The 72089-nt window shown below is 40.2% G+C and overlaps 1 protein-coding gene and 2 pseudogenes across 1 annotated transcript; 1 reads left to right on the forward strand and 2 right to left on the reverse strand.

Annotated features, from left to right (window-relative positions):
* Positions 1-8288: 8288 nt before the first annotated feature.
* On the reverse strand, positions 8289-10228 carry LOC148561274 (uncharacterized; annotated as a pseudogene).
* A 13229-nt stretch (positions 10229-23457) lies between these two features.
* LOC148561275 (uncharacterized) lies at positions 23458-25335 on the forward strand (annotated as a pseudogene).
* A 1851-nt stretch (positions 25336-27186) lies between these two features.
* On the reverse strand, positions 27187-58075 carry LOC148561276 (uncharacterized). Its single transcript, XM_088490716.1, has 2 exons — positions 57598-58075; positions 27187-27251 (listed from the first exon to the last, which is right to left on the reverse strand). The coding sequence occupies exons 1-2, from the start codon at positions 58073-58075 to the stop codon at positions 27187-27189; spliced, it is 543 nt and encodes a 180-aa protein (XP_088346842.1).
* Between the last annotated feature and the right edge of the window lie 14014 nt (positions 58076-72089).

Here is a 72089-nt window from a genome sequence, read left to right on the forward strand (position 1 = left end):
CCGTGATGTATTTGTTGAGTGATTTCAGGATTTATAGGACAAGAATGGCCTTGAAGAGAGAAAGAAAGCTTGCACAAAAGGGAGGAACATGAAGACTTAGATTTTGGGAACTTCAGCACCGACGCATCGGTGTGGATGAGGATTGTTGGAAGCGGCGTGCAAGGATGGACGCATCGGTGCAGATTAGAGAATTCCCACCGACACGCACGCGCACATGGCGCGCACGCGTGTATCACAAAAGCAATCGGCGTGCACGTACGCATGACGCGCACGCGCGAAAAGCTGAACGTGACCTCATTAAAGGAAATTATGCCTGGTGATTTCTGAGGCTCATCAGGCCCAAATTCAAGCTGTTTCTGCATGGAAAAGACCCAAGGATGCTAGGGAGAAATTGGGGATCAATCATTTTACACTTAGGCACAATTTTAGTTAGTTTTTGGGTTTTTTGTTCTTCTATAGAGAGAAGCCTTTGTTCCTCTCTAGATCTACCTTTAATTTGATCTTCCCTTGTTGAATTCTGAATTGGATCTGGTCAATTACTAGTTTTAATTGTTTAATTTGAATTCTCTAGTATAATTTTGTTTAGATCTTGTGTTAGTTTTATGTTTCTTTGTTGTTTTTCATTTTATACCCATTTCACGAATTTTGTAGATCCTGATTTGTTATTGTTGCATTGATGATTTCCATGATTAATTGTGTAGTTTGAGTGATTGTATGTTGATAATTGTTAGTGGGTACTTGTTAGTTCCAATTTAATTGCAATTTAATTAGATCTTTTATTAATGCTTACCATGTGTTTGATGAAATGTTTTCTTTGATTATGGAGTATTTCTCTTTACTCTTGGCCTAGGCTAAGGGAATTGGATAAGATTGAGTCATTGGGTCTAATGGATTTGATGATTTGGGAACCCTTAGTGGTCAATTTGATAGCCATTGACACTAGCCTGCTACCAAGTTAATTGGTAGTTAGGTTGGACCTTATGGGTTGATGTTGACCAAACCATTTAACATACTTCAAGTATAGAAGTAGACCTAATGAGTTTGGTTCCTCATAATTGTCAAGATATGGTTATTAGACAAGGATAGTGATCTCAATTCCCATGCTTAGCCAAGAGTTGCTTTTATCATTCATATTTGAAAACCCAAAAATCTTGATTGCTTTATCTTAGTTGTAGTTACTTGTTTAGTTTAGAATAGAATTACTTTGGATGATATTTTATGAGTTTAGAATTACTTACATTTTGCTCTAATTGTTTGCATTAGTTTCTTGCATTTCAAGATTACTTGCTTTTTAAGATTCCTAGTTTAATTTCTTGCTCATGACTTGCAACCCCGGATTTCTAACCAATGTTGAAGCACATGTTTGCCCATTCCTTATGAGACGACCCGAGGTTTGAATACTTCGTTTACTTTTATTGGGGTTGAACTTGTGACAACCAAATTCCCTTCTAAATTTGATACTCGAGGATTGTTGTTGGGAAGAGCTATACTTGCAACGGGATTTTATTGAGAAATTCTATACCAACATAGTCCATGGGGCCCATCACAACACCATTGAAGAAGCTCACGAGCTCATTGAGACAGTTGTCAGCAGTCAACATCTGTACTCATTTGATGAGACTCCAATGAAAGGAGAGGTTAAGACAATGTTCACCGAGTCAGACCCTCCTGAGCAAAGTGGGTCATTATCCCAACAACTGCACTCCCTTGCACAACAAACGTTAAAATTCCAGAGATTCTGCAAGATGCCAAAGCCTCTAACAAGAATATAGAGGCACAGTTGAGTCAAGCTAGACAGCACTTGTCTGAACAGATAAGAGAAGAATGCCAAGCTCTTCAATTAGGGAGTACCCTGAACACCCAGCCTCAGAACAATAAGAGGCAGAGAAAGGAAGAAATGGCAGCAGATGAACAAGCTGCAGCCCAGGCTACCATCATGGGCGTTGAACGCCCAGAAAGGGATGGCATCCAGGGCGTCCAACGCCCAAAAGGGGGCAGCCCAAGCATTGAATGCCAGCTTAAGGGAGACCAGACACGTGTAAGTGCTGGAAATACCTCTCCTAAGAAGGTTGGTGACCCTTCTTTAGGCACTATGGACACTCACCCTGCACTACTCATGGCCCTTGAGTACAAGGCCAAGTTACCATACCCTCAAAGACTCCAGAAAGCAGAAAAGGATAGGCAATTTACCAAATTCTTAGAAGCTTTTACGAAGTTGTAGATCAAAATTCCCTTTGCATGGGCTCTTGAACAAATGCCTTCATATGCTAAGTTCATGAAGGAAATACTGAACAACAAGAGGGATTGGAGGGAAGTAGAGAGAATAGCACTTACTAAGGAGTGTAATGTAGTCATTTAGAGGAACCTTCCTCAGAAACTGCAGAGACACCCTAACACTCTTCTCAGAGACACAGAAGTGAATCCAAGAGAAGAATGTTGGGCCCTCATTAGTACCAAGCAGGCTAAGCCTCAGATGGTATACACTATTGAGGAACTAAAAAAAGAAGAGACTCAAGAAGAGACTGGGAGCACATTGTTGCATGCCCCTCTTATGGGAAGAAAGCCTGAAGTACGAGACCCTCAGTTGCCCCAAAAGGAGACCAAGGATGAGCAAAGATCACAATCCTTGGAAGGCTCTGAAAAGATGCAAATCAATATTCCTTTTGTTGAGGTTGTGGAACAATGGTCACTATCTACTAGAAGAAACCTCTCTGATGCTGAGAGAGGAAAATTAGTGATGAGGTTACAGAAGGATTACATGGTTATCAAGGTCCTTTAACCTCCACTACCCCCTGACAAAGGAGGTACTTCCATGCAAAGTACAATACTGGAGCCTCCTTCCTTGGTGAAAACTCATATAGTTTTTCCAGACATCAAACTTAAGTTTGGTGTTGGGCAGTCATCAGCCACCAAAGAGGAAGGTCCCAAGAGGAAAATGCATAGGAGATAGAGAAACAATACAACCCGTACCTTGACAAGCAAGGAGAATCAAACCCATCACACTAAAATAAAGCTTGTTATGAGGAACTCAAATTTGAGGGCACTAATCTCCTCCTCTTCTCCCATGGAGTCATTTCTGTTTACCAACTGGAAGAAGAGGAAGAAAGTCAGCAATCGAGTGTCAAGCTAATAACATTAAAGAAGCGCTTGTTGGGAGGCATCCCAACCATGAGTAGAATATTTTTGTTCTTATTTCTTTTGTTTATTTTTAGAGTTTTTCTTTTCTTTTTAATGTTTATGATCATGTGCAGTAGTTAAAATAGAAACAGAAATAGTTAGGGCTGGAAAAAAAACACCCTGGAGCAGAAACCTTGCTGGCATTGAACACCAGACAAGGAGCCAGAGTGGGCGTTCAACGCCCTCTGGGGAGCAACAAGCTTGCGTTGAACGCCAGCCATGGTGTAGCAGCTGGGCGTTTAACGCCCATATGGAGGGCAGGGAATTCAATTGCCCTAGCCTTTCAGGACCAGTATGTCCCACAGAATCCCCACCTACACCACACCCTTCTACTCTATTCTTCCCTATTGTTCATATTTACTCGAGGACGAGCAAAACTCTTAAGTTTGATGTTGCAAAAGCTTTGCCTTTTGACTTCTACCACTCCTAAAGGGCTATGAGGGAAGAACAACAAAGATAAAGGAGTGACATTGAAGAGATCAAACACTACATTGGATCCTCAAGGAGGAGTACTAGCCACCACCATTAAAGGTGGATTTTTTGTTCTCGTTACCCCCTCTCCTTATGTCATTTTTTTTGTTTTCTGTTCTCTTGTTCTTGTTGCATGATCATCTATGTCTTAAAGTTATGAAGTGTTCCATATGTCTTTCACCTTGCTTAAAAAGAAAATTTTAATTGAAAAGAATTGAGACATAAATGAATTTCAAGTTAATAATAAGAATATTTTAACTATCATGATGTGGTGGCATTGCTTTTGTTTTCTGAATGTATGAAAAAATAGTGTATATTTGAAGTTGGAATTTAAGAATGTTGGCTCTTGAAAGAATGATGAAAAAGGAAAAGTATTATTGGTAATCTGAAAAATCCAAAAAATTGATTCTTGGAGCAAGAAAAAGCAGCAAAAAGAAAAAGAAAAAAACATGGCAAAATAAATAAATAAATAAATAATAAACAGCAGAAAAAGTCAATAGCTCTTTAAACCAAAAGGCAAGAGGAAAAAGCTAGTAACCCTTTTAAACCAAAAGGCAAGGGTAAAAGGATCCAAGGCTTTAAGCATTAGTGGTTAAGAGGGCCTAAACGAATAAAATCCTGGCCTAAGCGGCTCAAACAAGATGTCCCTAACCATGTGCTTGTGGCGTGAATGTGCCAAGTGAAAAGCTTGAGACTGAGCGGTTAAAGTCGTAATCCAAAGCAAAAAGAGTGTGCTTAAGAACTTTGGACACCTCTATCTGGGGATTCTAGCAAAGCTGAATCACAATGCGAAAGGGTTCACGTAGTTAAAGTGTCTGTGGCATTTATGTATCCGGTGGTAATACTGGAAAACTAAGTGCTTAGGGTCACGGCCAAGACTCTGAAAGCTGTGTTCAAGAATAAAAAAGAATTGAACTAGGAGAGTCAATAATATCATCTGGATTCTAAATTCCTAAAGCGACCAACATTTCTGAGTTTCAATGGATAGTGAGATGCCAAAACTATTCAGAAGCAAAAAGCTACTAAGTCCCGCTCATCTAATTGAAACTGAGCTTCATTGGAAACTTTGAAATTTATTGTATCTTACTTTTCTTTTTATCCTTCTGTGTTTTTAGCTTGTTTTGTTTACTTTTTATTAAGTTTTTATAGGTTTTAGTGTTAAATTCACAGTTTTGGATTTTACTATCAGTTTTTGTGCAATTTCAGGTATTTTTTGGCTGAAATTGACGAATTGGAGCAGAAGTCTGAATCAAAGACAGAGAAAGCACTGTAGATGCTATCCGAATCTAACCTCCTTCCACTCGGAAGAACTTTTCTAGAGCTACAGAAGTTTCATGAAGCGTTCTCAATGGCTATGGAAAGCTGACTTTCAGAGCTTTCCAGCAATGTATAATAGTCCATACTTTTCTTCAGATTAAAAGGCCCAAAAATGGCGTCCATCGCCAGCCTCCTGCCCCCTTCCAGGCGTCCAGCGCCCAAGGAGAAGAGACCAGCGTCCAAACACCCAAAGAGCACCCCCTAGCCAGCGTTCAATGCCCTAGAGGCGTCCTAGCACGTGGATCTCATCAAAGCTCATTCCAAACACTCACCAAGTGGGCCCCGAAAGTGGATTTTAGCACTAAAAAGATTGTTTTACCCTTACTAGTCATTAGTTTAGTATTTAAACTAGAAGATAACTCTTTGTTAAGGATCTTCGGCCACTTTACATCATATTTTCGTTTACCACATTGTATTTCCATCAGTATGAGTTTCTAAACCTCCTAGGTTAAGGGGAGGAGCCCTGCTGAGTGCTATGAATTGATAAAAGTGTTATTATTTTCCTTCAATGCGTGTTTGATTTAATTCTAAGATGTATACTCGTTCTTCAACATGGTGAATAGGATGATCCATGACAATCAGCTCTGTTCATCATACTAAGACCGCGTGCCTGACAAACACGCTTGTCTACTTGGTTTCATATGAATACATGGCTGAAAAACATGAACCGCCAGCTTGATTATACATCTCTCAGATGGCTAATCCACGACTTCGTTGGGGACTTCTCGAGACACCAGTTCATCCAATTTTCGGGGAGATTAGGGTCTCTGTGGTAGAGGCTAGAACCCAAAGAAGCAGCATTCTCTGATTCGAAAGATTCGACCTTGTCTGTGGCATTTTGAGTAGGATCACCAAAGAGAATGAACTGCTAGAGCTTCACCCTCGTTCAGATTGGATGACCGTGGCCATACCGTGTTTGATCTGAAGCAGAGGAGATTAATGACCATGGCCATACGACGTTGATCACATACAGCCTGCCATAGAGGAAATCATTCACCAGCAAAGGAGACAATAATACTAGAGTTAATTCAAAAAGACAAAGCAACTCCAATCCTTAACTATCTTCCTATTGTTATTTACATTCCAATTCACAAAGTATTTTATACCGTTTTCTTTATTCCTTTTATGCAATTAAAAATAACATACCAACATCTCCTATTCTTTCATCCGTCTGACTAAGACCTGCAAGATAACCATAGCTTGCTTCAAACCACAATCTTCTTGGGATCAACCCTGACTCGCTCAGGTATTACTTGGACGACCCAATGCACTTGCTGATACAGTTGTACGGAGTGTGGGGATTCGTGCACCAAATACAAACAAGGAAAACATACATACATACACCAATCATAGCAGAGGAAATGCACAACCAAGTATGATGCATGTCTGGGCCTAGTGCAAGTAATGAACTCATTTGTCAATTACATACCCGCTCCTGACATTACCCGGAGTCCTTTGACTAGGTAAGGCTTCCCTGTTGGCAATACCCAATGCAAGAGTCCTTTGACTTGCGAGGCAAACCACTACAAGAGTTCTTTGACTTGCAGGGTGGCACTAGCAACCCACTGTAAGAGTCTTTTGACTTGTAGGACGGAGCTAGTTAACTTATATCTACCCAACACACTCATTGTAAGAGTCCTTTGAGTTATAGGAGCATATGCTAGTTGTGTTTTCTCGATACCTCTATAAGATTCCTCTAACTTACAGAATAGCACTATAGCTAGGTATCCCAGGAAAGCGTTCTCAGTGGTCGCACCACCATCTATTTGACTACCTCTCTGTAGCAGATTCTTACATAACCGTTCTCAAGCATCGCCCGAAGTCTCATAAGTCACACATAACCATACTTTCCATCACTTAGAAATCATCTTTATCATCTTTCCACAATCATAAATCAAGCATCACAGTGATCTCATTTCATAATTCTCTACTTACTCTGTAAGGTTAAAGACACTGCTATATAGCTTTTAACTCATTTTCTTTCTAACATGATTGCAAGTTTTAAAACTTATTTCATTACCTTACATATACCTCTATACCTTCTCTTATACCTTCACTTAGGTGTTTAATAAAGAGAATTAGAGAATTTTGGACTCAAATCTGCCTTCCTGAGGCTTTTAGAAAAAATTGCCTTTTGATTAATATTTTATTATTATTAATAAAATAATATTTTAATATTTTAATATCTAAATAATAATATTTTATTCAACTTTTAAAAATTGTATTTTGACCCCCGAACTTCTTGGAAATTTCATGTTAACCCCTTAACTTTTAATATTAACACTTTAGCCCCTCAACTTTTTATTAATTAACTTTCAACCCCAAACTTTTTAATAATTATATTTTGACCCTAAAATCATCAAAACCAAATGTTTTTCTTGTCCTCCAAAAACCAAAAATATTTTTTCAAAAGTTCATCAGATTTCAACTTGATTTTCAACCAGTTTTTCAATTTTTGCCAAACCAAAGAGCAACATTTCAGCCATCAAATACACATAAAAAACACACCAAATATCATGAATTTCATGGCTAGAAAGCCATGTTTTCCAGTAGCAACAACAGCAACTTCACAACCATCAATAACTTTAATTTTCAAGCATTAAAACAATAAGATATCATGATCAAATTATCACATAAACACTCAAAATCAAGAATCAAGCAACAAGATCTGGTTTAACACTTCAAGAACACAACAAATCATTGATTAATTTATCAAACCTTACCTTCTTTGCAGCTGCCAAAAGTTGAACCAAGAACAAGCTTCCGAAATCACTTTTACGCCTATTTTAACATCAAAGACAACTTTAGAACCATATGAACCATGAATGCTGAAGCTTCAAGATGATGAAAAGAAGGTTATTCTCACCTTAAGGCAACTAGAAATCATGTTTTCTTAGAGCCTATGGAGATTGAACAAGAGATCCTAAGAGAAAACATGAAGAAAACATCATTAGCTTGATGTCTCCACTCACTACAAAAAAAAAGGCCTATGATCACAGTTTTTACCGTGGCCGTAGCCTATTTTATTTTATGATATTTAATTTTTTTTAAAGCATAATCAGATCCCAAAATGATGATAATCACAAAATAAATCTAAAAAATAAAAAATGATAATCAACAATTAAGATAAGTTGTGATTAAAGTAACCAGCTAACATGCCAATATAGTTGAGTGAATACACTTGTCTCAATCTTAGTTTTATACAGTGATATATACACTAACACTAAAGAGACACTATTAATAGAATTGTTCTACAGGCGTAAGAGTAATACAATTTAGACTCTGCCAGGATAGATTGTTTCTAGTATTGCTATTCTCTCTTCTCAACGCTCGAGAACTTTTGTTTCAACTACTTTACCATTTGAAAGCTTAGCACCTGCTTCCTTAACATGCAAAGTAAAGTCACATTAGACATAAACACCTACATTTATTCTTCTTCAACTTAGAAAAAAAATATATCATTGAAACATATATACATCACACATATAATAGCAAGTACACACTATACAACACATATCTACATCATAGTATATGACACATCATAAAACAATATAAAGTACTTGAAGAGATACAGTATATATTACCAAAGTACTTGAGATCCTCTGAGTAGCTTCTTTTTATTTTTAACACTTCATTTTTGACAGACTTCATTGCAGCTCTCAATTCCTATAAAGCACCAAATAATATAAATATAGCACAAGTAAAAAGAAAATGGAAGTAAAAAATGAAGCAACATAAACAACAAAGCAAACCTGAGAAGCTCTAGATTGGCAATTGACAAAACTTAGGTAAGTATGCTCCTTATTCTTCGAATTCACAGATCTGAATTCTGAAAAAATTTCTAATTTTCAAGTTTCTTCTTCTCCTCAAATTTACTTTGTTCAAGCTGCAAACATAAAGCATTTCAATATTAATCAAGCTGCAAATGTTTTGTAATTTTAAATGCTAAAGCATTTTAATATTAATCAAATTATCATTTACTTTTCAAAACTATTAAAGGTAGTCCTTTTGCAATTATAGGAACTTTATTATATACAAAGATAACAATGCTGCATAGTTTCAAATGAACCATTGCAGCATAGGAACTATCAATGGTTGAGATTGCATCCAACTTGTCCTCTTTGCAGAACATCACCAATTGCAACACCAAAAAATATGATGATTCTGAAACTATGCAAAATTTGATAACAATACTGCATAGTTCTTTTGGGGAAAATTTGATGCAAAATTTAAGTTATTAAACAAAGAAACAGCAAAAAATATGGCTGGTCTAAGAATAATGTCATTGATGACGAAATGTATGTTAAATTAGTCACATTTTTTACCTAACTCTCAGAAAGAGAAATTAATGAAAAGAGAAAGTCAAACTAAGACATTTTCTTTTCTTTTGCTTACTATGCATACCTTAATTAACATCATTAAAAGCTTGTTAGTATTTCATATTTATTTTTAGCAGCCTACTCATAATTTCAGCAGCCATACAATTTAAATAGATTTTTTTATTTGAGGCCTTGAATTCCAATAGATTTGGTTTTGCTAAATTTCAACTTTATAAAGATATCTAGTATATTATTAACTAAATTGAAAAAGTATGCAGTCCAATCAATTTCAGCTACTTAATCATGCAGTAACAAATTTAAGATTCATGTTAAACAGTAACAAATTTTAGCAACACATTTAACTTTTAGCAACAAATTACTTTCAGCAACAAAATCAAAGTGCAGTGATGCAGCAACAAAATTAAAACAGAAAGAACAGGGGTAAACTAACTCACCGCACAAAGAAAGGACTGGCAGTGATTCTGGCTACACCTGCGTGATACCCGGTGCCCAGACGGCAGACCTGATGGCGGCAGAAGCTCAGCACGGTGGCTGGCCCTCAACAGCGGTGGCGACAGCGGCAATCCTAGTTCCTCATTCTTACCCGTTCCGTTCTCCCTCTCTCCCGCTGCAGCAATGGCAATGGCAGAGCCTTCACAGCAGCGGCTGTAGCTCGATGGAAGTGACGCAGATGGCATCCTTCGTGTTATGTCTCCCCATCTCCTCAGGCTTCTCCGGCAACGGCGAGAAAGACGGCTACACGGGCTTCCTCCAAGTGCGGCGACGACGCATGTAATTCGGCAGCTTCTCGGTGGCAGGGCACGACGACTCGACGATTCGGCAGCGGTGATGACCTCTCCTTCTGCCAGTGATGCTCCTCCGTTTCTCTCTCTCTCTCTCTCTCTCTCTCTCTTTCTCTCTCTCTCTGCGTGGGTGGCTGCCATGACAATAGAGGGTGAAAGAGGTATGTGAGGCTGAGTGTGGGTGTCGAAAGGGTGGTCCATGTGTGTGTGCTGCGGTGTGGAGGGAAAGGGAAATGGGGAGTTTGGTGGTTGCTGATGGTAAAAAGGAAAAGTGTGGCGGTGAATGGCGGTGAGGTAGTGAAATTAAAGTTAGGTTAGGGTTAATGGGTTTTAATTTGGGAATTCAGGGTTAAATTCAGGTTTTGATTTGGGAATTAGAAGTTAGGTACAATATTAATTTAAAACAAAATTTAATCCAATAATAATATCTATAAAAATACTATTTAATTATTAATTTAAAATTCATTTTTAAATAAATACTCTAATTTAATTATCAGAGATAATAAAAATCAATTTCCTCTATAATCATAAAATAAAGTTAAAAATCTAATTATTCAACTTAAAGTATATAAAATTCTTATTATTATTTAATAACTAAAGCTTTAAATCATAAATAAAAAAATGTTTAATTTATATATAAAATCTCTTAAAAATATAATCTTATAAATAATTTATTATTTAATTTTCAAAAATTCAGGATGACAACGGACAACGGGAGACGAGCATGACGACCCACTACGTGCGACGAACGACGCAGAGAAGCTTATGATTTGCGAGTGTACAGAGAGGTTAGAGGCGACCGGTTGGACAGTAGAGAGGCGACCATACCATAGGGACGACGGCGGTGAGAAGAATGGCAGCGACGATGGAGGCTAGGGTTAAGTTCGACGGACGTGGCGGTGATAAAGGCTAGGTCTTCCTTTTTCTTTCAGGACTGGGGAGAAGGAAGAAGAAGGGAGAAAGGAGGCTCTAGGGCTGGGGGCAATCGCATGCTTTATGAATATTCTCTAAGCGATACAACGTCGTTTCATTTGAACCGACTGGATTCCGGTTCGGTCTGACCAGCCGGTTTACCGATTTGCATCCTATTTTTGAATCAACGATTTTACCTTAAGAACCGAAACATAAAACATATCGGTTCACGATTAGACCGGTCTGACCGGTGCAATTTTTATAACCATGCTAACGAATGATGACTAGATGAGAGGGGCTGGCGATAGACGATGTAAAGACCATAGATACCTTTAGTTACTCTCTAAAATCGTGACCACAGACCCTTTTAGGTCACCCTTTTTTGAAAAACCTTGACCATAGACCATTTAAGGTCACCCCCAAAACAATTACCATAGACCTCTTTAGGTTACCCCAAAAAACCGTGACCATAGACCCCTTTAGGTCACCTTTCCGTAAAACCGTTACCATAGATTTTTTTGGTCGCCCCTCAAAACCGTGACCATAGATGTCTTTTGGTCACGGTGAAAAACTGTGACCATAGACCATTTTAGGTCACCCCCAAAACATGACCATAGAACTATTTAGGTCACCCCCTAAAAACGTGACCATATACCATTTAAGGTCATCCCCCAAAATCGTGACTGTAGACTGCTTTAGCTCATACCACAAAATCGTGACCATTGACCCCTTTTGGTCACCCTTTCGTAAAACCGTGACCATAGACTCTTTTAGGTCACCCCCAAAACTGTGACCATGGACCCCTTTAGGTCATCCCCCAAAATCGTGATCATAGACCCCTTTAGGTCACCTTTTTTTGAAAAACTATGACCATAGACCATTTAAGGTCACCCCCCAAAATCGTGACTATAGAGCCCTTTAGATCACTCCAAAAAACCATGACCATAGACCACTTTAGGTCACCCTTTTTCAAAATACCATGACCATAGACCCTTTTTGGTCACCCAAAAAAACCGTGACCATAGACCCTTTTTATGTCACCCCCGTAAACCATGACTATAGACCCTTTTAGGCCACCATTTTTTTAAAAACCGTGACCATTGGTACTCTTTGGTCACCCTTTTTTAAAAAACCGTGACCATAGATTTTTTTTCTTTGGTCACAGTAAGAAACCGTGATCATACACCCTACTATACAGAGTTTTACGCTTAAGTCGTAGAACAGGGATAGTGTAGGTTACAGACCTCTAATCAGAAAATATTTACATATAGTAGTGGAAAAAGATAATATACTAGGAACCTTGAAAAAGGGTAAAACAAAATCGCAAAATAAAAATCACAACGCTCAAGAAACGGAATTACTTGCATGCTAAGAAACCTAAAGGTTAAAGATAGAATAAGCGATAGAGTAACAAGAGCGCCAAGAATACAGTGAAACTAGCTCCTAACTCAGCCTGCGAAGCCAAGGTTGGCCAGAGAATATTTACATATATATACAAGATGGGATATTTTCGTGGAGAAACGAATTTCTCCAAAACACCCAAACTTAACCGGCAAGTGCACCGGGTCGCATCAAGTAATAATAACTCACGGGAGTGAGGTCGATCCCACAGGGATTGAAGGATTGAGCAATTTTAGTTTAGTGGTTGATTTAGTCAAGCGAATCAAGATTTGGTTGAGAGATTTGTGATTTGCAGAATTTAAATTGCATAGAAAGTAAAGGGAATGGGTAATTGGCATGAAATTAAAGAGAACAAGAATTAAAGTGCTGAATCTTAAAGAACAAGAAATTAAATGGCAGAAACTTAGAACGCAAGAAATGTAAATTGCAAAATCTTAAAGTGCAAGAAATGTAAATGGCTTGAATTGTAAAGGGAATGGGGAGTTGGATTTGTAGAAATTAAACAAGGAAATGTAAAATTGCAACAAGAAGAGAAATAGAAGAAGACTTGGATTGAATCGGATCTAAAACGGAAAAGTAAAATGAGCATGAAAAGCAATAAACAGAGGATGTAAAATTGGAATTTAGATCTCAGGACCCAAGAGACTAGAAAACCAAGTCTAGATCTCAATGCCTTCCTAGATCCAACAAGAACAATTGCAAAGGAGATTGTAAATTGCAAAGAAAGTAGATGAAGAAGCAAGTAACCGAAACTGAAATTCAATTAAGCAGAAAATTAAACAAGATTCCAAGGTGAGATTGAAACAGAATTTCTTCAATTCTCCACCCAAAATCCAAGACAAGAAAAGTAAAGAGTGCTGGGCAAGAACAAGGAAGAAGAGAGATCAATTCTCCTTCCAAATCCTCTTCAATTAAACAACAATGCTAAGAAAAATAAAAGTGAGCTCTAAGCAAAACTCTAAAGAAAGCTATTCTGAAAAACTAAAAAGGAAGCTCCCTAAAAACTTAAATCCTATGCTATTTATACACTTTCTTCAAATGGTCTTCAAGCCTTCAATTGCGCCTTTGCTCTTGATGGAATTGGGTTGATAGAGGCCTTGGTTAATTGCTCTTAGAGTATGGAGAAGAACCGAATTGAACCGGGTTGGAATTATGACAGCTTGAGTAAAAGTTGGAGTAAAAGTTAGGGTCTAACTTTTGCTCCAACTTTTCACATCAACACCCTTGTTTTGCTGATACCAACGTTGGGGCAAAAGTTAGGGGTCTAACTTTTGCTCCAACGTTGGCCTCCCCTTGGTTATTCATGGCGCCAACGTTAGCCAGAAAGTTAGGGGCTAACGTTGGCGCAAACTTTTGCTAGCCCAGGGAGAGTTTTTCAGGCGCCAACGTTAGCCAAAAAGTTAGGGGCTAACGTTGGTGCAAACTTTTGGTGCATCCAGGGAGTGTTTTTCATGCCAAAAGTTAGCCAAAAAGTTAGGGGCTAACTTTTGGTCCAGCTTTTGCCCAAAAGTTAGCCAAAAAGTTAGGGGCTAACTTTTGCTCCAGCTTTTGCCCAAAAGTTAGCCAAAAAGTTAGGGGCTAACTTTTGCTCCAGCTTTTGCTTCCTGGTTCATAATTAATTCAAGACTCAAGTCATTTCTCCTAGCCATTCCTTCTTGCATCAACCTTTCTCCAAGCTTTCTTCACCTATCATTAATCAACCAAACACATCAAAGCTATGCTCAAAATCATGAGATATTCATTCTTTCATAATATATGACAATTATAGCATAAAACCTCATGAAATAGCATGAATTCATACATGGTTGATTAAATCAAAGGAAACATGAAAATCTACCCAATTGGCTTGCTTTTGGCTCAAGAAAGTGCATAATTCAATTGAAAACAAAAGAAAAAGGCTAGTGAAACTAGGCTAAGATGACTTGTCATCACAACACCAAACTTAAAGCTTGCTTGTCCCCAAGCAAGAAATGATTTATTGAGAAGAAAGAATGAAATGGGAGAGGATGTTCATGCTAGTAGAGTGTTATTGATAGTTCATGGGGTTTTATGTGGATATGTACACACTCACCTCTTATTGACTCTTAAGCCTAGAAAGCCTCTTTCAAGCTTCAAGTAACATACTGCTATGACCTCTCATTATTCCTTTATCCTTGGCTATTATCTTGTTCATGAGCTTTATTTGAGTGTCATGTGTAGCAAGTTCATTTCCTTTTCTTTATACTTGACACATTATTCACTATAGACACTTGGCTCACATTCCTTCTTAGAACATTGATGCCCAGCACCTCTTTGGGCTACTAAATGCCTTGTAGTTAGGTTGCTCTTGGTAGTGGACTTTCAGCTGATGATCCCGGGTTAGTTAACCCAAGTCATCAAGTGTTGATGCACTCCAAAGAGCTTAATAATCCAAGCAGATCCTAATACAAAGACACCACAGGCATATATTCTAAGGTTCAAGCTATTGGTGTCCAGCTTTGTTTCTTTTTGTTTTTCTTTTGTTCTGCCACTTCTTGGCTATTTCTTTTTCTCCCCTTTTTTTTCTTTCTTTTTGTTTTTCTTTCTAACCAAGGATTTTTATTCAATTGAGATTCATAGACAGTAGCTACTTTCTACTTAAGAGGAGACATCCTAGTGTTCTTATTCATTAAAGGTGAGCTATTATACAATCACACACATACCACCACTTACTTTTATTTTACTTCTATCTAACAGAGAACTATCTCACTTCACATTCAAACATTTCTTTTATTGAATTGAAAATGCAGGGGACAAAGCATGCCTTTTTTTTTTTAAGTGAAAGTAAACACACAAGCACACACATAGACTAGCTTACTTATTCTAAGAGAAACAAACAAGATGCAAAGACTATTAATTATGACAACTACTTAAAGATGCAAGGACCACTTAAAACAGACACAATGCATGCTTTCTTAGTGTTGAACAAGGAGCAAGTCCACCTTTTATTTGTCATGCTTTTTCTTTCTTCTTTCATACACCTAGTTGCTGGTGTTCCCTGTGTCCATGTCTGTTGTCTGTTGATCCCGCCAAAACTCAGCTCTATTCATTGCTTCCTCTACTCTATCTTCAAGCTTCATTGCATTGCTTACTTCTATCTCACTTCTCCTTTTGAAGAATTCATCAAAGGTTGGAAAAGCTGGATCCATGTTGTGCAGATGCTCTCCAATATAGTTCAGCTTGATTTGACTATTTATGTTGTAGTCGGCTTGGACTTCATATCTTGCATCTTGGAGTGTTGTGAACTCTTTGAGAGCCCTCAAATTTTCAGCTTGCATTTGTTCCAACTTTCCAAATGATTCATGAGATTGAAAAGCATGTTCTTCTTGCATCACAAGGAATCTTGACTCGAATTCACTTTGTTTGTTCATCATTCTTAGCTCCCGTTCTTCTTGTGCTTGTTGGTTTTTCATGTATAGTGAATGGTATTCCTCTTGCCTTTCTTGAATTCTCATGTACTGTTGTGATAATCTTCCAATTGCTTCCTGCATTTGAGTCATGTCCAGATTGTTATGTAGAGGAATGTGCTGCTGTTCCTCCTCCTCTTGTGGCTCTTCTTCCTCTTGTAATTCTTCTCCCTCCATTGGTTCCTCTCTTTCCCTTCTTCCATGTGGTCTTCGGCCTTGATGTGCTTCAGGGGGCATCATCATTCTTTCAATGGTTATAGGCATGCCTTGGCTTAACCACATTGGATTCTCCTCTTCCATTGGAACTTTAGCCTTTGCACACAACCTCCAAATGGTACTCGGATAGTACAACCAAGATCCGGCCGAATTCTTCTCAGCAAGCTTTTGAATGTCCTTTGCCAGAATTTCATGAACTTTTACCTCTCCTCCCACAATTATGCAATGCAACATAATAACTCTATTCTTGTTAACTTCTGAGGTGTTTACTGGGCCCAGAATTGATCTTTTCAACAACTCATACCATCCCTTTGCTTCCGGGGTAAGGTTAACTCTCTTCAAATACTTGTATTTATTCTTGTCATCTCCTTCCCACTCTGAGTTTTCCATACAAATATCTCTAGCAATCCCATCATAATCCGGATCACCATTTACCCTTTGGTGGTATCCCGGTTCACTAAAGCGAACTGATTTTAGTCCCAAGACTTTCTTGATTGCATCCGAGCTAAAATCTACTTCCACTCCCCGCACATAGCTCTTGTATGTTGGGGCCTCACTCATGTCAAGCCTTGAGACATTGGCATAGAATTCTCTTATGATATTAGCATTGATTCGGGTGATTGGTGATATGAGTTCCTCCCACCTCCTCTTTCGAATTTTGTCCTTCATTTCTTGGCATCCATCATCCGGCAGCCAGAGTGGAATTTCTGGATATATTTTCTTCTCATTCATCCATTCAATTTGCATCTGATGGTACCGAGATTTGAATCTCCATCGGTCATATTCAGGGGTGCTCTCCTCCACCATGGGGTCTTTCCCTCTTCTTCGTTTGGTTCTTGAGGAAGAGGCCATGATCACTTGGTTGTTTGAGACTCTTGAGGTTAAAGAGAGTGTGAAGAATGTTAGAGATTTTGATGTGTGTTTGGAGAAGGATGAGATTTGAGGCCGAGCTTGTTATGATGAGAAATGATGAAGGGAAGTTCAAATGGTTGGAGTGCAAAGGTTCGGTCACATGCAAGGTTTGGAGGTGGTATGTTATTTAAATAAACAATGAAGGGCTATGATGCAATTAGATACTATGTGAATCAAAGGTGTGCATGTAAGGGTGAATGAAGAGAAAGCTTGCTTCTTCAATTGTCTTTGCCGTGATCATCTCAAGGAGTGGCAGATTCTCTTTTTGAAGCATGTGATGAGATTTTGTCCTCATGCTATGCTTTCCTTTGTCTTGTCTCTTTCATAAAGTGTTCTTTGACCATCTAGTCATCACAACAAGACAACACACATTAGCTATATCAAACCGTGGCAATAGTGCTTCTTTTCATTAACACTATATGAATTATCATTCCTTATATCCATTTGGACCGTGACTTTCCTTGGAGGACACCAAACTTAATGTTTGGTCATATAGTTGAAAATATGTGGTTCTCCCTCCAACTAGTGAAATTGAAATCCCAATGTCATTCTCGGTCAAATGTTTATAAGAAATGTTTTCATCATAATTTTCCTTTTTCTCTCTCTTTTTTTTTTCATGAAGGATCAATTGTGTCCCTAAATCCGTGCATCAAAGTTTGGTGAACACCAAACTTGTATCTTGCTTAAGGGGTAAATGTGAGATGCTAGTAGTAAATCACAATTGATGCCTTCATCATAGAGTATGATTTCTTTTTAATTGAAAAGTCTCAGTAAGAGATAATGTATGATCATTGATGCATGATTTTTTTAATTTTCATGAGAAGAGAAACACCAAACTTAGTGTTTGGTCATATGCTAGGCATATAGTATGAAAATGTTTGCGACACTGGTTTGGTGTGCTTGAAGGCACACCAAACTTTAGAAGTCTTAGCATATGAAAAAAAATTTGCATGCATTCATTGAGTACGTCTATGAAAATAAATTTCATGCTCAGATGATCATAACTTATTGAATTTAAAATGACATAAATCTTAAATCATGGGTTGCCTCCCATGGAGCGCTCTTTTATTGTCACTAGCTTGACATTGGAGCTTTCTTTTATGGTGGTTGAGGGTTGTAGTGCCTCAACTTGTCTCCCCTGACTGTGATCCTCCTCTTTGTTCTCTGGTGTTCAATTTCAGCATGTTCCAACGAGAGTATGTTGCTGACATTGTAATAGTCATCAGTCTGTCGGCTTGCTCCCAGTTGTTGATATATCAATTGCACTTTGTCACCTTTGGAAAGCCCCTCTGTTGGAATCTTCTTGTTCTTCCAACCCCTTTTTGTTTTGTTTCTGCGTTTCATCCTTTCTTTCGTCGACCTTTCTTTTCTGGCCGTAGGCTTACCTTGGGGATCTTTCATCCTTTCAGTGGCTAATACTCCAATATTCTCTTGGACTTCTTCATCAGTTTGCACAATCTTTTGCCTTGGGATGTTGTTGTGAATCGCCTTGTTGCTTTCTTCCTTTAATTGTGATTCTTCCTTGTCAAGTTCCATATAGTTTTTCTTCTCATTACCAAACTGTGCTTCTGGTAACACCTTCAGAGTGACACTCTTATCATGCATTCTAAGAGTTAATTCTCCTTCCTCTATGTCTATGATAGCTCTAGCAGTGGCCAAGAATGGCCTTTCCAGAATAATAGAGTCACCATCATCCCCTTCTGAATCTAGAACCACAAAATCTGCAGGGTATATGAAATTGTCCACCTTGACCAGCAGGTTTTCAATCATACCCCTGGGGTATACTGTTGACTTATCTACTAGCTCTAGAGATATCTGTACTGGTTTAACTTCCTCTATATGCAGCTTTTTTACCAAGGAGGATGGTATTAAGTTGATACTTGCTCCTAGATCGCACATTGCTTTAGTGATGGTTAATTCCCCAATGGTGCAAGGTAGCAAAAAGCTCCCTGGATCTTCAAGCTTAGGGGGAAACCCTTTTTGAATCAAAGCCCTGCATTCCTCAGTGAGCAGTATGGTTTCCTTCTCATCCCAACTTCTTTTCTTGTTGATAAGCTCCTTCAAAAACTTGGCATACAGAGGCATTTGCTCAAGTGCTTCAGCAAACGGAATATTGATTTCCAGCTTTTTGAAAGTCTCAAGGAACTTGTGAAAATGCTGGTCCCTGGTTTCTTTGTTGAACCTCTAGGGATATGGCAGTGGAGGTGTGATGCTATTTCCTATTTGCTGCTGTCCCTGAGTCACTTCTGTTGAACCGTGTGGCTGGTTGTCCTTCTCTTTGAGTTTCTCAGTGCTCTTGCTTGGCATCACAACTTGATCCTTGGCTTTATCTGCCTTTGTTTGCTCTTCATCTTCTATTGCACTTTTGCTGCTCTCTGCTTGCTTCTTTATAGTGTCATTATTGCTCATCAATGTTCTCCCACTCCTTAATTGTATCGCCTTGCATTCTTCCTTAGGATTTGGGATTGTGTCACTCGGCAGAGAGCTTGAGGGTCTCTCAAGAGAAATCTGCTTGGAGATTTGCCCCATCTGTCTCTCTAGGCTCTTCAGGGATGCTTCCTGATTCTTGGTTGTCATTTCCTGGTGTTTCAACATTTTGTCTATCACGGCCTCCAAGTTAGTGATTCTCTGGGCTTCAGGTGATACTTGAGGTGGGTTATGAGATGTGGGTGGTGGATAGTAGGCATTTTGGTTGGGGTTGGGATAGTTGTTTTGAGGTTTTCTGTAGGGGTTTTGGTTAGTTTGCTGCTGGTTGTGGTTTTGGTTGCTTCTTGGGTTGTTTTGGTTCGAGTTCCTCTGCCATGGTTGTTGGTTTTGGGTATGATTATCTCCCCATCTGAGGTTTGGGTGGTTCTTCCAGGATGGATTGTATGTATCACCATACACTTCATTTGGTCCTTGGTTGTGCATATACTGTACTTGCTCTTGTTGTTGTTCTTCTTGAGTTTCTTCATTCTGTCCCCATGTGGTTGATGGTTGGCTAGTGTTAACTGCTGCAACTTGGAGACTATCAATCCTCTTGGCCATTTGTTCAAATTGTTGTTGAATTTGCTGCTGCATCATCTTGTTTTGAGCCAAGATTGAGTCCACTCCTTCTAGCTCCATTACTCATCTTCTTTGTGATGGTTGGCGGTTTCTTTGATGAGCAAAGAAATATTGGTTGTTAGCCACCATATCAATGAGATTTTGAGCTTCCTCTGCAGTTTTCATGAGTTGCAAGGAACCTCCAGCTGAATGATCCAAAGCTTCTTGAGATTTCAATGTTAAGCCCTCATAGAAATTCTGTAGCTTATCCCACTCAGTGAACATTTCAGGAGGACATTTCCTGATTAGAGCCTTGTATCTCTCCCATGCCTCATGGATGGGTTCAGCCTCCATTTGTGTAAATGTTTGTACATCAGTCTTCAACCTTATGATCCTTTGAGGTGGGTAAAATTTGGCAAGAAACTTGGTTACCAAATCATCCCAATTGTTGATGCTGTCTCTTGGAAAGGATTCCAACCATTAAGTGGCCTTGTCTCTGAGAGAAAATGGGAATAGCAATAGCTTGTAGCTGTCAGGAGGCACACCATTAGTTTTAACAATGTTACAAATCCTCAAGAAGGTGGATAGGTGTTGGTTCGGATCTTCAAGTGGTCCTCCACCAAAAGAGCAATTGTTTTGAACCAAAGTGATGAGTTGTGGCTTTAGTTCAAAATTGTTTGCATTGACATTTGGAGTTAAGATGCTACTTCCACAATGTCTAGGATTTGCAAAAGTATAGGAAGCTAAAACTCTCCTCTGGGGTGGATTGTTATTGTTGTTGTCTGCTCCACCTGGTGGATTAGTTGAATGTTCCTCCATATCTTGGAATTCTTCTTCTGATTCCTCTTCTCCAACAATATTTTTCCCTCTTTCAGCTCTTCTTAACCTTCTAAGAGTTCTTTCGTCTTGTTCATGAAAGATGGGTGTATTTCTTCTTGTACCTGACATACAAGTAGAACATAAGAAACACACAAACCAGTGACACTTCAATCTATTGCTAGAATGAAGTTTTAGTTAACTTAAGCAAAAATTCAAACAGTTAGTGGGTTAATTGAAAATTAAAGGACAAAAAAGAAAAAGTGCTTGATCTAGATTACCACCTTACTTAATTATTGTCAATCTAATCAATCCCCGGCAACGGCGCCAAAAACTTGATGGGATATTTTCGCGGAGAAACGAATTTCTCCAAAACACCCAAACTTAACCGGCAAGTGCACCGGGTCGCATCAAGTAATAATAACTCACGGGAGTGAGGTCGATCCCACAGGGATTGAACGATTGAGCAATTTTAGTTTAGTGGTTGATTTAGCCAAGCGAATCAAGATTTGGTTGAGAGATTTGTGATTTGCAGAATTTAAATTGTATAGAAAGTAAAGGGAATGGGTAATTGGCATGAAATTAAAGAGAACAAGAATTAAAGTGCTGAATCTTAAAGAACAAGAAATTAAATGGCAGAAACTTAGAACGCAAGAAATGTAAATTGCAAAATCTTAAAGTGCAAGAAATGTAAATGGCTTGAATTGTAAAGGGAATGGGGAGTTGGATTTGCATAAATTAAACAAGGAAATGTAAAATTGCAACAAGCAGAGAAATAGAAGAAGACTTGGATTGAATCGGATCTAAAACGGAAAAGTAAAATGAGCATGAAAAGCAGTAAACAGAGGATGTAAAATTGGAATTTAGATCTCAGGACCCAAGAGACTAGAAAACCAAGTCTAGATCTCAATGCCTTCCTAGATCCAACAAGAACAATTGCAAAGGAGATTGTAAATTGCAAAGAAAGTAGATGAAGAAGCAAGTAACCGAAACTGAAATTCAATTAAGCAGAAAATTAAACAAGATTCCAAGGTGAGATTGAAACAGAATTTCTTCAATTCTCCACCCAAAATCCAAGACAAGAAAAGTAAAGAGTGCTGGGCAAGAACAAGGAAGAAGAGAGATCAATTCTCCTCCCAAATCCTCTTCAATTAAACAACAATGCTAAGAAAAATAAAAGTGAGCTCTAAGCAAAACTCTAAAGAAAGCTATTCTGAAAAACTAAAAAGGAAGCTCCCTAAAAACTTAAATCCTATGCTATTTATACACTTTCTTCAAATGGTCTTCAAGCCTTCAATTGGGCCTTTGCTCTTGATGGAATTGGGTTGATAGAGGCCTTGGTTAATTGCTCTTAGAGTATGGAGAAGAACCGAATTGAACCGGGTTGGAATTATGAAAGCTTGAGTAAAAGTTGGAGTAAAAGTTAGGGTCTAACTTTTGCTCCAACTTTTCACATCAGCACCCTTGTTTTGCTGATACCAACGTTGGGGCAAAAGTTAGGGGTCTAACTTTTGCTCCAACGTTGGCCTCCCCTTGGTTATTCATGGCGCCAACGTTAGCCAGAAAGTTAGGGGTTAACGTTGGCGCAAACTTTTGCTAGCCCAGGGAGAGTTTTTCAGGCGCCAACGTTAGCCAAAAAGTTAGGGGCTAACGTTGGCGCAAACTTTTGGTGCATCCAGGGAGTGTTTTTCATGCCAAAAGTTAGGGACTAACTTTTGCTCCAGCTTTTGCCCAAAAGTTAGCCAAAAAGTTAGGGGCTAACTTTTGCTCCAGCTTTTGCTTCCTGGTTCATAATTAATTCAAGACTCAAGTCATTCCTCCTAGCCATTCCTTCTTGCATCAACCTTTCTCCAAGCTTTCTTCACCTATCATTAATCAACCAAACACATCAAAGCTATGCTCAAAATCATGAGATATTCATTCTTTCATAATATATGACAATTATAGCATAAAACCTCATGAAATAGCATGAATTCATACATGGTTGATTAAATCAAAGGAAACATGAAAATCTACCCAATTGGCTTGCTTTTGGCTCAAGAAAGTGCATAATTCAATTGAAAACAAAAGAAAAAGGCTAGTGAAACTAGGCTAAGATGACTTGTCATCAATACATAAGTATCCCAAATACCCAAAATACAGAAATAAGTCACTAACTCTCCTGTAATCTCTATGAGGAACAAAATTGTTCATACCCTGGGTCGAGCTGTCCGACCCGGGATGTTTAGCAACATGGTGACCAACCTCTTCAGGTCTGACTATCCAATCTTTTCTTAAAGAGATTGGCCAAATCAACAGGAAAGCCCAATAAAGGGCCCAAATAGAGGAACATGACCTAAATCCAAAGGCAATCCAAGCCTATAGAGATAAAGGCGGTTCCCTTGAATCACGAGTGCGACACCAAAGGACACTCCGGAATCTAACAGAGACAAAAACTCATCACATCCGGGAGTAATAGAAGCACTTCAAGATCGCCTAAAGCAACTCAAAAAAAAAAGCCAGTACCAGCAAGAAGTCGGCAAGGATCTACAAAGAGAGGTAAGGCGACGTCGAGAATTAGAAGATAAACTTCTACAACTTGAAGCCGATCTTAAAGCAAAGACTACCCGGACCACCCCCGAGGACAACTCTCGCAAGGATCAAGATCCATTCACTAGGGAAATCATGAAGACGAAAATCCCTAAAGACTTCAAACTTCTAGATATGACTTTGTATGACGGCACTACAGATTCCAACCATCACCTTAGCAACTTCAGAAGCAGAATGTACCTCACCGACGCCTCAGACGTCGTTCGCTGCAAAGCTTTTCCAACGACTCTCATGAAGACAGCAATTAGATGGTTCGACAACCTACCTCCAAAGTCCATCTCCAACTTTGACGACCTGGCCAAAAAATTCCTGGCCAGATTCTCCATCCAAAAAGATAAGGCTAAGCACGCCCCCAGTCTACTAGGTATCAAGAAAGAAGATCGGAAAAGTCTTCGCAACTACATGGAAAGATTCAACAAAACGTGCCTAGACATACAAAGCTTACCAACAGAGGCTGCCGTCATGGGCCTCATCAACGGCCTACGAGAAGGACCTTTCAGCCAATCTATATCAAAGAAATATCCCACATCCCTAGATAAGGTACAAGAGTGGGCAGAGAAGTACATCAACATGGAAGAAAATTCCCGACTTGGAGAAGCCTCGAAATCCGGTTTCACCTACCGAGATAAAGATAAAGAATCCAAGAAGAAGGAAGATCGAACGAGCGAGAAAATCAAAAAGTATCATAATTACACCCCTCTTTGGGTGTCCCTTATGGATATTTACAAAGAAGTCTGTAACACAGAAAAAATACCCCCAGCTCGACCACTCAAAGGCAAAAGAGGAGGAGGAAATCGGAACGAATACTGCGAATATCATCGGGTCCGAGGACATTCCACCAACGAGTGCTTCGACTTAAAAAACATCATAGAAAAGTTAGTAAGGGAAGGAAAAATAAATCGGTATCTAGCCACCCGAGATGATGAACAAAGAAAAAGACGAAGAGATGAAGATGTCGGACGAGCTGAGCGATCACCTCGTACGCTAGAAAGACATGTCCATATGATACACGGAGGATTTGCAGGAGGTGGAATCTCCAAATCATCCCGCAAAAGATACCTCAAAGAAGTATATCATGTCGAAGGGAAGGAGGAAGCACCCGACATCCCTGCCATCACGTTCACCAAAGAAGACGCATCCAGTATCATCTCAGGACACGACGATCCCATGGTCATCACCATCATACTGGCAAACGCCAATCTTCACCGCACATTAATAGACCAAGGGAGTTCTGCCGACATCTTATTCAAAACTGCCTTCGACAAACTCAGCTTAGAAGAAAAGGAGCTTAGAGCATACCCAAACAGCCTGTTCGGACTGGGAGATACCCCAGTACAACCACTGGGATACATGTCACTACATACAACCTTCGGAAAAGGGAACCAATCCAGAACACTCAAGATAGACTACATTGTGGTCGACGTGAGCTCAGCCTACAATGCCCTAATAGGTCGGACAACACTAAATCAACTCGGCGCAATAGTCTCGACTCCACATCTATGCATGAAATTCCCAACTACAGAAGGGATAGCTACGATAAAAGCAGATCAAAAGATGGCACGCCGCTGTTATAACGAAAGTCTAAACCTCATAGGTAGAGGAGAAGAGTTCCATACAATTGAGCTTGGGGGAGTTCAGAGACGAGAAGAACTCCGTCCACAGCCCGAAGGAGAAGTAGAGAAAGTTCAGATCGGAGACACCTCGGACAAAACAACTAATATTGGCACGATCCTGAAAGGAAATGCAAAAGAATTACTAGTACAGTTCTTACGAGATAATGTCGATCTTTTAGCATGGAAAGCGGCAGACATGCCAAGTATAGACCCCAAGCTACTTTGTCACAAGTTTGCTGTCTATCCAAGATCTCGGCCGGTACAGTAGAGACGAAGAAAACTTGGGCCAGAACGATCCCGAGCTGTGGAAGAACAGGTACAAGCACTACTGGAGGCATGATTAATAAGAGAAGTCAAGTACCCACTATGGCTAGCTAACATCGTCTTGGTAAAAAATCAAATGGGAAGTGGCGAATGTGCACCGACTATACAGATCTCAACAAAGCTTGCCCAAAAGATCCTTATCCACTCCCAAGTATCGACGCCCTAGTGGACGCCTCATCCGGATATAAATACCTCTTGATGTGTGGAAAACGATCCAACACAAAACTCACCGGCAAGTGTACCGGGTCGCATCAAGTAATAATAACTCACGTGAGTGAGGTCGATCCCACAGGGATTGAAGGATTGAGCAATTTGAGTTTAGTGGTTGATTTAGTCAAGCGAATGAGAGTTGATTTGAGTGATTTGTATCCAACAGAAGCTAAATTGCATGAAATTAAAGGGAGAGGGGTAATTGACTGAAAATTAAAGTGCAGAGAGATTAAAAGGGCTGAATCTTAAAGTGCAAGAAATATAAATTACAGAAACTTAGATTGCAAGAAATGTAAATGACTGAATCTTAAAGTGCAAGAAATATAAATTACTTGAATTATAAAAGGAATCGGGAATTGGGATTGCAGAAATTAAACAGAGAAAAGTAAATTGCAACAAGCAGGAAAGTAAAAGATGAATTGAATTGAAGCAGATCTCAAACAGAAAATGTAAATTAGCTTGAAGAAGCATTCAACAGAAGAATTAAAAGGAAATTTCAGATCTCAGGGGTCAAGAGACTAGAAAACCAAGTCTAGATCTCACTACCTTCCTTGATCCAATTCAGAAAGCAATTGCAACAAATTAAAGATTAAAACAGTAAGAAAACTTGAATTCAAATCTCAATTCTCCAATGGTGCAGTGAAAGAAACAAAAAGAAATCTCAAGGTGAGATTGAGACAGAATTTTCTCAATTCTCAACACCCAAGACTCAAACAAGAATTGCAGTAAAGAAAACGAGAAAACCAAAGAGGAAGAGAATTGAATTCTCCTCCCAGATCTAAGTTACAGTAAGTAAAAATCCTCCAAGAGGTGCAAATTCAAATGTAAAAATTGACGTTCCTAAATCAAACTAACTTCTATTTATACACTTTCTTCTAATGGTCTTGGAGCCTTGAATGTGGGCCTTGGCCTTGATGGATTTGGATTGAAGATAGCCTTGGTTGGTTGCTCCTGAGCTTGTGAGAAAAACCCTTTTGCAATTCGGACTCTGAGCCTTTAAGTTTGAGTTGAAGTTTGAGGCAAACTTCAACTCAAACGTTGGTTTTTGAAATTATGCAGAAAGGTTTTTCATCTGTCATTCACGTTTGAGTTCAAGTTTGGGGTCAAACTTGAACTCAAACGTTGCCCTTCCAGGATCACATTTAGTACCAATGTTTGCCTCCAAGTTTGAGGCAAACTTCGTCGCAAACTTGGCCAGCCCTGGGACGTATGCTTATGCCAACGTTTGCCTCCAAGTTTGAGGCAAACTTGGACGTAAACTTGGCCTCCCCTGGGTGTACATGTTTTATGCCAATGTTTGTCTCCAAGTTTGAGGCAAACTTGGAAGAAAACTTGGCTTCCCCTGGGACGTGTTATATGCCAACGTTTGCCTCCAAGTTTGAGGCAAACTTGGATGCAAACTTGGCTTCCCCTGGGTTACAAGTTATATGCCAACGTTTGCCTCCAAGTTTGAGGCAAACTTGGACGCAAACTTGGCCTCCCCTAGGTGCATACATTTCACCAACGTTTGCCTCCAAGTTTGAGGCAAACTTGGTCGCAAACTTGGGCTTCTCCAAGGTTAGTTGCTACACCAAGTTTGCCTCCAAGTTTGCGGCAAACTTGGGCGCAAACTTAGGCGCAAACTTGGGCTTCTTCAGGGTAAAATTTTGAACTCTTCTCAGGGTGGTTTTGCTATCTTCTGCCATCCCCTTTCTTCAACTTTACTCCAAGCCTTTTGATCACCTGTCATCAATCAACAAATACATCAAAGCTTTGCTAAAATCATAAGACTTATTATCATTCTTGACATACAAGCAATTATGGCACAAAATCTCATGAAAATGCATCAATTTACTCATAGTTGATTGAATCTAAATACATATGAATTTCTACCCAAATGGCTTACTTGTAACTCAAGAAAGTGTATAAAACTTATAAAAATCAAAGGAAAAAGACTAGAAAAACTAGGATAAGATGACTCGTCATCACCTCTCATTTATGGACGCATATTTCGGATATAATCAAATTCCCATGTACCCACCAGATCAAGAAAAGACCTCGTTTTTAACACCAAAAGCAAATTACTACTACATAGTGATGCCTTTTGGTCTCAAGAATGCGGGAGTTACTTATCAAAGGCTGATGAATAAAGTCTTTTTAGATCACATCAGAAAAGTTATGGAAGTCTACGTAGACGACATGTTGATAAAGACACAAAGTGAAGAGATGTTGTTGTCCGACCTGGCCCAGGTGTTCGACACCATAAGGAAGCATGACATGCGACTCAATCCTGCAAAATGCACCTTCGCAGTATAAGCAGGAAAATTCTTGGGCTTTATGCTCACACAAAGAGGAATTGAAGCAAATCCGGATAAATGTCAAGATATACTCAAGATGAAGAGCCCAACCTGTGTCAAAGAAGTGCAGCAACTCAACGGGAGATTGGCAGCCTTATCCAGATTCTTAGTAGGAGCAGCGATAAGATCTCTCCCCTTCTATGCTACTTTAAGGAAAGGAAAGAAGTTCGAATGGACAACAAAATGTGAGCAAGCCTTCCAAGAATTCAAAGAATTCTTGGGACGACCACCTATCCTATCTCAGCCACGAGAAGGAGAACCACTCATATTCTACCTCGCGGTAGGAAGTCAGGCAATAGCCTCAGCACTAGTCAGAGAAAATGAAAGCGGGCAACAACCCGTCTACTTCATTAGTAAAGCGCTGTAGGGATCCAAGCTGAACTACCAAAAAATAGAAAAGTTTGCCTATACTCTCATACTAACATCTCGACAACTTCGCCCGTACTTCCAGGCTCACACCATTAAGGTTCGAACCGACCAGCCCATAAAAGGGATACTGCAGAAAACAGATCTAGCAGGTAGAATTTTACAATGGGCAGTTGTTCATACCCACGGTCGAGCTGTCCGAACCGGGATGTTCAGTAGCGAAGCGACCGACCTGTTTAGGTCAAGCGGACCGACTTCTTTACGAAGAACTCGGCCAAATCGACAGCAAAGCCCAATAAAAGGGCCCAAATAGAGGAACACGACCTAGGATCCAAAGGCAATCCCAGCCTATAGAGATAGAGGCGGTTCCCTTGAAGATAAGCTGACTTCACTCAAGATAAGATAAGATAAGATAAGATAACTAACTTATCTTATCAGAAAGGTCAGCCCACGCTACTATAAATACACTGGAGCACCCAGGTATAACGCATACTCTGATTCTACATAAAAACCTGCTTAATACCCGTGCTGACTTAGGCATCGGAGTCTCTTGCAGGTACCCCCACCCTCGTTGGCCAAGGATCAGCAGTGCAGCAAGTCCAACGAGTCGGACCCAACAGCTCCGGCCGTTGTCAGCCAGCCGGCACGTTATCTCCGACCAGTACAGAAGATCTCATTCGAGATCGACTTCCAGTTTCAGGTAACCAACATTGGCGCCATTGCCGGGGAACCTGGAAGTCATCCCAAAACCATGGCGGACGGCCATGACAACGACCACGATTCAGATCTGGAGAACAGAACGCCACACAAGAACACGGACAATACGCTAAAGGATACCCCGGAATCCAACGGGGACAAAAACTCACCAAATCCGGGAGCCATGGAAGCACTCTAAGATCGATTAAAGCAGCTAGAAAAAGAAACCTAGCAACAACAGGAGATCGGAAAAGATCTACAAAGAGAAGTACGGCGACGTCGAGAACTAGAAGAAAAACTACAGCAATTAGAAGCCAACCTCAAAACAAAAGCTCCTCGGACCACTCCTGAAGAAAAATCACGCAAAGAACAGGACCCGTTCACCAGGGAAATCATGAAGACCAAAATTCCAAAGGACTTCAAGCTTCTGGATATGGTTTTGTACGATGGCACTACAGATCCCAACCATCATCTTAGCAATTTCAGAAGCAGGATGTACCTTACCGATGCCTCGGATGCCGTTCGCTGCAAAGCTTTTCCAACAACTCTCACAAAAACGGCGATCAGATGGTTCGACAACTTACCTCCGAGGTCCATCTCAAACTTCGATGATCTGGCCAAAAAGTTCCTGGCCAAATTCTCCATCCAGAAAGATAAGGCCAAGCACGCACCCAGCTTACTAGGGATCAAGCAAGGAGATCGGGAGAGCCTCCACAACTACATGGAAAGATTCAACAAAACATGCATGGACATACAAAGTTTACCAACAGAGGCCGCCATCATGGGGCTTATCAATGGCTTACGAGAAGGGCCTTTCAGCCAATCCATATCAAAAAAGTATCCTACCTCCTTAGACGAAGTACAGGAGCGAGCAGAAAAATACATCAACATGGAAGAGAACGCTCGGTTGGGAGAAACCTCAAAATCTGGAGCCTCCTACCGAGACAAAGACAAGGACTCCAAAAGGAAAGAAGATCGACAGGGTGAGAAAATCAAAAAGTACCATAACTACACTCCTCTCAAAGCATCCCTGGTCGACGTATACAAAGAAGTCTGCCATACAGAAAAAATCCCCCCAGCGCGACCACTCAAAGGCAAAAGGGGAGGAGGAAATCGGAAGGAATATTGTGAATACCATCGAATTCGAGGGCACTCTACCAACGAATGCTTCGACTTGAAAAATATCATAGAAAAATTGGTAAGAGAAGGAAAATTAGACCGATTTCTAGCCACCCGGGATGATGACCAAAAAAAAAGACGAAGAGACGAAGATGATGGACGAACTGAACGGTCACCTCGAACACCAGAAAGACACGTCCACATGATACATGGCGGATTCGCAGGAGGTGGGATCTCCAAATCGTCCCAAAAGAGATATCTCAAAGAAGTATACCACGTTGAGGGAAAGGAGGAAGCACCCGACATCCCAGCGATAACATTTACTAAAAAAGACGCATCCGGCATCATCCCGGGACACGACAATCCCATGGTCATCACAATTATACTGGCAAATGCCAATTTACACCGCACACTAATAGACCAAGGGAGTTCTGCCGACATCTTATTCAAAACAGCTTTCGACAAACTCGGCTTAGACGAAAGTGAACTTAGAGCATACCCAAACAATCTGTTTGGACTAGGAGATACTCCGATACAACCCTTAGGATACGTATCGCTACACACTACTTTTGGAAAAGGGAACCAATCTAGGACCCTCAAAATAGACTACATTGTGGTCGACGTAAGTTCAGCCTACAATGCTCTCATAGGTCGGACAACACTCAATCAACTCGGCGCAATAGTCTCAACTCCACATCTATGCATGAAATTCCCAACTACAGAGGGGATAGCCACGGTAAAAGCAGATCAAAAGATGGCACGTCGCTGCTATAACGAGAGCTTAAACCTCAAAGGCAGAGGAGAAGAGTTTCATACAATTGAGCTTGGTGGAGCTCAGCGTCGAGAAGAACTCCGTCCGCACCCAGAAGGCGAGATAGAGAAGGTTCAGATTGGAGACACCTCGGATAAAAAGACTAATATTGGCACGGTCTTGAGAGGAAACTCAAAAGAATCACTGATACAATTCTTGCGAGATAATGTTGACCTCTTCGCATGGAAAGCCGCAGACATGCCAGGAATAGACCCTAAGTTAATGTGCCACAAGTTAGCGGTGCAACAGAAACGAAGAAAACTCGGACCGGAACGATCCCGAGCTGTGGAAGAACAAGTACAAGCGTTATTGGAGGCAGGATTCATAAGAGAAGTCAAGTATCCGCTATGGCTAGCCAACGTCATTTTGGTGAAAAAGTCAAACGGGAAGTGGCGCATGTGTACCGATTACACCGATCTCAACAAAGCCTGCCCAAAAGATCCATATCCACTCCCAAGTATTGACGCTCTGGTAGATGCTTCCTCTGGATATAGATACCTCTCGTTTATGGACGCCTATTCGGGATACAACCAAATCCCCATGTATCTACCAGATCAAGAAAAAACGTCGTTCTTAACACCAAAGGCGAACTACTGCTACATCGTGATGCCTTTCGGTCTCAAGAACGCGGGAGCTACTTATCAAAGGCTAATGAATAAAGTCTTCTCAGATCACATCGGGAAAATCATGGAAGTCTATATGGACGACATGTTGATAAAAACACAGAACGAAAATACATTATTGTCCGACCTGTCCCAAGTATTCGACACTATAAGGAAGCATGACATGCGACTCAACCCCGCAAAATGCACCTTCGCAGTGGAAGCAGGCAAATTCTTGGGTTTCATGCTCACACAAAGGGGAATTGAAGCAAATCCAGACAAATGTCAAGCTATACTCGATATGAAGAGCCCAACCTGTGTCAAAGAGGTACAGCAACTCAACGGGAGATTGGCCGCCCTATCCCGATTTTTAGCAGGAGCTGCGATAAGATCCCTCCCCTTCTATGCTACTTTAAGAAAGGGAAAACACTTCGAATGGACGACAGAATGTGAACATGCTTTCCAAGACTTCAAGGAGTTCTTAGGACGGCCACCTATCCAATCTCAACCACAAGAAGGAGAACCACTTATATTATATCTCGTAGTAGGAAGCCAGGCGATAGCCTCAGCACTAGTCAGAGAAGACGAAAATGGGCAACAACCCGTCTACTTCATTAGCAAAGCACTACAGGGATCCGAGCTGAACTACCAGAAAATAGAAAAATTTGCCTATACTCTCATCCTAACATCTCGACGACTCTGCCCGTACTTTCAGGCTCATACCATTAAGGTTAGAACTAACCAGCCCATAAAAGGAATACTGCAAAAAACAGATTTAGCAGGCAGAATTTTACAATGGGCAGTCGAGTTATCGGAGTTCGACCTCCAATATGAAACTCGGACGGCCATCAAATCACAGTATCTGGCCGACTTCATCGCAGAATTCACAGATACCCCAGAAACTCCCGCAGAATGGAATCTCTATGTGGATGGTTCCTCAAATAAAACTGGAAGCGGCGCAGGCATGATAATAAAAAGCAACCAAGGAACCCAAGTTGAGCTTTCCCTCAAGTTTGGGTTCCCGGCCTCCAATAACCAAGCGGAATATGAAGCACTATTAGCTGGTTTGAAGCTGGCTAAAGAGGTCAGAGCTCAAAAACTCAACATTTACAGCGATTCACAAGTGATCACATCACAAATAACAGGGAGCTACCAAGCCAAAGACCCCACCATGAAAAAATATTTAGACAAAACCAAGGAACTACTCGGACAAGTCGGGGAATATAAGATCTGCCACATACCCCGCGAACGAAAGGCCCGAGCTGATGCACTCTCAAAACTAGCCAGCACCAAACCAGGGGGCAACAATAGAAGCCTCATCCAGGAAATATTGCAAAACCCGTCAATCTCGGAAGAAGAACAAGTCCTGGCCATAACAAGTCAGGACCAAGGATGGATGACCCCCATAGTCAACTACCTCAAAGAAGGAACACTCCCCGCAGAAGAAAATGAGGCAAAAAAGTTAAAAAGGGAGGCACAATACTACACCATCATAAACAACATCCTGTACAAAAGAGGAATCTCAATACCTTTACTAAAATGCGTGCCGACCTCCAACACAAAGGAAGTGCTAGAAGAAATACATAGCGGCATTTGTGGCAATCATCTCGGAGCGCGAGCTCTCGCCAAAAAAGTACTCCGGGCAGGATTTTATTGGCCAACTCTACAGAAAGAAGCCACAGAATTTGTAAAGACATGTCCACCATGTCAAAAACATGCCAATTTTCACATCGCCCCGCCAGAAGAGCTCATCAGCGTGACTTCACCTTGGCCATTTGCAAAATAGGGACTCGATCTTCTCGGCCCCTTCCCACAGGGATCAGGACAAGTTAAATTTCTCATAGTGGGAGTAGATTACTTTACAAAGTGGATTGAGGCAGAGCCCCTAGCCAATGCCACCGCTCAAAGGAGTCGAAAATTCTTATATAGAAACATTGTCACGAGATTCGGGATTCCATATTCGATAACTACAGACAATGGCACTCAATTCACGGATGCAGGCTTCAGAAAACTCGTAGCCGACTTGAATATAAAGCACCAGTACACCTCCGTTGAGCATCCACAAGCCAATGGACAGGCCGAGGCGGCTAACAAAGTCATATTGGCTGGGCTAAAACGGAGATTACAAAATGCAAAGGGAGCCTGGGCAGAAGAGCTTCCACAGGTCCTATGGGTATATCGAACAACTCCACATTCCACCACGAAGGAATCCCCCTTCTGATTAGCACACGGAACGGAAGCGATGATTCCAGTAGAAATTGAGGAAGGATTACCAAGAGTAGTTCACTACAATGAAAGAGCAAACTCCCAACTTCAAAGAGAAGAGCTCGACTTGTTACCCGATATCCAAGAAAGAGCTCGGATCAAGGAAGAAGCCCTAAAACGCCGAATGGCTTCCAGATACAATCAAAAGGTAGTGCCAAGAAGTTTTGCTGAGAATGATCTCATCCTAATCCGAAATGATAACGGAACAACTCGACCGGGAGAAGGAAAGCTGGCGGCAAACTGGAAAGGACCCTACCGAGTTATAGAAGTACTTGGAAAGGGCTACTACAGACTGTCTGAACTCGACGGACGAGAGCTTCTCAGGTCATGGCACGCCTGCAACCTCAGAAGGTACTACAGTTAGAAAAAAGGATATAAAAGATCTCATCATTGGATGCACTCTTTTTCCTAAAAAGGTTTTTTAATGAGGCACCAAGTTGAGACTCAGACAATCCCATATGTATATATTTCTACTTTTTCTTTTAATAAAATATATTTGAAATATTCTACAAAGACTTCAAGATGCATTAATCTAAAGCATTCATCATCCGGTTATAAAGCGACAGATCGGCAGAAAGTGAAAAACAATTTCACTGCACGATCACGGTAAAGACAAACCGTCCGATAAAGGTGAAAACGTGATTCACCCAAAGGACAATCTAGAGATGACAACCACTTTCTACAAATCGGCAAAGATGAACACAGAATAATGTAAGAAGTTATTGAAAGTGATCTAAAAAAAAAGAACCTGACGAGGTCTTACGGATCACTAAAATAATAACTTTAAAGACTGGCCGACATTGAGAAGTCGGACCAAGTCAACCCGAGTTATAAGTAAACCCTGGAAAGAGGTCTGGCCAACCCTATTAAAGAGGATTACTTTAACTCAGAAGGGCTCGACATGACAAAGTCAGCCCAAACTAAAAGTTATCAAAGTAGTCCCTGAAAGAGATCTGACAAAGATCCAAGAAAGAGGACTACAAATAACTTAAAGGAGACCGATATAACCAAGTCGGACTCCTACAACTAAAAGGTTATAAAAGTAATCCCTGAAAGAGATCGGACAAAGATCCAAGAAAGAGGATTACAAAAATAACTTAAAGGAGACCGATATGACCAAGTCGGACTCCTACAATTGGAAAGTTATCGAAGCAATCCCTGAAAAAGACCTGACAAAGATTCAGGAAAGGGATTACAAAAATAACTTAGAAAAGGACTGCGAAAACAACTCGGAGGACTAACTTGAAGAAATCGGTTACAAATCGTCGGAAATACAAGCCGGAGTGGGAACAAACCAAAAATCAAGTTAGACCTACCTAGTCACAACCTCGAAGGATTCAAGATACAAAGTACAAAGCAATCCAAAAGAGATACCAAGTCAAGCACAAAAGCGCGATATCATCCACAAGGTTATAAAAGCCTCAGAGGCCACCAAAATCTATCTCAAAAAGGCTAAAGTATGCTACCATTTGTTTTTCATAAAAAACAAAAGTTGCTGGGCAAGCAACGAGAAAGTGTCAGCAATTAACAAAACATAAAGAGTTTAAAAAAGCCCACAAGCTGGGCCAACTACATATCCAGAATAAAGATTAAAACTAAGGGTCAGAAGATTTTTTAGCAGCATCAGGCTGAGGAGACGGAGGCCGAGTCTGGAGAGGAACAGCATCTACAGTACCGTCATCCCGGTTCAAGATCTGGCAGTCGGGGTCAGAAGCGGGAGGACCAACCTCGGCAGGGACAGCAGAAGGCGACACCTTGGTAGAGGCTGCAGGAGGAGGATCGACATCATCCTCATCCTCGTCATCAGGGACAACCTTGCCATCCCTGACAACGTTCTCCAAGCTAAAGAGGGTCAGGTCAGCCTCGGGAGCAATAACCCGAACTTGTTCCCTCAGGTTCTCATAGGCAGCAGTTACACTGCCAACAAGATGACCTTGGAGTTCGGAATAATCAGCCCGGGCATTCTCTAACTCTTCTCTCAGACGCAACACCTCCCGGTAAGACGTCAAATAACTGTCCTTATGCCGCATAGCCGTGTCCTCGGCCAGTTTCAGAGAGCCAGCCAAGGAAGTAGAAATAGCCTTTTCATTTTCCAAATCTTTCTCCAACCTGGCCACCCTTACTTCAAGCTCCCCCTTTAAATCCTTCATCCGGTCAAACTCCTGTTTGGCCTCCTCCATAAAAGCTTTAGTGGCATGGAGAGGAAGACTTTGAGCAGTCCGATATAGGGCCGCCCCCATGTGTGCCAACTTGATACCACTCCGGGTGATATAATCAAAATGATAAAGAATCGACACGTCATCCATAGGAAGAACACCATAAGGGCCGATTTGTTGATCTACAAACTCAACTGCATCAAAGTCAGGAGTATCAAGGTTGAAAGGTTCAGTTGTTCTTTGCTTCTTACTAGGAGGGGGACCGGAAGCAGCAATGGAAGATTGTGGAAGACCCCGGGAGAACTCGGTATAGGAGGTTTAACCAGAGGCTGAGAAGACCCCTCTCCGGCCGCTTTGGCCGAGAGGTCTAGTGCTGCGGTCGCCTTCTTCGCCTTCTTATAGGCTCTCATAGAATCATTATTCTTCGACATCTCTGAAAAACACAAAAAACAAAGACAAGTTACAATACAGGAAAAACAAAGCCCGAGAGCAAGTATAAAAACAAATCAGGCAGTACCCAAAGCAGCCCGAACCAAAGATGGATCACTCAAAAATCTCTTCGTGTCCAGGTGGGGTGGCTTCCCCCACAAATCTTCAAGAACGACCACAAAGGCCCGCTCAACCTCACTAAGCATTTCTCACGTGTAACGTGGCACTCTTACATTCTTTTGCCACTCCAGAGGAAAAGCAGGTTCATCATTTTCATCAAGAAAAAAGGGGCGAACCCCCTCAATAGCACGGACTCGGAAGAAATAGTTCTTAAAATCTTTAAACGACTCATCATACATGGCAAAAACTTTATGCCCCTGGGCCGACCTGAAAGAAACCCAGGAAGCTTTCTTTTTGGAGGAACCCCCAGGTTTGGCCGAGACAAAAAGATAAAGGAAAAGAGTTTCAGAAGGTGTTATATCCAACTCCTGACAAAGAAGTTGAAATATCTTGATGAAACCCCAGGAGTTGGGATGCAGCTGGGATGGGGCAATGTTGCAGGACCACAACAAATCAGTTTCAAAGGCAGTAAAAGGGAAAGTAATGTTCAATTGACTAAAAAAGTATTCATAAGCATAGAAAGAGGGACGCTCCCCCTCGACGGAAGTCAGAAAACAAACTCTCTCATCAGAGTCAGGAGCAACAAGCTCATAATCACCCTCGCAGGAACTGTTAGCACAAATCCTATGGCGCTTTCTCAGCTCTGTGCAAAATTCAGCATCCACAATAGAAACACACAACAAAACAAGGGAGTCCAGCCAATCGGACATCCCCTTGGGAACTCTGGAAGACATCTCTACAATGTTATTGCGAGAAGACATGAGGCCAACTAAATCCTACAAGTAAGAAAAGAAGAGGGGATTACTAAAAACATCTCGGACAAGGGAGAAAACAACTCAATACGATGCAGGAGATCACACAGAAAAGGAAAACCCCAAGACTCAAACTAAAATCTTGGGGCATCCTTTGGAGGCAATAATCAGGCAAAGTTTTCAGGAAAAATCTACAGCTCGCACCCCAGCATCTCTTAGAAAGAAAACAAAAGAAAGCAAAAAATGCAAAAAAGATCACCCTCATACAGTTTATCAGAAGAAAGCACTATTTCTACAGTATAGTAAAAATGGCCAAACGGAAAGACGCAAACTTTTTTCAAAATCAAGCAAAAAGCAAGCACCAACACCGAGCGTACCAAACAAGAAATCATCAAAGACACCAGCCCTTTTTCAGAATCAAACGCATTATCATCAAAAGCACAAACGAGAAATAACATGCAGAAGCCCTAAGCACATTAAAGCAATAGTAAAGGCAAAAAAGATTCGGAGCACGCATTACGACTGTAACCAGGCACAGTAGAAGCAGAAAGATCCAAACTTCCCTCAAAGCAAAATCGCAACTTAATCACAAAAAGCCAAAAGCAGCGAAAGAGAAAAGAAAATGCGAATGGAACTCACCTGGAGAAGAGAAAAGCTTCAAAGGAAAAAAGGAGATGTAAGTTGTCCCGAGAATCGCCAAGCGACGCTGCCACGAAGGAAAAGAAGAAACGAAGGCGAAAAACAGAGAACGAAAAAAATGGAGGAAAATGGTGAAGAAGTTACGAAAGAGCAAAGAAGAGAAACCGTCTCTGAGCTTTCAAAAATCAAAATAAAGAGCCAAAGGAAAAACGGAGCAATTAATACTAATTAATTAGGGCATTAAACCCTCGCACGTTCCCCAGGAACAAAGCGCTAATACAATAGGGCGCGCTTTTAAAGGAAAACGTTCTACATTCAAAAAAAGCTTCTACAAAGGAATCGACAAAATGCTTGAGTTCGGCTTCACTAAAGAAGGACCGAAGTCAAGAACTCGACCTCAAAAAGAAGACCGAGCTCAAGTAAGGGCACTGTTCATACCCAGGGTCGAGCTGTCCGAACCGGGATGTTCAGTAGCGAAGCGACCGACCTGTTCAGGTCAAGCGGACCGACTTCTTTATGAAGAACTCGGCCAAATCGACAGCAAAGCCCAATAAAAGGGCCCAAATAGAGGAACACGACCCAGGATCCAAAGGCAATCCCAGCCTATAGAGATAGAGGTGGTTCCCTTGAAGATAAGCTGACTTCACTCTAGATAAGATAAGATAAGATAAGATAACTAACTTATCTTATCAGAAAGGTCAGCCCACGCTACTATAAATACACTGGAGCACCCAGGTATAACGCATACTCTGATTCTACATAAAAACCTGCTTAATACCCGTGCTGACTTAGGCATCGGAGTCTCTTGCAGGTACCCCCCACCCTCCGGTGGCCAAGGATCAGCAGTGCAGCAAGTCCAACGAGTCGGACCCAACAGCTCCGGCCGTCGTCAGCCAGCCGGCACGTTATCTCCGACCAGTACAGAAGATCTCATCCGAGATCGACCTCCAGTTTCAGGTAACCCCTGGAACAGCAGTCGAGTTATCTGAGTTTGACCTCCAATATGAAGCTCGAACAGCCATCAAATCACAGTACTTGGCCGACTTCATCGCAAAATTCACAGATACCCTAGAAACCCCCACAGAATGGAATCTCTACGTGGACGGTTCTTCGAATAAGACTGGAAGCGGTGTAGGTGTGATAATAGAAAGCAACCAAGGAACCCAAGTTGAGCTCTCCCTCAAATTTAGATTCCCGGCCTCAAACAACCAGGCGTAATATGAAGCATTACTAGCTGGTTTGAAACTGGCTAAGGAGGTTGGAGCTCAAAAACTCAACATCTTCAGCGATTCACAAGTAGTCACCTCACAAATAACAGGGAGCTACCAAGCCAAAGATCCCACCATGAAAAAGTATTTGGATAAAACCAAGGAACAGCTCGGACAACTCGGGGAATATAAGATCTGCCACATACCCCGCGAACAAAATGCCCGAGCTGACGCACTCTCAAAAACCCGTCAATTTCGGAAGAAGAAAAAGTCCTAGCCATAACAGGTCGGGATCAAGGATGGATGACCCCCATAATTAACTACCTCAAAACAGAAGCACTCCCCCACGGATGAAAAGGAGGCAAAGAGGTTAAAACGGGAGGCTCAATACTACACTATCATAAATAACACCCTGTATAAAAGAGGGATTTCAATACCACTATTAAAATGTGTGCCGACCTCCCACACAAGGAAAGTTTTAGAGGAAGTACACAGTGGCATCTGTGGTAATCATCTCGGAGCACAAGCCCTCACCAAAAAAGTACTCCGGGCAGGATTTTATTGGCCAACTCTACAAAAGGAAGCTACAGAGTTTGTAAAGACATGTCCACCATGCTAGAAACATGCCAACTTTCACATCGCCCCGCCAGAAGAGCTCATCAGCGTAACTTCACCTTGGCCATTTGCAAAATGGGGACTCGACCTTCTCGGACCCTTTCCTCAGGGATCGGGACAAGTTAAATTCCTCATAGTAGGGGTAGATTATTTTACAAAGTGGATCGAGGCAGAACCCCTAGCTAATGCTACTGCCCAAAGAAGTCGAAAATCCTATATAGAAACATTGTCACAAGGTTTGGGGTCCCATACTTCATCACCACAGACAATGGCACCCAATTCACAGATGCAGGATTCAGAAAATTAGCAGCCGATCTAAACATAAAACACCAGTTCACCTCTGTCGAACATCCCCAAGCCAATGGACAGGCTGAAGCAGCCAACAAAGTCATATTGGCCGGGTTAAAACGGAGATTACAGGATGCAAAGGGAGCTTGGGCTGAGGAACTCCCACAAGTCCTATGGGCATATCAGACAACGCCACACTCCACCACAAAGGAATCACCCTTCCGACTAGCCTATGGAGTGGAGGCAATGATCCCGGTAGAAATTGAGGAAGGGTCGCATAGAGTAGTACACTACAATGAAGAAGCCAACTCCCAACTGCAAAGGGAAGAACTCGACCTACTCCTGGAAGTCCAGGAAAGAGCTCGGATTAGAGAAGAAGCACTAAAACGTCGAATGACTTCGAGATATAATCAAAAGGTAGTGCCGCGAGGCTTAACGGAAAATGACCTCACTCTAATCCGAAATGATATTGGAACAACTCGACCGGGAGAAGGAAAGCTGGCAGCAAACTGGAAGAGACCCTACCGAGTCATAGAAGTACTTGGAAAGAGCTACTACAGACTGTTCGAAGTCGATGGAAGAGAGCTCCCCAGATCGTGGCACGCCTGCAACTTAAGAAGGTACTATAGTTAGGAATAATAAAGGATCTTGGTATAAGGTACACTCTTTTTTCTGAAAAAGTTTTTTAATGAGGTACCAAGCTAAGACCTACAAAACTATCCGACTTACAGGAATGAAAATTCCCACATGTATATATTTGCACTTTCTCTTTGAATAAAATGCATTTTAGATATTCTACAAATTCTCAAGACGCATTAATCCAAAGCATTCATTGCCCGATTATAAAGCGACAGATCGGCAGAAAGTGAAAAATAGATTCACAGCACGATCACGATAAAGACCAATAGAGATGAAAGCGTGATTCATCTAAAGGTCGACCAAATAAAGATAGAAACCACTTTCTACAAATTGGCAAAGATGAAAGCAGAATAATGCAAGAAGTTATCGAAAGTGATCCAGAAAAAGAACCTGACGAGGTCTTATGGATTGCTAAATAATAACTTAAAAGACTGGCCGACGTTAAGAAGTCGAACCAAGTCAACCCAAGTTATCAGCAAATCCCTGGAAAGAGGTCTGGCCAACCCTATAAAAGAGGAATTGCTATAACTTAGAAGAGATCGACACGACGAAGTCGGTCTCCTACAAAAAACAAGTTATAAAAGTAATCCCTGAAAGAGACCTGACAAAGGTCCAAGAAAGAGGATTACAAAAATAACTTAGAAGGGCCCGACATGACAAAGTCGGTCCAAAACAAAACAAGTTATAAAAGTAATCCCTGAAAGAGACCTGACAAGGGTCTAAGAAAGAGGATTACAAAAATAACTTATAAAGAGGACGACGTAAAGAAGTCGACCTCCTACGAAAAGTTATAGAAGTAATCCCTGAAAGAGACCTGACAAGCGTCCAAGAAAGAGGATTACAAAAATAACTTAGAAAGAGGATGACGTAAAGAAGTCGACCTCCTACGAAAAGTTATAAAAAGTAGTCCCTGAAAGAGACCTAACAAAGGTCCAAGAAAGAGGATTACGAAATAATTTAGAAGAGATCGACATGATGAAGTCGGTCCACTACAAAAATAACTTAGAAAGAGAACGACGTAAAGAAGTCGACCTCCTACGAAAAGTTATAAAAGTAGTCCCTGAAAGACACCTAACAAAGGTCCAAGAAAGAGGATTACGAAATAACTTAGAAGAGATCGACATGACGAAGTCGGTCCACTACAAAAATAACTTGGAAAAGGACGACGTAAAGAAATTGGTTATGGATAAATATAAGTAAGAGCAAGCAAACTGAAATACGAATTGGATCCACGCATCTACGACCTCCAAGTACAAAACAGTTCAAAAAGGCCGAGCAGCAAGGCTCCAGTATTCTAAAAACCCAGAAAGGTGCCAATACAAGTGTAAACAAGCATGATATAGAATACAATATTATAAAGCTTTAGGGTCAAGCCCAAAAGCTTGAAAGCTACTTGTTTTTTAAAACAAAAGTTGCTAAACAAGCAACCAAAAGGAGTACCAGCAGTCAGCAAAATATTCAACTATACAAAATAAAGAGTTTTAAAGCCCACAAGCTGGGCCAACTACGCAAATATCCAAAGAAAACTCAGCTAAAGATTAGAATACTTTTTAGCAGCATCAGTCTGGGGCGAAGGAGGGCGAGCCTGGAGAGGCACAGCATCCATGGTACCATCATCCCGGTTCAAAATCTGACAGTCCGGATCAGAAACAGAATGACCAACCTCAACCGGAGGAATTGTAAAAGCGGACACCTTGGCAGAAAGTACAAGGGGAGGATCAACATCATCATCATCTTGGTCGTCGGGGATAATCTTACCATCCCTCACAACATTGTCCAAGCTAAAGAGAGTAAGGTCAACCTCAGGAGCAAGAACTTGAACTTTCTCTTTTAAATTATCATAGGCAGCGTTCATGCTGCCGACGATGTGACCTTGGAGCTTGGAATAGTTTACTCGGGCAGACTCCAGCTCCTCCCTCAGACGCACCACCTCCCGATAAGATGTAACGTAACTGTCCTTATGCCTTAATGCCGTGTCCTCGGCCAACCGCACAGAAGCCGCCAGAGTAAGGGAACTCGCCTTTTCATTCTCCAGATCCTTCTCCAACTTGGCTACCTTTACCTCAACCTCTTCCTTCAGGCCCTTCATCCGGTCGAACTCCTGTTTAGCCTCCTCCATAAATTCTTTGGTGTCATGGAGAGGAAGATTCTGAGCAGTTCGGCACAAAGCAGCCCCCATATATGCCATTTTAACACTGTTTCGGGTCATAAAATCCAAATGGCGAAGGATTGATACATCATCCATGGGGAGGGCACCGTAGGGACCGATTTGCTGATCTACGAACTCGATTGCATTACAATCAGGGGCGTCAAGGTTAAAGGCCTCAATTGTTTTTTGCTTCTTGTTGGGAGGAGCACCAGAAGTAGTGGCAGAATTCTGTGGAGGATCAGTCAGACGAACTCGAGGAGTGGGGATCACCTTCCTCGGCCCAGGAGAACTCGGCACGGGTGGCTTCACTGGAAATTGAGAAGATCCCTCTACAGCCGCCTTGGCCGAGATGTTTTGAGCAGTAGCAGCCTTCTTCGCCTTCTTGTAGGCCTTCATGGAATCATTGTTTTTTGACATCTCTGAAAATACAGAATCAACCATAATGATGAGTTACAACCTAGGAGAAGCAAAACTAAGAAACAAGTATAAGAAACAAGTCAGACAGTACCCAAAGCAGTTCGAAACAAAGATGGATCACACAAAAATCTTTTTGTATCCAGATGGGGTGGTTCCCCCCACAAATCTTCAAGAACAACTACAAAAGCCCGCTCAACAGCATCTCCCATGTATAACGAGGTACTCTCATATTCTTTTGCCACTCTAGAGGAAAAGCAGGCTCGTCATTCTCATCAAGAAAAAAGGGGCGGACCCCTGAATAGCACGGACTCGGAAGAAATAATTCTTAAAATCTTTAAAAGACTCATCATACATGGCAAAAACTTTATGCCCCTGGGCCGATCTGAAAGAAACCCAGGAAGCTTTCTTTTTGGAAGAACCTCCAGGCTTGGCCGAGACAAAAAGATAGAGGAAAAGAGTTTGGGAAAGTGTTATGCCTAACTCTTGGCAAAGCAGTTGAAATATCTTGATAAAACCCCAGGAATTCGGATGGAGCTAGGATGGAGCAATGTTACATAACCACAACAAGTCGGTCTCGAAAGCAGTAAAAGGAAAAGTAATCTCCAACTGGCTGAAGAAATATTCATAGGCATAGAAGAATGGACGCTCCCCCTCGACCGAAGTAGGAAAACAAGCCCTCTCATCAGAGTCAGGATCTACAAGCTCATAATCCCTCTCCCGAGCACTGTTACCACAAATCCTATGACGTTTCCTCAGCTCTACACAAAATTCAGCGTCCACGACAGAGACACACATTAGGACAAGGGAGTCCAGCCAATCGGACATCCCCTCGGGAACTTTGGAAGACATCTCTACAACGTTATTGCGAGAAGACATGAGGCCAACTAATCCTACAAAAAGAAAAGAAGATTGGATCACTAAAAAACATCTCGGAGGAGGGGCAAAGCAACTCGACTAATATGATACAGACAGAAAAGAAAAACCCCAAGACTCAAACCAAAGTCCTGGAGCATCCTTTGGAGGCAGTGGCAAAGCAAGATTTCAGGAAAAATCTACAACTTACGTCCCGGCATTTCCCAAACAAGAAAAGAAGATTTCAAGTAGACAAACGTTTTGAAAAAGGGAAGTAAAAACACAAAAGTCATCTAAGCCACTATCTTTCTACAGTCTATCAACAAAAAGCATTGTCGACATCAAAAATGCCAAGCAGAAAATCATCAAAGACACAACCTTTTTCAGAATCAAACAAAAACCATCATCGAAAGCACAAGCAGAAATGGTGATAACATGCAAAAGCCCTAAAAGCATCAAGCAACAGGAAAAGCAAAAAAGTTCATACGAAAGATGAAGAAACTCCCAGAACACACAATACAACAGCAATTAGGCGCAACAAAAATAGAAAGATCCAAACTTTCTCCAAGCGAAATCAAAACTTCACCACAAAACCAAAGCCAAAGCAACGAAAGAGAAAAGTAATTGCAAAATGGAACTAACCTGGAGAAATGAGAAGTTCCGGAAGAAGTAGAAAAGAAGGAATCGCTGGATCACTGGAAGATATTGCAATGCAAGAAAAGACAGAGATAGAAAGAACGAAGGAGCTACAAAGAAAAAGGAAGAAGAGAAACCGTTTTTCTGAGGAAGCAAAATTCAAAATAAAGCCAAGAGAAACGGGGCAATTAATACCAATTAATGAAGGTATTAAACCCTCGCACATTCCCTAGAACGAAGCGCTAATACAAAAGTGCACGTTTTTAGAGGAAAACGTTCTACATTCAAAAAGTTCTACAAAGAAAGGAATCGACAAAAGTGCTCGAGTTCGGCTTCGCTATAAAAAGTTCGAAGTCAAAAAACTCGACCTCAAAGCAGAAGACTGAGCTTAAGCAGGGGCACTGTTCCTACCCTAGGTCGAGCTATCCGACCCGGGATGTTTGGCGACATGGCGACCAACCTCTTCAGGTCCGACTATCCGATCTCTTCTTAAAGAGATCGGCCAAATCAACAGGAAAGCCCAATAAAGGGTCCAAATAGAGGAACACGACCCAAATCCAAAGGCAATCCAAGCCTATAGAGATAAAGGCGGTTCCCTTGAAGATAAGCTGACTTCACCCAAAATAAGATAAGATAAGATAAGATAACTAACTTATCTTATCAGAAAGGTCAGCCCACACTACTATAAATACACTGGAGCACCCAGGTATAACTCATACTCTGATTCTACAATAAACCTGCTTAATACCCGTGCTAACTTAAGCATCGGAGTCTCTTGCAGGTACCCCGCACCCTCCGGTGACCAAGGATCAGAAGTGCAGCCGGTCCAACAAGTCGGACACAACAGCTCCGGCCGCCACCAGCCAACCGGACACATCATCTCCGACCAGTACAGAAGATCTCATCCGAGATCAGCCTACAGTTTTAGGTAACCCTCGGAACAAAAATAGTCAAGTTTCTTGGAGAGCAACCTAGTACATATATACATACATATACAAATTGAAAACCCAAAATAACCCGGGGACTACTCCGCTTCAGAAAAATCCAGACGCCTAGCGAGGAGCATCTCGACCTGCATCTGAAAACAACAACACAGTATGGGGTGAGAACCGGAGGTTCTCAGCATGATAAAGGTGCCACGCGTATAATAAATAAGGTCCTGGGAATGCTAGAGGCAATCCTAGAACTCCGTCATACAATTGTAAAACTTAATTTCTAAGCAGAAGCCATAAAAAGGGGTAGGTGATCTAGGTACCCTAAACTTACTCACTTTTAAACCTAATATAAACACAAACCGTTCCACCCTTCCTTCGATCCTCCATCATCCATGAATCAGCAGAGACAAACAAACAAATAGTTTCATGCACAAGTAGAAAACATGTAGTGCAAATAGCAAATATAGCAGTTAGCAGGGTATATATTCAGTTAGGCAATCCCAAATAATGCATAGCAGACAAAACAAACAAATGCACATGATGCATGCCTGTCCTATGGCTGATGAGGCTCATCTGTCAGTTATCCAGCCAACCCGACAAGTCCGAAAACCTTAGACTGTCCCCCGTTGTGTATCCCCATGAGTCTATGCATAGATTCCACATTCATTCATCATTCAAACATTCATTTATATATCACTCAATGGGGGATATCCATACCCGGGAATTTATATGTGCCCGGTCATCCTTACGACATAGGGTCAACAGAGTATCGAGATTCAACCTGGAACACGTGGAGGCAAGCCATGGTTCTGTCACCCAGGGAAACTTGTATCTCAGATAGCATCATTCATAAGCCATTTTATGTTCATAATCATTAGTTAATCATTCATCAAAACCATGGCATCTTAACTTCATTTAATATCCATCTCGTTTTCTTATAAATCTTCATGTTTTTCCCTTTTCTTCATTCCCAAGTTACCTTATTACCCTAGCTTCAACTAGCTACTAGACTTAGTACTATACCTTATGTTTAAAAGGGTGAAAATGGAGGTTTAGAAGTCAAAAATTTGGTTTAAAACACAAAAATCCAATTTTGCAAGAAACAGGGGCCACGCATGCGCGTGGGTCACGCATGCGCGTGGGTCACGCATGCGCGTGGGTCACTGACGTTAGGATTTTTACCAGTAAAGAGATTCATAGAAACAGTTGCGTTGTAGATATAGTCTTTAAACCGACAAAAATTCCTTCGTACAAACGTTTTGGTTGTCACAAGTAACAAACCCCTAAATAAATTGATAACCGAAGTATTCAAACCTCGGGTCGTCTTCTCAAGGAATTGTAGGGAGGTGTTCTTATTATTGATTATGAAAAAGTTTGTTTTTGGGGAATGTTGAGTTTGGGCAATGGGCACAGGTATATTTAAATGACAAATAAAATAAATTAACAATAATAAAATCTCTTGGCATGGTATGGAGAACTGGAGGTCCTATCCTAGTTATCCTTATCAATTGTGATGAGAATTGGATTCTTCCCCCACCTTATTAACCTCTAACTATGAAGGTAAGTTATGTGGACAAATTAATTCCAATTTTCAATCAACAATGAGTTTGATAACTCAAGAGTTACCGATGTCTCAACCAAAGCCAAAAGAGAAAAATCCAAATTATTTATATAATAAAAAGGGGCAATCATAAGTCTGAAATACCTCAAATAACATTAATTAAGAAAATTTTATATAACATGGAAGAGTTCATAAATTAAATAAAAATAAATAAAAATAAAGAACCTGGGATTGAGAGTCATTCTAAAACTAAGAGAAATCCTAAATCCTAATCCTAAGAGAGAGGAGAGAACATCTCTCTCTAAAAACTACATCTACTCCTAAAATTGTGAATATGAGAGCCTCCCTATGAATGGATGTAGTCCCCCACTTTATAGCCTCTAATCTGTGTTTTCTGGGCCGCAAACTGGGTCAGAAACGGTCCAGAATTCGCTGGTTTCGAATTTTGCCATGCTGGATTTCCGTCACTGCGATGCGGCCGCATGGATCACGCGGTCGCGTCACCTAGCGTTAGGGGAACTATAGCATATTATATATCAAATCGAAGCCCCGTATATTAGCTTTCCAACGCAATTGGAACTGCGTCATTTGGACCTCTGTAGCTAAAGTTATAGCCGTTTGAGTGCAGAGAGGTCAGGCTGGACAGCTTAGCAATTTCTCCAACTTCTTGCATTCCTTCCACTTTTGCATGCTTTCTTCCCAACCTCCAAGCCATTCCTGCCTTATAATATCTGAAAACACTTAACACACATATCAAGGCATCTAATGGTAATAAGAAAGGATTAATAATAAGAAATTATAAGTCCAAAGAAGCATGTTTTCAATCAAAGCATATAATTAGGAAGGTAAATGTAAAACCATGCAAATAGTATGAATAAGTGGGTAAACAGTAGATAAAAACCACTCAATTGAGCACAAGATAAACCATAAAATAGTGGTTTATCAACCTCCCCACACTTAAACTCTAGCATGTCCTCATGCTAAGCTCAAGAGAAACTATAAAGATGAAGAGGAAAGTAAGAATGTATGAAATGCAATCCTATCTATATGAATGCAACTACATGCAAAATGTTTCTACCTACTTGGTTAAAAATAAATAAGTTCTCCAAGACAAACATAAATCGGATTTCACTAATTCAAATCATAAAATAAAAAGCAAGTAAACTTGTAAGAAGATAGCTCATGAAAGTAGGGAACATAGAATTTAAGCGTTGAACCCTCACTGGTAGTGTATATCACTCTAATCTCTCAAGTGTATAGGGTAATTCGCTTTACTTTTCTCTAGTCATGCTTTCTAAAATTTGTTCTTCACCTAACCAATCAACAATATTTAATGTATCAATGCAAACATCATGAGGTCTTTTCAAGGTTGTAATGGGGCTAAGGTAAGGGTAAAGGTATATATATGGCTAAGTGAGCTATAAATTGAATCTTTGACTAGCCAAGCTCTCACCTAACATACATACATTCTATATAACTTTAAAATCATACCTAGCTACCCATAATTCCCACTTTTGTATGATTTCCATACTCATGTACCAAATTTTTCTTTAATTTTTATCACATGTGCATTGATCTTTTATTAAACTTAATATTGGGATAATTTTGTCCCCTTGCTTACTTATTTATGGAGTATTTTTGGATTTTTCTCTTTTTTCTCTTTTTTTTTGTAGAGAAACAAACATAACTTATCAATGCACATGGATTTTCTATTATTTTTCTATTTTGGTTTTTTCATGAGTAGGTTCCCAAATTCCTGATATTCAAATAAATTAGAAATATTATACTTTTCCTTTATTAACCCATGTTCCCACAGTTTCCCCTTACTTAATTAACACACTATCTTAAGCTAACCAAAGATTCAATTGGGATATTTAATTGTTTTTCTGCTTTAAGGCTAGTGATGTGGTAAAATACAGAACAAGACGGGGTTAAAAATCTCAAAGTGGCTGACAAGGGTGATTTAAAGGGTAGGCTTATTTGGGATAAGTGAGCTAAAATCAAATAATGGCCTCAATCATATGCAAACATGTAAATACACTAAATAATGGACATATAGGTTGGAACAAAATATAGATTTCAATCATAGAGAAGGGAACACACAGGAATAAAATATTTATGGTTAAATAATGTAACCATGTAAATAAGCTCAAAATCTCACAGGTTGTGTGTTCTTTAGCTCAAAAACCATGTTCCAAATACAACTTCAAACAAGTTTTAACATAAAATTTTTTCAATGTAAATTAGTGAAAATTTTCAAAGATAGGATCTTAAAAGAATTTTATTACTTTAACCAAGTAGTAACTAAATGCATAAAATCAAACAAATATGCAAATGCAACAATGAACTAACAAATAAAATAAAATATTGGTGTTGAAACAGAAAGGTACTAACCCATGGAGATCGGTATCGACCTCCCACACTTAAAGATTGCACCGTCCTCGGTGCATGCTGAGATGTACAGGTGGACGGGGGTTGTGGTTCCTCAGCTGGGGCTCTTTTTGTTCCTTTCCTTGCCGGCGGTTTGGGAGTAGCTTTCTCCTTTCCTTTCTTGGTGGCCATCCTGAAGAAGGGAAAAGAAAGTAAATTAAATTCAAATAGATATATAGCAAGAAAGAGAACGGAAGAGTGGTGATGGATGCACATTAGGATGTAATTGACATTAACACATGCTTTCGAGTACATGTGAAAATCCAGCAATGAAAAATAACCAGTGCATTGAAAGAAAAGTTGATGCAAGGTGTTTATTGGCATGCCGGAAAAGGGCATGAGTAGCATAGACCAAGCATTACTTGTAATAAATTACCATGTTTGTATTGACAATTATATTCAATTAAAATAGTAAAGGGGGTTTATGAAAAGCAAACATTAAATAGTATAAAGTATAATAGAGAAGTGCATAATGCCATATGGGCTTTTTCACAAACACATAGCATGCATGGTGAAGAAGGTATAGAAAGTATTACAGTGAACATGCAAGCAATCCTTTAAAGAAGATAATAATAATTGTCAAACATATAATGAGGAATAATGACTCAAATAAAATTCTAACACCAATGAAAATAATGCAATGAATGAAAGTATGCAAATAAATGAAATAGAATGGAAGTGAAAGAAAATAAGAAAGGAAGAAGAAAGAAATAAGAAAAGATAAGAAAAATAAGGATTAGAGAAGAAAAGATAAGAAATTTGGCTGATCTGGATAATCTGTGCGCCGCTTGTGACGCGGACGTGTGAGTGACGCGGTCGCGTGGTGCGCAAGAAGGTCAGGTGACGCGGACGCGTGGGGCACGCGTTCGCGTGGGAGGGCTTGGGCTTCCAGCACGAGTCCAGCCCAACTCCAGCATAACTTTCGGCCATGCACCCTTTTGACGTCGATTTTCAGGTCACGCAGCCGCGTGGGTGACGCGGTCGCTTGGGAGGCCAAAGTTCCCATGGGACGCGGACGCGTCGGTGACGCGGTCGCGTGGGGTGATTTGTGCCATTGGCACGCCTCCAGCGCTGCTCCTGCGAAACTCTCTGTTCATATTAATATTGTCTCCCATCTCCTTGCGACGCGGACGCGTCGCTGATGCAGTCGCGTCGCGTGCTCGCTTTTTTCTTTTTTTTTTTTTTTGTAATCTGAAAAATGCAGAATGCAGTGTTAATATGAATGTGATGCGAAATTCCAGGTTCAATATAACAAAATAAAATAAAATTCAAAAACAAATAAAACTAAATAAAAATGAAAAAGGACGATCATACCATGGTGGGTTGTCTCCCACCTAGCACTTTTAGTTAAAGTCCTTAAGTTGGACATTTGATGAGCTTCCTGTTATGGTGGCTTATGCTTGAACTCATCCAGGAATCTCCACCAGTGTTTGTGATTCTAGTAACCTCTGGGGTCCCAAACTAGGCATGTAAAACCCTTGAGCAGCTTCAAAAAGATTCTTAGGCTCTCGGGGTGTTGGATGTCAGAACAAATTCCAGGATCCCAAACCTTGCTTTTACACCCATTTTTGTCGGGATCTGTATTTTTCCAGCCGGGTGATAAGTAATTTGAATTCTCACTGCAGCTACCAAGCAGCTTCCTAGACCCATTCAATTGAGCTTTATACTAACCTTTGCGTTTGAACTCAAAGCTTCCAACCATAATGAACCTTGCAGGACAATTCTTACCACTGGCCATCTTCCTCCTACTCTTAATGTCACAAAGAGCTCTAAGTTGACCATCCGTCTCCAGTAGCCCATATTCAAGTGGGATTAGAAAGCTATGGGATATGAATTTTACCCACTTGAATGTTGTGAAGGATGATGGCAACTTAGGGGGAGGTATTTTTAATGAAGTTGCAAGTTCCACTCTCTTGTGCTCTTCTCTGATAATTACCACCTCTTTGCAAGCTTCTTCAATTTCAACCTCTTCCTCTTGGCAGCTCTCTTCCAATTTAATCTCCTCTTCATTGCTTTCCAAGGGCATGGGAGGTTGTGCTTCTTCTTCTTGAATTTCCATCTCTTGATCAACCTCTTCCAAGTCTTTAACTATGATATGCTTTGGAGGTTGTACACCCTCCTCAGCATCAATTACAACCGTCTTGGAAGGAGGCTCTATGTCTTGACTTTCCCATGGAGGTTCTGCATCTCCTAAGTCTTCAACCACTTCTTCTTCTTGTTGAACAATGACAGTTTCTTCTACTTGTTCTAGTACGAATTCATTCTCTGTCTTGTCCACTGGGGTTTCTGGTATCTCCTTCATGCTATGCTCTTCACTAGACTGTCCATATGGGGTTGTGGCTGATCCTTGTGTATTTAAGCGTTTAGAAGCCCATTGAATTAATACTTGCCCCAATTGTTGAACGGTTGCCTGAAATTTAATTACTGTTTCCCTTAGGCGATCCTCTGCTTCTCGGGTTGCCGGACTTGGACATGATACAAAAGAAAGTGGTGGTGGTTGGGAGTGATTGGATTGGAATTGGGGTGGTTCTATATATGGTTCGTATGGCTCATAAGGTGGTTGGTATGGTGGTTGAGGGTTAGGGTCATATGGAAGTGAATGGCGGAAAGAGGCTTGTGAGTATGGTGGTCCAAAGTTGTGTTGAGGAAAGGGTTCATAGGCATATGGTGGTGGTTGTTGATAGTCCATTGGAGGTGGTTTTTGCCATGAGGGTTGATCAAATCCTTGTGGCTCCTCCCATCTTTGATTGTTCCAATCTTGATGCCTGTTCCCATTGTAATTTCTTCTTCCTGCAACATTATTGTAACCAGACTCATAGCCAAAGGGGTGAGAGTTCATAGTAGCAAATAAAAAAATTAAAAACAAAAATAAAAATAAATTTAAATTAAAAGGTTATTTAAATTTTGAATTTGAAAATTAAATTTTGAAATTTGAATTTTGAAATTTTGAAATTTGAATTTTAAATTTTTGAAATAAGATAAGATAAGATAAAAGTTTTATAAAATAAAAATCTGAAATTTTTTTTCGAAAAAAATTAATTAAAAATATTTTTGAATTTAATGAGGAAAGAGAAAAACAATAAAGTGACACCAAATTTCAAATTTTTAGATTAAAACGAAGAAAACAACTAAGAACAGCTTGAAGGTCAAGATGAACGCGAAGAACAACTCGAAGATCAAGATGAACACTAAGAACAAATTTTTGAAAAATTTTGTAATAACTAAATAAAAACCAATAACCTCTTAATTTATGAAAAAGCAAAACTAAAAACAAAAATAAAAATAAATAAACAAGCAAAAATAAAAAAAATATTTACAATAACCAATAATAAGGCACACGTTTGCAATTCCCCGGCAACGGCGCCATTTTGACGTTAGGATTTTTACCAATAAAGAGATTCATAGAAACAGTTGCGTTGTAGATATAGTCTCTAAACTGACAAAAATCCCTTCGTACAAACGTTTTGGTTGTCACAAGTAATAAATCGCTAAATAAATTGATAACCGAAGTATTCAAACCTCGGGTTGTCTTCTCAAGGAATTGCAGGGAGGTGTTCTTATTATTGATTATGAAAAAGTGTGTTTTTGGGGAATGTTGAGTTTGGGCAATGGGCAAAGGTATATTTAAATGACAAATAAAATAAATTAACAATAATAAAATCTCTTGGCAAGGTATGGAGAACTGGAGGTCCTATCCTAGTTATCCTTATCAATTGTGATGAGAATTGGATTCTTCCCCCACCTTATTAACCTCTAACTACGAAGGTAAGTTAAGTGGACAAATTAATTCCAATTTTCAATCAACAATGTGTTTGATAACTCAAGAGTTACCAATGTCTCAACCAAAGCCAAAAGAGAAAACTCCAAATTATTTATATAATAAAAAGGGGCAATCATAAGTCTGAAATACCTCAAATAACATTAATTAAGAAAATTATATGTAACATGGAAGAGTTCATAAATTAAATAAAAATAAATAAAAATAAAGAACCTGGGATTGAGAGTCACTCTAAAACTAAGAGAAATCCTAAATCCTAATCCTAAGAGAGAGGAGAGAACCTCTCTCTCTAAAAACTACATCTACTCCTAAAATTGTGAATATGAGAGCCTTCCTATAAATGGATGCAGTCCCCACTTTATAGCCTCTAATCTGTGTTTTCTAGGCCGCAAACTGGGTCAGAAACAGTCCAGAATTCGCTGGTTTCGAATTTTGCCATGCTGGATTTCCGTCACTACGACGTGGCCGCATGGATCACGCGGTCGCATGGCCTAGCGTCAGGGGAACTATAGCATCTTATATATCAAATCGAAGCCTCGGATGTTAGCTTTCCAACGCAATTGGAACTGCGTCATTTGGACCTCTGTAGCTAAAGTTATAGCCGTTTGAGTGCAGAGAGGTCAGGCTGGACAGCTTAGCAATTTCTCCAACTTCTTGCATTCCTTCCACTTTTGCATGCTTTCTTCCCATCCTCCAAGCCATTCCTGCCTTATAATATCTGAAAACACTTAACACACATATCAAGGCATCTAATGGTAATAAGAGAGGATTAATAATAAGCAATTATAAGTCTAAAGAAGCATGTTTTCCATCAAAGCATATAATTAGGAAGGTAAATGTAAAACCATATAAATAGTATGAATAAGTGGGTAAAGAGTAGATAAAAACCACTCAATTGGGCACAAGATAAACCTTAAAATAGTAGTTTATCAGTCACGCATGTGCGTGGGTCACGCATACGCGTGGTAGTATGAAAAGGTAGCACGCGCGCACATTCCCTTACCATGCGTACGCGTAGGTGAGAACATCATGTCACGCGTACGCGTGGGTCATGCGTACGCGTGGTCATACATGTTGGCTCATCACGCGCACGCATGGGCTACTCACGCATGCGCAGTTTAAAATGCCATGCCACACGTGTGCATGGGCCAGGCGTACACGTGGATGTATGTTTTTCCAAAAAAATAACAGATTGTCCAGAAAGCTGCAAAACCAGAATTTAGCCACCTGCATACACATTTTTCACACCAAACTTCCGTCGTCCATAACTTTCTCTACAGACTTCGGTTTTTCACAAAATTTATATCGTTCAAAAGCTTGCAAAGCCATCTTTCTTTTGAAACAAATTGCATTTCCATCCAAAATTTGAGGAGCATGTTATGGACTACCAAAGTTCATCAAAAACCACTTTTCACCAAATTACACCCAAACCTCATTTTTACCAAAACCACATTTTCCTTTCAAAATTTCCTTCCACTCAACTTAACATACCATAACCATCAATATAACCAACCCTTAACCATAACACAGCAATTCTTACAACCTTAGCTCAATAACATCATATTCCACCCAATTCTACAAGTTTTAGCCACAAACTAACATATTACTATACATACACATATTATCATTATCATGAAATTCTTCAACCATCATTATAACATTATTCATCATGTTAATACCAACAAGTCCAAATAAACACCACTCAATCACAACCATATCTTTTCATTGCCATATTCATAAATCCTTTACCCATCATCATCTATATTAGTATATGTATATGTACACATTTAATAATAACCAAATCTCAAGAAACATCATAAACTAACTGATGAGTCTATATTTTATGGTATATTTTGACTCAATTTGGATGGATTCTAGCACATGAACTCACACTTAAGCACCAAAATAGCATACTTTTGTGTTTTGTCCCCAATTTGATCCTAAATGTGGAAACATGCAATTTTGTGCTTGAAATGAGCAATTTAATTCTACTTTTATTCTATTTGATGCCATGACATATTTGCTGAGTGATTTCAGGCCTTGGAGGCAAGAATGGATAGCCAAAAGTGGAAGAAAGCATGTACAAGGGAGAAAACATGAAGAAAACAAGGAAAAGCACACACAGCGGAGCGTGCGTGTGCACAAGTAAGCGTGCGTGCGCACAAGAAAGAATTTCCATGTGTGCGTACGCACAAGCACCTGTGCGTACGCACAGGTCAACATTCAGTCATGTGTGCGGACGCACACATTTGTGTGTCCACATAGGTCCCTGCACGTGATTTTATTAATGAAGCACGTGTTTCTCGAATTCTGAGTCCTCTTGGATTTTGCTTCTTTAATTGTAAGTACCCTCAATTTCCTCTTTAAATACATTGTCTTTATTTACATTTCCTTTGGTTCAAGTTACTTTGTTCATAATTGCAATTTTGTGTTTCTTGAAGTTTTGATCAATGAATTTTATGTTTTATGCTTCCTTTATGTTTGATTGCTTGCTTATATTTGGTTTTGTTGATAGTTGGTTATAGTTTTCCATTTTACTTTGCAATTATCCATGTTTTACTTTTATGCACCCAAGGTGTTTGTGAAAATGTCAACTCTAGATTTTGAGTAGATTTTCCCACCTTGGCTTGTGGTTTGAGTTCCTAGGATACTAGAGTCATAATGTCCAATATTTAGTGGTAATTCTTGGGGAGTTAGTTGACTCTTGTTTCCATTGACGCTAGCCTTTTATCAACTAGTTTGGTAAGTTGGTTAGGACTTATGGATTAAGGTCAATTATGCTTGCTTGACTTACTTCTCGATGGTTGGGGTTAACTAAGCTAGATTAACTCATGATAATTACCATAGTTGTGGTTATGGCAATGATAAGATTCTTAGACTCTCATTCCCAAGTCAAGGCTTTTCATGCATTTATAGCATTTTCACTAGTTTTGATCTCACTTCCTTTTTACTTGCATGAATTCCAATTTTGATTATTGTTTTGTTCCTTAATTTCTTAGTTCTTTTAATATTTCATTTCTTGATTCAAAACCCCCTTTTGTCTTCTTAACAACCAAAAGCAAAACATTTCATTTGGATTCCTAGGGAGAATGACCCGAGGTTTAATTACTCTCGGCTTATATTTGATTTGAATTAAACTTTGATCGAGGATTGTCTGTTGGTCTAGACTATACTTGCAACGAGAATCCATATTTAGTGAAATTCTAGATTGACGATAAATTCTTCCTCATCACTAACCATATTCCTCAACACAAACTCAAATACATCAACATCGAAACTAATCATTTAATGCATTTAACTATTTCAACTTATCTTATAATGCTCTAGCCTAGGTTTTCACAAAACCTTATATATTAAACGCGCGAAACCTAAACCATACCTTGGCCGACCACTATATTTAGTCCAAGGCAACCACACTAGTCATAACCATAGCCCCTCAAGCTTGAGAAACCAACCAAAATCTTAGCTCCAATCACCACCAAACTTCCAAATGCCCACAATTCAATTCCAATGCACACAATTCAATTCCAATACATATATATATATATATATATATATATATATATATACTTAATTCACATCTAATACACATATATATTCCAAATTCACGTTTCATATAATAAAATCAAAAAATGACTAAGGTTTAGGTGATCTTTACCGTACCCACACGCATAGCAACTTAAACCCAATAAGCTCCGCAAGCTAAAACGGACCTAGAATACCGAATTTGGCAAAATCTCATTACAAAGCTCAATTTCAAGAATCAAAAAGGGGGTAGAGATTCTGAAATGAAATTGGGGCTTACCGGTGAAATTGATTCGATAAAAATGTAGAGCTCAACGCGCTGGACCTGTGGCCGCGAACAGTGCGGCGATCGGAGCTCAAACAGGGAAGTTATGTCGGATTAAAGGGTTGATGAGGGTTTGGGTGAGTTCTCCTCTCCCCAAATCTGTTTGGTGTTGTTGTTGCTGAATGGGGGAGAAGGAGCTTCTGCCCCTTTTAAGTTACGGGTCCGGTTGGCCCCATGGGCCCAGTTTTGGGCTCGGTTCAACCGGTTTGGCCCATCCGGTCCAATTTTGGGAAAAATTTTTGAAATTGGTGTCAAAATTCTCGTTTTAAAGAGCTCTATCCTATTTTGATATTAGTTTTTCATTTTTAATTTTCCTAATTAAAATTCGATTTATTGACTAATTATTTACCGATTTTAGCGGGGTTTACATCCTACCCACCTAATTAAGATATTTGTCCTCAAAATTTAGAGTTAGTTACCTGAAAAGAGGTGTGGATAGTCCTTCCGCATATCTGACTCAAGCTCCCAAGTATGCTCTTTTATTCCAGCCCGACTCCAAGCTACATTCACCAAAGAAACTTCTTTTCCGTGTAAACGCTTGATGCTGGTATCATCAATCCTAACTGGAGTTACCGGAAGTATCAGATCTTCCCTTACTTGAACCGATTCTGGTTCTAGGACATGAGTATGATCAAAAGTGTATTTACGAAGCTGCGATATGTGAAATACGTCATGCAGGTTCGAAAGATATGGTGGTAAAGCGATCTTATACGCCACTAGTCCAAGTTTCTCCAGGATTTTAAATGGCCCAATGTAATGGGGATTTAGCTTCTTAATTTTGATGGATCTCCCAATTCCAGTGGTCGGAGTAACCTTCAAGAAGATGTGTTCTCCTTCCTCAAACTCTAAATGATTCCGCCTTTGGTTAGCATAGCTTTTCTTATGGCTTTGAGCCATAAGCATTCAACTCCAGATTTTCTTTATTTGCTCAGTGGTTTCACTTATCATTTCAGGTTCTAGCAAGCTCTTTTCCCCTGCTTCATACCAACATAATGGAGATTGACATTTCCTTCTGTATAAAGCTTCATACAGAGCCATTCCAATGCTCGCATGATAGCTGTTGTTATAGGCAAACACCACTAGAGGCATATATCGATCCCAGCTCACCGACTGGTCCAAAACACATGCTCTTGGTTTATATATTTGATTTGAATTTGAATATTTGATTTGGGTGTTAATTTTCGGTCTAGACTATACTTTCAATGATGGAATTCTATTTTGTGAAAATCTAGATCGACGATAAATGCCTAACATCAAATTTGGCACCGTTGCCGGGGAATTCGCAATCGGTGTTATATCTTTTGGTTGATGTAAATATGTTAATAGTGTAAATAGCACTTTTTGGTTGTTTGTTTTCCTATCTTAGTAGGTTTTTGTTTATATTTTCTTGATGACTTTTTCACACCATCACCATAATGCACCCCAATGGAACCCCAAACACTTACATCTCTAGTCACCAATCTTACACACTATCACCTCACTACATATAAAACCCTTACCCTTATGAGTTTGATTGTCAACCTTTATCACCTCAATCTTCATCTTCATATATGGATCAAGTCACAGAAGAAGTACTTTTCATGCTCATTCAAGAACAAGAGTTCCGGAAGAAGCAAGAGCAAGTCATATCTACCTTAGCAAAAGCTTTGGATCATTTAGCTTCATTGCGTTCATACCACAAGCAAGAGATTCTGGTGGATGAATGTGTAGAACCAAGTGAAAAGTGTGGAGTGAAAGAAGAATTGCAAAATCCAGAAGAATACGTCAAGTCACAATATGAAGTGCAAAAGGAGATAAATGAAGAGATGGTAGGAATTGATCAAGTGGATTCCATCATTCAAGATTTTTTGCCCAACTTGGGTAATTTCTTCTATGACCTTCATGAACCTCCATTATTAGATTTGGAAGGAGATGTTGATGTGGACTTCACACAACCTCCAATTTATGACTTGAGTGATGATGAAGAAGATTCAAAAGAGGTTGAGGAAGATTTTAGTTGCCACGAGGTGAAAGCATTTGTGCAAGAGCAAATTGAGTGGGTAAAGAATTCTCCAACAAGCTTTCTAGCCCCACATCAATTTGCCGTTTTAGAAACGGATGGTCAACTTCGAACCTTCCTTAGAGTAGTGAATGGTGAAGAGAAGAACGTTGATTGGCCAAGAAATGAAAAGTTCATCAAAGGAGCGAACTTAACATTTAGAGATCAATTTTGGTGCAAGAATCAACTTAGTGGATTCCGGGGAGTGCACAAGTATGTCAAGGGTGATAGAGGAACTCAAATATGGGATTCAAGTATATATTTCAAGAGTCAACAAAGTTGGATCCTAAGTGCTAGCTTGAAATCTCTCTTGAGTTTGATGCAATCTAATTGGGACCTCGGAGGTCGAATCAATAGCAAACTTGGTTGGAGATTCAAGGGGAGTGGAAGCATAAGCCGCCCTAACAAGGATCTCCTCACCACGTCCAACTTAGGACTATAAACCAAAGTGCTACGTGGGAGACACCCCACCATGGTAATATCCTTCTAACTTTCTCTCTTTTACATTTTGTTTAATGAATAATTGGCTATATTGCTTGGTTGGTTAGATTTATTTTGATGGTTGTTAGTTAATTTTAGCAAAATAATGTGTTTTGGGAGTTTTGTGTTGTCTTGGGACTTGAAAACCTATTTTGAATGTCAAGTTTGGTGCCGTAGAGGCTAAATTTTCATTGCAGAAACAGAGACCTGTGCGTCCGTATAGCCTTGTACGCGTGCACAAGTCCCCTGTTTTACCGTCCCTGTGCGTCCGCACACAAAAGTGCGCCTGCACACCCCTAAACGCTCCCTCTGCTCACGGCGGACGCACCCTTTGTGCGTCTGAACGCAGCCCTTCCTTTCCCTTTGTGCGGCCGCATACCTTGCGTGCGTCTGCACACTTCCTCTTGATTCTTAAAAAAAAAAGAAGAAGCCACTTATGCGAGCGTATAGCTCTGTGCACCTGTACAACCTGTAGCGACCCCTCTGGTTGCAGCGACCGCACCTCTTGTGCGATCGCACACCAAACCCTTCCCTCTCTCCGTGCGAACGCATACCCTCTTGTGTGGACGCACAGGACGCGTTACATCTTCTGGCCGCAGCATCCGCACGACCTTGTGCGCGCGCATACCCTCCCTTCTTTTTCCCTGTGTGCGTCCGCACACGACCTTGTGCATCTGCCACGCCACGACACCACCACCGGCGACCACCATTGTCGCTGTTGATCTCTCTATCTCCCTCTCTCTCTTCCTTTTCCCCTTCTCTCTCTCTCACACTTCCCATTTCCCTGTCTCTGCTGCCGCGCCTGCCAGCAGCCCTAGGTCGCACCTCCCAAGCTTCGGTTACCAGCTACCAGTGGCAGCGAGCTTCTGTGCCCCCACGACGTTCACCACCTCCCCCCTCCCTATCTGCTTCCTTTCTTCCTTCTGCATTACAGGTTTCAACCCCTGTTTCACCTTCTCCTGTCCCATTTCTACTGTTTTATTTTACATGTTTTTAATTCTGTTCTAGTCACTAGGTGGTTATAGGTTAGATAACTTTTGATTTCGGATTGAATATATGTGATGCTGGCTGATATTTTGGATTTTTTCTGGGACTGAGCCCTGAATGCTGTTGCGTTTGATTGCACTCTGATTGCTGCAATGTATATTAAACTGTAATTGCTGCCTCTAATTTCTGCATATATTATGCTTGTTGAAATGCTTGAATGGGATTTTTGACTCATCTTCTGTTCCTGATCAACATAGATTTTGCGTTTTCTTCCATTTTACATTATTATTTCATACTTGTGTAATTTTCTGTTGAATGTGAATGCTGCCTAAGAAGAAAGGATTTATGCACTCTGTATTTATGCTTGAACACCCGTTTGAACCTGAAATTTACAGATTTGTTTCTTCTATTGGTGTTCATTGCTCCTGTGCATATTAGACTCCATTTGATGCATTGCTAGCTGGGCACTTATTTGTTGATTCTTGCTGACACATCAAATTGCATTTGCAAGCTGAAATTCATTCTGTCTGATGCATTTGCAAGTTAATAACATGCTAGTTGCTGCATTATGTACTGACTGCTTATTTCTTTTTCTTTTGACACCAAACTAGCCTGAAACTTATATATCTTGAAATCTGTTTGGTGCCATTTTGCAGCAATATTTGTTTGGTGAATTGACTAACTGCTTACTCATGTGTTCTTGAACATAAATGATCATGTACAAATTACTTGTCCCTTGTAAATCTTTTTGAGCAATGAAACTCGATTTCAATTGACATTGCTTTTGGGAACAAGGATTAGCAATGTGACCATTTTACTACTTTATTCCGTGAATAAGCAGGTGCTTTAGATTTCCAAGTTAATTATTGCCTTTTGTCCATAAGTTTTGATAACACAGTGGATTTAAATGCAACAGGGCAATAATCAATTTCCCCCAATTCAAATCACTCACATAATGCACCTAAGACCTATATATGCTTTCATTGTTTGTTCACTCATTTAATTGCTACTTAGGTTGCTTGATCTTGGGGAAACACATCTCTTTTGAACATTTCATTGCTTTACACATGCTTTTCCTTGATTGAATGTCTGTTTACCTTAACTGGCTCTTATTTGAATTGTTTGACTGTTTTCTTCTTCCTTTTGTGACTTTTATCTATTTCTCCTAAATTGTATTCTGCTTTTTGTTTTTTTTTTTCAGGATGGCCCGCAAAGGGAAGGAGAAAGCCAATTGGTGCACAAATTATGAATCACACTTTTCACAACTCGTACCACTAACCAGCAAGTGCACTGGGTCGTCCAAGTAATACCTTATGTGAGTAAGGGTCGAATCCCACGGAGATTGTTGGCTTGAAGCAATCTATGGTTATTTTGTAATTCTTAGTCAGGTTATCAATTATGATTATCAATTTGAATTGCGAAAAATAAAAGAGCATGAAATAAATACTTGTTATGCAGTAATGGAGAATATGTTGGAGTTTTGGAGATGTTTTGTCTTCTGAATCTCTGCTTTCCCCCTGTCTTCTTCTTCATGCACGCAAGGTTCCTCCTATGGCAAGCTGTGTGTTGGTGGATCACCGTTGTCAATGGCTACCATCCGTCCTCTCAGTGAAAATGGTCCAGGTGCGCTGTTACCGCACGGCTAATCATCTGTCAGTTCTCACTCATGCTGGAATAGGATCCATTGATCCTTTTGCATCTGTCACTACGCCCAACCCTTGTGAGTTTGAAGCTCGTCACAGTCATTCAATCCCTGAATCCTACTCGGAATACCACAGACAAGGTTTAGACTTTCCGGATTCTCAAGAATGCTGCCAATGGATTCTAGCTTACACCACGAAGATTCTGATTAAGGAATCCAAGAGATACTCATTCAATCGAAGGTAGAACGGGAGTGGTTGTCAGGCATGCGTTCATATATTGAGAATGGTGATGAGTGTCATGGATCATCGCATTCATCATATTGAAGAGAGAATGAACATCTTAGATAGAAACAAGCGTTTTTGAATAGAAAACAGAAATAATTGCATTAATTCATCGAGACACAGCAGAGCTCCTCACCCCCAACAATGGAGTTTAGAGACTCATGCCGTTAAAGAGTACAAAGTTCAGATCTAAAAATGTCATGAGGTACAAAATAAATCTGTAAAAGTTGTTTAAATACTAAACTAGTAACCTAGGTTTACAGAAAACGAGTAAACTAAGATAGATAGTACAGAAATCCACTTATGGGGCCCACTTGGTGTGTGCTGGGGCTGAGACTTGAGCTTTACACGTGCCTAGGCTATTTCCAGAGTTAAACGCCAGGTTGTAACCTGTTTCTGGCATTTAACTCCAACTTGTAACCTGTTTCTGGCGTTTAACGCCAGAATGCAACATAGAACTGGCGTTAAACGCCAGTTTACGTCATTTATCCTTGAGAAAAGTATGGACTATTATATATTTCTGAAAACCCTGGATGTCTAATTTCCAACGCAATTGAGAGCGCGCCATTTGGACTCTTGTAGCTCCAGAAAATCCATTTCGAGTGCAGGGAGGTCAGAATCCAACAGCATCTACAGTCCTTTTTCAGCCTGAATCAGATTTTTGCTCAGCTCCCTCAATTTCAGTCAGAAAATACCTGAAATCACAGAAAAACAAACAAACTCATAGTAAAGTCCAGAAATATGAATTTTTCCTAGAAACTAATAAAAATATACTAAAAACTAACTAAAATATGCTAAAAACTACATGAAATTACCCCCAAAAGCGTATAAAATATCCGCTCATCACAACACCAAAGTTAAACTGTTGCTTGCCCCCAAGCAACTAGACAAATAAAATAGGATAAAAAGAAATTGAGAAGCAATAATATCTCAGAGTTTTAAGTGAAGCTCAGATTCTAATTAGATGAGCGGGACTAGTAGCTTTTTTGTTTCCGAACAGTTTTGGCATCTCACTTTATCCTTTGAAATTCATAATGATTGGCATCCATAGGAACTCAGAATTCAGATAGTATTATTGATTCTCCTAGTTTAGTATGTTGATTCTTGAACACAGCTACTTTATGAGTCTTGGCCGTGGCCCTAAGCACTTTGTTTTCCAGTATTACCACCGAATACATAAATGCCACAGACACATAAATGGGTGAACCTTTTTAGATTGTGACTTAGCTTTGCTAAAGTCCCCAATTAGAGGTGTCTAGAGTTCTTAAGCACACTCTGTTTTTGCTTTGGACCTCGACTTTAACCGCTCAGTCTCAAGTTTTCACTTGACACCTTCACGCCATAAGTACATGGTTAGGGACAGCTTAGTTTAGCCACTTAGGCCAGAATTTTATTCCTTTTAGACCCTCCTATCCATTAATGCTCAAAGCCTTGGATCCTTCTTACCCTTGCCTTTTGGTTTTAAGGGCTACTGGGTTTTTCTACTGCTCCTTCTTCTTCTCTCTTTCTCTTTTTTCTCTTTTTTTTTTTGCTGCTTTTTCTTGCTTCAAGAATCAATTTCATGATTTTTCTGATCATCAATAACATTTCTCTTGTTCATCATTCTTTCAGGAGCCAACAATTTTAACATTCATAAAATTCAATATAAAAAGTATGCACTGTTCAGGAATTCATTCAGAAGACAAAAAGCATTGCCACCACATATAGATAATTAGAATTTTCCTTATTAAGAACTCAAAAAAAATATTGCCTCCTTATAATAAAAATCTGCTATTTTATTCATGTTTGGTGATGATGAGAAAAATAAATTATAGCTTAATTAGAGATAAAATCAAAATAGAGATACTAATTACTACTACTCATATATAACTTCTAAGGTAAATTTCTAATAAGAACAATTATCACATAGTTAAGGCTAAGATTAGAACTCAACAACCTTGAATTTGGGAGGTAGATGCCTCTTTAGTCTGTGGAGTGCTTGGCCCTTCAAGAGATAGCTTCTGGCGCTTCAGTTCCTTCAGTTCATGCCCTTGCTCTTCTTGTTCTCTAAGCAGTTTGCAGAGCATGCTATTTTAATTTTGCTGTTCTTCTTTCAGTTGATCCACAGCTTCTTGCAACTTGGTGACAGATTCTTCTAGGCGCTCCCAGTATTCAATTTGAGGGATTTCAGGGAGGAACTCTTGTGCTCTCCTCTTGATGGGGTCGTCCTACACTTGTTGTCCTTCCATAGACTTTTTGGTGATTGGTAGCTCAACTGGGATGTACTCATCTACTCCCATTTTTATCCCAGCATCTTTACATAACAGAGAGACTAAGCTTGGATAAGCCAATCTGGCATCTTTGGAGTTCTTGTTTGCAATTTTGTAAAGCTCACAAGCAATCAGCTGATGAACTTCCACTTCTTTTTCCAGCATAATACAATGAATCATTACTGCTCTTCTGATGGTGACTTCAGAGCGGTTGCTAGTGGGCAGTATAGAGCGCCCAATGAAGTCCAGCCAGCCTCTGGCGACTGGTTTGATATCTCCTCTTTTGAGTTGGTTCGGGGCACCCTTTGTGTTGGTTGTCCATTTAGCTCCAGGGAGACATATGTCCTCTAGGATTTTGTCCAAGTTCAGGTTTGATCTCATCATTCTCCTATTAAAGGAGTCTGGGTCATCTTGCAGTTGAGGCAGCTTGAAGATCTCCCTTATTTTGTCAGGGTGGATGTGAACAATCTTCCCTCTGACCAGAGTTCTATAGTCATAGAATGCGGTTCTCGCTATTCTCTGGCTGTCCGTCTGCCATAGATTTGCGTAGAATTCCTGAACCATGTTTCTTCCCACCTTTGTTTCAGGATTAGCTAGGACTTCCTAGCTCCTGTTTTGAATTTGCTCTTGGATCTCTGGATATTCGTCTTCTTTCAGATCGAATTTAACTTCCGGAATCACTGATCTTAGACCCATTATTTTGTAGTAATGGTCTGAATGTTCTTTAGTTAAGAACTTTCCTTGATTCCAAAGTGGTTTTGGAATATTCTCTTTCTTGCCTCTTGAATTGGTTTGTTTTCCCTTAGAAGCCATGATCTTAGTGGGTATTGGCTTAGTGATCATGGATAAACACACCAAACTTAGAGGTTTGCTTGTCCTCAAGTAAAAGAAAAGAAAGGAGAAGGATAGGAGGAGAGCCAAGTCCGAATTGTGGAGGTGGGGGGAGGCCGAACTAGGATTTAAAGGGAAGGGGGGAGGGTTTTCGAAATTTTTGAAGAAGATATGATAAAAGATATGATTTGTAAAAGATAAGTATGATAGGAAAAGGATGCACTTTAAAATTTAAAAGATATGAATAATATGAAAGATATTTGAAAAAGATAGCTTTGTTTTGAAAAAGATGTTGTGAAGATTTGGAAAAGATATTGATGAGTTGAAAAGATTGTGGTAGGAAAAGAGATAGATTTATTTTGAAAAGGATTTGAAAATAATTTGAAGAGGATTAAAAAAAAGGGTTTATGAATTAAGATACATTTGATATCTTTTGAAAAAGGATTTGAAAAATTAGGATTTGTAACATGTTTGTGCAAAAAATCATGAATTGAAACATAAAAAATGGAAAAAATTTGAATTGAAAACGAAATTGCCTACTCCCCACAATCCTGGCGTTAAACGCCCAACTGCTGCATGTTTTGAGCGTTTAACGCTCACTTGGTGCTTGGTCTGGGCATTTAATGCCCAGCTGTTGCTTCCAGCTGGCGTTAAACGCCAGAAACTCCTTTGTTACTGGGCATTTTTCTGAACGCCCAGGATGCTGTAAATCTGGCGTTAAATACCCAGAAGCTGCTTCTTTCTAGCGTTTAACGCCCAGATGGCTATCTCTACTGGCGTTAAACGCCCAGTAGATGCTCCTTTTGGGCGTTTAACGCCCAATTGTGCCTCTTACTGGCGTTTTCTTACCAGTGAGCTCCTTTTTCCTGTTTTGTGCTCTGAATCCTTCAGTAGCCCTATGAACTTATGAAATTGATTCTTTACCTTGTTAATATTGAACTTATATGCTTTAAAAATAAATAAAATGAAGAATAGAATAAAATAAAATAACAGAAAGAGTTTTGCTAATGGCTGGGTTGCCTCCCAGCAAGCGCTTCTTTATTGTCTTTAGCTGGACCTTGCTAAGCTTTTTTAATCTAGCCTCAGCCTTGAGAATTCTTACTCAACATTGCCTTCAAGATAATGTTTGATTCTCTGTCCATTAACAATGAACTTCTTATTAGAATCAATGTCTTGAAGCTCCACATAGCCATATGGTGACACACTTGTAATCACATATGGTCCCTTCCACCGGGATTTCAGTTTCCCGGGAAATAGCCTAAGCCTAGAGTTTAAAAGTAGAACCTTCTGTCCTGGTTCAAAGACTCTAGATGATAGCTTTCTGTCATGCCATCATTTTGCTTTCTCCTTGTAGAGTTTGGCATTTTCGAAAGCAGTGAGTCTGAATTCCTGTAGCTCATTCAGCTGGAGCAATCTTTTTTCTCCAGCTAATTTGGCATCAAAGTTTAGGAATCTGGTTGCCTAGTAGGCTTTGTATTCTAGTTCCACAGGCAGATGACAGGCCTTACCATACACAAGCTGGTATGGAGAGGTCCCTATAAGAGTCTTGAATGCTGTTCTGTAAGCCCACAGAGCATCATCTAAGCTTCTTGCCCAATCCTTTCTATAGGTACTTACAGTCCATTCCAGGATTCTTTTTAGTTCTCTGTTAGAGACTTCAGCTTGCCCATTTGTCTGTAGATGATATGGAGTTGCCACTTTGTGGCAAATTCCAAACTGACCATGGTAGAGTAAAGCTGTTTATTGCAGAAGTGAATGCCCCCATCACTGATTAGTACTCTAGGGACACCAAACCTGCTGAAGATATATTTCTGGAGGAACTTTAGCACTGTCTTAGTATCATTAGTGGGCGTGGCAATGGCCTCTACCCATTTAGATACATAGTCGACTGCAACCAGAATATAAGTGTTTGAGTATGATGGTAGGAGAGGCCCCATGAAGTCAATGCCCCATACATCAAACAACTCAATCTCCAAGATCCCTTATTGAGGCATGGCATAACCATGAGGCAGATTACTAGCTCGCTGGCAACTATCACAGTTACGTACAAACTCTCGGGAATCTTTATAAAGGGTAGGCCAGTAGAAACCACATTGGAGGACCTTGGTGGCTGTTCGCTCACCTCCAAAATGACCTCCATATTGTGACCCATGGCAATGCCATAAGATCTTCTATGCCTCTTCTCTAGGCACACACCTACGGATTATTCCGTCTGCACATCTCTTAAAGAGATAGGGTTCATCACACAAGTAGTACTTTGCATCAGTAATTAATTTTTTCTTTTGTTGCCTGCTGTACTCCTTGGGTATGAACCTTGCAGCTTTATAGTTTTCTATGTCTGTAAACCATGGTGTTTCCTGAATGGCGAACAATTGCTCATCCGCAAAGGTTTCAGATATCTCAATAGGGGGGAAGAACACCCCTTCTACTGGTTCCATTTGGGACAGGTGATCAGCCACTTGGTTTTCTGTCCCTTTTCTGTTTCTTATTTCTATATCAAACTCTTGAAGAAGCAACACCAATCTTATGAGCCTGGGTTTTGAATCATGCTTTGTAAGTAGATATTTAAGAGAAGCATGGTCAGTGTACACAATCACTTTTGATCATACTAAGTATGATCTAAACTTGTCAATGGCATAAACCACTGCAAGCAATTCTTTTTCTGTGGTTGTGTAATTTTTCTAGGCGTCATTTAAAACACGGCTAGCATAATAAATGACATGCAGAAGCTTGTCATGCCTCTGCCCCAATACTGCACCAATGGCATGATCACTGGCATCACACATCAATTCGAATGGTAATGTCCAGTCTGGTGCAGAAATAACTGGTGCTGTGACCAGCTTAGCTTTCAGAGTTTTAAACGCCTGCAGACACTTTGTGTCAAACACAAATGGCGTGTCAGCAGCTAGCAGATTGCTCAGAGGTTTTGCGATTTTTGAAAAATCCTTTATAAACCTCCTATAGAATCTTGTATGCCCTAGAAAGCTTCTAATTGCCTTAACATTGGCAGGTGGTGGTAATTTTTCAATTACTTCCACTTTAGCTTGATCCACCTCTATTCCTTTGTTTGAAATTTTATGCCTAAGGACAATCCCTTCAGTCACCATAAAGTGACATTTTTCCTAGTTTAAAACTAGGTTAGTCTCTTGGCATCTTTTCAGAACTAGTGTCAGGTGATCAAGACAGGAGCTGAATGAGTCTCGATATACTGAGAAGTCATCCATGAAGACTTCCAGAAATTTTTCCACCATATCAGAGAAAATAGAGAGCATGCATCTCTGAAAGGTTGCAGGTGCATTACACAGCCCAAATGGCATCCTTCTGTAGGCAAATACTCCAGATGGACATGTAAATGCAGTTTTCTCTTGATACTGGGGATCTACTGCAATTTGGTTGTAACCTGAATAGCCATCCAAAAAGTAGTAAAAATCAAGACTTGCTAGTCTCTCTAGCATCTGGTCTATGAATGGTAAAGGAAAATGATCCTTTCTGGTGGCTGTATTGAGCCTTTTGTAGTCAATACACATGCGCCACCCTGTAACTGTTCTTATAGGAACCAGTTCATTTTTTCATTATGAACCATTGTCATGCCTCCTTTTTTGGGGACAACTTGAACAGGGCTCACCCAGGGGCTATCAGAAATAGGATAAATAATCACAGCCTCCAGTAACTTGGTGACCTCTTTCTGCACTACTTCCTTCATGGCTGGATTTAACCGGCTCTGTGGTTGAAGCATTGGCTTAGCATCATCCTCCAATAGGATCTTGTGCATGCATCTAGCTGGGCTTATGCCCTTAAGGTCACTTATGGACCACCCAAGAGCTGTCTTGTGTGTCCTTAGCACTTGAAGTAGTGCTTCCTCTTCCTGTGAATTCAGAGCAGAGCTTATGATCACTGGAAAAGTGTCACCTTCTCCCAGAAATACATATTTCAAGGATGGTGGTAATGGTTTGAGCTCGGGTTTAGGAGGTTTTTCCTCTTCCTAAGGAATTTCCAGAGGCTCTTTCAATTCCTCTGAATCCTTCAGATCAGGCTGAACATCTTTAAAGATGTCTTCCAGCTCTAATTCGAGACTCGCAGCCATGTTGATCTCTTCTACTAAAGAGTTAATAAGATCAACTTTCATGCAGTCTTTTGGTGTGTCTGGATGCTGCATGGCTTTGATAACATTCAACTTAAACTCATCCTCATTGACTCTCAGGGTTACTTCCCCCTTTTGGACATCAATGAGAGTTCGTCCAGTTGCTAGGAAAGGTCTTCCTAGAAGGAGAGTAGCACTCTTGTGCTCCTCCATTTCTAGCACTACAAAGTCAGTGGGGAAGGCGAATGGCCCAACCCTGACAATCATGTCTTCAATCACGCCTGATGGGTATTTAATGGAGCCATCAGTAAGTTGGAGACATATCCGGATTGGTTTGACTTCTTCAGTTAAACCAAGCTTTCTGATAGTGGATGCAGGTATTAGATTGATACTTGCCCCAAGATCACATAAAGCTGTCTTGGTGAAATTACCTTCTAATATACATGGTATCATGAAGCTCCCGAGATATTTAAGCTTTTCTGGTAAACTTTTCAGAATGACTGCACTGCATTCTTCAGTGAGGAGAACTCTTTCAGTTTCTCTCCAATCCTTCTTATGACTCAAGATCTCTTTCATGAACTTGGCATAAGAAGGTATTTGCTCGAGTGCCTCTGCAAACAGAATCTTTATTTCAAGAGTCCTGAGATAGTCTACAAAGCGAGCAAATTGCCTATCCTGCTCCTCTTGGAGGAGTTTTTGAGGATAAGGCATTTTGGCTTTGTATTCTTCAACCTTGGTTGCTGCAGGTTTATTTCCTACAGAGGTGGTTGGAGAAGCCTTTTTAGAGGGGTTGTTATTAGCACTTGTGTGTGTCTGATCCCTCACTGGCGTTTGAATGCCAGGGGTGGAAGCTGGATTGGTGTTGGACGCCAACCCCTTGCCTGTTCTTGACGTTTGAACGCCAGAACTGAGCTTCCTTTAGGCATTTAACGCCAACTCCTTGCTTGTTTGTGGCATTTGAACGCCAGAACTGAGCATGGGTTGGGCATTCAACACCAGCTTTCCATCCTTTTCTAGCGTTTGAGCACCAGAATCATTCCTCTCTGGGCTCTTACTGTCCTCAGAGGGATTTTGGATGATATTTTGCTCATCCTCTGTCAGTTGTTCTTTCCTTGGCTTTCTGCTGCTCTGAAGCGAGGTATTTAATGTTTTCCCACTTCTTAATTGAACTACCTGGCACTCTTCTGTTATCTGCTTTGATAACTGCTGTTTTGTCTGATTCAATTGTGCCTCCATATTTTTATTAGTATTTTTAGTGTCTTGTAGTATCTCCTTGAATTCTGCTGGCTGTTTTGTTAGAAAGCACAATTGTTGATTGAGTTCAGCAACTTGTTCTGGAGGACCAAGTTCAGTAGATACTGCTTTGGATTCTTCTTTTATGTAGGACCCATTACTTATGTACAGATGCTGGTTTCTAGAAACTATATCAATAAGCTCTTGAGCCTCTTCAATAGTTTTTCTCATGTGTATAGATCCACCAGATGAGTGGTCTAGGGACATCTGAGTTCCTTCTGTAAGCCCATAGTAGAAGATGTCTAACTGCACCCACTCTGAAAACATTTCAGAGGAGCATTTCCTTAGCATCCCTCTGTACCTTTCCCAAGCATTATAAAGGGATTCATCATCCTCTTGTTTAAATCCTTGGATATCCAGCCTTAGCTGTGTCATCCTTTTTAGAGGGAAATATTGATTCAGGAATTTGTCTGATAACTGTTTCCATGTCCTTATGCTTGCTGTGGGTTGGTTATTTAACCACATTTTAGCTTGATCTTTTACAGCAAACGGAAACAGTAACAGTCTGTATACATCCTGATCTACCTCCTTGTCATGTACTGTGTCAGCAATTTGCAAGAATTGTGCCAGAAACTCGATAGATTCTTCCTGTAGAAGTCCGAAATACTGGCAGTTTTGCTGCACCATGACAATGAGCTGAGGATTTAGCTCAAAACTGCCTGCTTTGATGGAGGGTATACAGATGCTACTCCTATATGCAGTAGTAGTGGGGTTAGCATATGACCCCAGAGTCCTTCTGGACTGTTCATTTCCACTTAGATCCATGACAGAGAAAGGGAGATGATTTGAATTGCAAGTAAAATATATTTTTATTTTATTTTTTTATTTTTTAATTAAAAAATAACCAAAAAAATGAAATAAAATAAAGTAAAATAATTAGAAAATAAAATATAGATTTCAAAAATTAAAAGAAAAAGAAAATAAAAATAAATTTGAATGTTGAATTGACTAATTAATTGAAAAGATTTGAAAATTTTTGAATATGATTTTTGAATAAGATTTTGAATTTTGAAAAGATTTGATTTTT

The sequence above is a fragment of the Arachis ipaensis genome, chromosome B6, assembly GCF_059453495.1.
Source record: "Arachis ipaensis isolate K30076 ecotype BB chromosome B6, ASM5945349v1, whole genome shotgun sequence".
NCBI lineage: Eukaryota > Viridiplantae > Streptophyta > Magnoliopsida > Fabales > Fabaceae > Arachis > Arachis ipaensis.

Bases quoted from the DNA above. Each gene is read 5' to 3' on its own strand.
- LOC148561276 (XM_088490716.1), bottom strand. From the start codon at position 58,075: ATGGCTCAAAGCCATAAGAAAAGCTATGCTAACCAAAGGCGGAATCAT. The intron at 27,252-57,597 runs GTAACTAACTCT...GATTGATGACAG, and splicing joins CTATCCACACCTCTTTTCAG to GTGATCAAAAGGCTTGGAGT.